The sequence below is a fragment of the Solanum dulcamara genome, chromosome 8 (genome assembly GCF_947179165.1).
Source record: "Solanum dulcamara chromosome 8, daSolDulc1.2, whole genome shotgun sequence".
In the NCBI taxonomy this organism is placed as follows: Eukaryota; Viridiplantae; Streptophyta; class Magnoliopsida; order Solanales; family Solanaceae; genus Solanum; species Solanum dulcamara.
The window spans coordinates 72,202,370-72,273,902 of NC_077244.1; the positions used below are offsets into that span (position 1 = coordinate 72,202,370).

Consider the following 71,533-nt stretch of genomic DNA (forward strand, 5'->3'; position numbering starts at 1 on the left):
ATCACATGCATAATTTTTTTAAAAAGATTTATTTACATCCACTAATATAACGGAAAAAATATAGAAAGAGATTTTTGAGGAGCAATTAAGTCTTTAACCATGCTAAATTGCTAATGCATATATTAAAACCTCCTGCATCATGGATTTCCATGTATTGATAATAGAATAAATGTACTAAATTAGTTATCATAGCGGAAGCTTTAGTGCATAGGGCTGCACTTTTTTATACTCTAGCAAGCGACCCCTCAATATAACTAATCAGGGTGTGGTTAAATTGACTTGTACACCATGGTTATAAAAGAAATCCACCTTTGACCATTATAAATACCAACCCTTGAACCATCTTGATATCACACAGAACAGAGCATAAAGAGAGAGAGAGAGAGCGAGAGTGACTCTGTTTCAAGTCTCACTTCATATATAATATATACTCTTTGTACAAAATCACATCACCCATGGGCTTCAAACTCGTGAGGAACCAGAAGTTCATGCCAACGATCAAACACTTGCTTATCATCTCTATAGCTATCAATGCGGGCCTGGTGTTGAAACTACTGCATCATGGACATGAATGGGCTGGAAGGCTCAGCCCGGCCAACAATGGGAAGAATGAGGTGAGGATGGTCAAGGATGTGCTTCATAAGGCTAAGCCTGCAACTGATCAGTACATCAATCTGGACCAGTAAGTTCCATCTCACAATTTTCCAGCATGCTTCTCAAGTCTACTCTTCCCTCTGATCCAATTCCTTTTTAGTCTGTTTCCAAAAGAATGTCATAATTTTTATAGTTAAAAACAACTTAAACTTTATAATTCTTTGTTAAAATGTCTCGTCTTCTAAAAGCTTAAATTATGAGAGAGAACATACTTTTATTATTTAGTATTTTCAACACGCTCCTCTTGTGTGCGGGGCCTGATTGACCTCTACATGTTCTGATATCAGGTTGAACTGTGTGACTATCTCGAGTTAGTAAGATTTATTTTAGACCACAAATTTTAAAGTTTTCCTTCTTTTTTAAAATGTGCCACGTGTGACGGGAGTACTATTTTTCTTTCAGAAAATGATAATTGTTGTCAAGCAAAGCAAAGACAAAATTTTTTTGGCAATCCCTGTATTCTTGCCGGTGATGGAGGTCATCTGTTTCAGTGGTGAGGCAAGGATGGGAGCACATGTTTTGCTGGCATAACAGAAGGGTGTTCTTATTTTTTGTTAATTTTATCCTAGTGGGGTAGGGTGGGGTGGGTGGGGGGATTCTATCTGTAAGGAGTGATGGGGGCTTGGAAATGGCAAGGAACCATAGAAGATGCAATCTTTGATAATGAGAATGAATTGGGCTTCTGTCTCAGGGAGGTTGGTAGTGGGAGTTTATGTTGCTCGGACTCCAAAACTGTTGTCGGGTGTGTGTTGGATCTTTCGAGAGCAATACATTTTTTAGAGAATCCGATATGTGTGGGCATCCTGGTGTGGGGGCATGATAAGGGATAATGTCTGATTTTTTAACTTGTGCTGAGTGTTTTACACTATGATTATTTAACAGTGGAAACTGCTTCACTTATTACTTTGCTTCAACATTTTTCTACTATAGATGGTGGTCCTTGATTCTCTCATTTACCAGACATCATCATTCTTGTATTTTGAACTTGCTGGATGAGCCTCAAACAACTCAAAAGAACACTTTTCTATACTTTTATTAGTATTTTTTGTATACTGTTTGAAAATTACTTTTAGATTAGTTAATATAATTTTAGATCCTTCTGGGTCTACATACAGAACCCTATTGTCCTTTGAGAATATCTAAATGACTAAAGTTTGGGACCCTTAAGATTTGGAAATGCATTTTAAGACACATCCTTTATATCACTTGGGAAAGGTGGATGCATTACTTTATCCTCAACTTTTTGGAGCCATTTTTATGTTACTACCTAAAACTAATTATCCTTAATGAAGCACTTCTGCCGCAGGCTATGGAGGGCAGAAAACTCCATATTTTGGCCCGTTGATTCGTCTTAATTCTTATATCCTTCCTTTAATGGAAAAGATTCATAACTCTGCGTCACCTAACCACCTAATCTGTATTAAATGATGTTGCAGCAAGGACTATTGTCTTGATTGTACCACCTTTTAATGGTACATTATGTTGCATTGCTGAAATACTTTATGTAAAAATGTGATTGCTGAAATCTACAGCTAAAATGACAAATTTGATTTATGCTGTTTGTTGTTGCGGATAATATAAGGTAGATACTGCATTCACAAGTGAAAAAAAGGATCTTTGGTCCATTTAAGAAAGGAAGTTATTTTTTAATTAATATGATACAGTCCGAAGAAGCTTTGATGTCTTGTTACACTCTCTGCAGTGGTGATCCAACCATGTACGAGATCTATTGGAAGCAAATGGGAGACAAAACAACACTTGTTTTATCAGGTTGGCAATGCATAAGTTATTTTTCGGATACCAAGAACCATTGCTGGTTTCTGGAGCCAGGCTTTGCAAATGCAGTAACTAGACTGCACAATCTAGTTGGTAATGCTCAGACTAGAAACTATCACATTGTTGTTGGAACGGGATCTACACAATTGTTTCAGGCTGCGTTATACGCTCTCTCTCCATCCAATGCACCAGAGCCAATGAATATTGTATCTGCTGCCCCATTTTACTCAGTGAGTAATGCAGATTATGATTATTTGGTTTCTTTAGTCAATTTAATGACATGTAATTCATTGCATACTGACTTACCATACAGTGTTGACAGGGACTGATCTAGAGGTCTGTTTACATGTTAAGAAATCTACTAAATAACTATAATTTTTTTACTATGAACTCAATTATAATTACAAATTAACTTGAGGTCATTGTGAACTCATAAAATTCAAATCTTGGATTTGCTTCTGATAGTTTATTAGGCAAATAACAAAAGTTTAGTTTGGTTGTGCTTTAATAATAGCAGGACTGCCAGCATTTGGCATAGTTCTGGATAGATTTGTAAATACTAAAATCTATACCAAGTCAACTCTAGTTTTCACCAATAGAAATATATTTTATTTCAGATTTGCAGAGGTTCATGTTTCTGCTCTACATTTCTCCACTTTCACTATAGTTTTCTGCAGAAGCAACAGTACAGAACATATTATTTAAATCATCAGATTGTTACCTTGCTTTGTCTACTCATTTTCTCCTAGAACCAGTCAAACAAATCTTTTAAATTTTCAAGTTTCTTGTATTTAATATTTCTCCTACATGTTGTCATACTATTCCCTTTGCATTCATTATCTTTAATTATAATCGTACGCTTCAGCAAGATTTTCCTGCTTCTAGTAAAATAGGCATATGCCTCCTCTTTCCTATTTTTTTTTCGTTTCTTATTTCACACGTCTATGATCACCTGTTTGCACTGCAAGCTTAGGAAGCAACCAGACAGGTAACGATATTTTCATGTAAGGTACCGATTATTACCTGGATACACAACTCTGTCGTTCAATTGACCTAACTAAACAAGATTTACTCATGTCTTTCCATTTAAAGCATATCTCATGTTAATTAAGATATTCTATTTAGGATAATTATGTGTATTGATTGCACAAAAGATTGTTGCTTATCATTCAAACTTTTCAACTTGTTGTAGTCATATCCACTGATCATTGACTGCTTGAAATCTGGTCTGTACAAGTGGAAAGGTGATGCCTCTAAATTTAACAAAGATGATCCCTATATTGAGCTTGTGACTTCTCCAAATAATCCTGACGGATCAATCAGGCAAGCTGTAGTCAATGGAAGTGGAGGGATACTGGTGCATGACCTAGCTTACTATTGGCCCCAATATACTCCGATTTCATTTCAGGCAAACCATGACATTATGTTGTTCACAGTTTCCAAATGCACTGGACATGCTGGGATACGTATTGGGTATGTAATTGATTTCTGATTTATTATTACTCCTATATGACACTATCTCATTTTTAGTTGCTTTAACTTTATGCCTTTCACTTTAACCTTGAGGACACGCTCTTATAGATATAAAAATGTCATGGCATGTGTAAGATCACAAGTTCTACGTGTACTTTTGAAATGTGTTAGAAGTCTTTCTTAAACTTCGTACCTAGTCAAACACTTCCATAGTCAAATGAAATGGAGGGAGTAATATTTAGGGACTTTAGTGAGTCCATTCCATCCAAACTACTTTCATGAGACTCCAGAATTTTCGTTTCTCAAGTAAGAATTTCAGCAGAAACCAAATTAAAAGACAAATTCATGTAGTTTGAATGAGTTGATGCACATCTTGTTTTTACTCTCTCTTTGGATTATATATCAGTGCCCCACAAATAAAAACATTCTCATTTCTGTTGCATTAATTAACTATGACTATACTGGTACGTGGTTAACAACATGATTACATATTTTGATGGCAATATCCTCATCAAAACTGTAGATGGGCACTAGTGAAAGATAAAGAAGTTGCCAAGAAGATGACTAAATTTATAGAGATCAGCAGCATTGGTGTCTCTAAAGATTCACAGCTCCGAGCTGCTAAAATCCTTGGTGTTATTGCTGATACCTACGAGCACACAGAGAAGTTTGACAAGGCAACACCCTTCTTTCATTATGTCTACAATGAAATGAAAAAGCGATGGAGACAATTGAGAGCAGCGGTCAGCAAAGGCCAAACTTTTAGTTTACCTGACTTCCCTGTTGAAAAATGTAACTTTAGTGGTCAGAGATTTGGAACACAACCTGGTAATTTTAGTTTACTGATTGAGTTGTATCTGTTTTTTCGACAGTTCTTTTTTGTTTAACTATGAAGCCAATCAACTTTTCTTCCCCTCTTTTCAGCTTTTGCATGGCTAAAATGTGAGAAGTCCATAGACGACTGTGAAAGCTTCCTGAGGCAGCACAAGATTTTAACCAGGAGTGGGACACATTTTGGTTCAAGCGAAAAATACGTGAGGATCAGTTTGATAAGCCACAAGGAAGAGTATGATGAATTTATTCAAAGGTTGTCTCTGATCAGTTCTATGAACACTCCACATGAATAGAGTTTAGTCTTTTTTGTAGGCATAGATATTCTGTAAGACTTAAATGGTGCAGAGGGATGTACACAATAATGTATATACTTGTTTTTGTGATCTTATTGACTCCATACAAATACATCTTCAATTTGTTTCAAACTTTGTCATAAAATTAAGGACCAAAGATGTCTTGTTTTGATCACCAAAACAAGATATCATAAACTCAAATGCAACGTTGATTTCACATCACCGTGTGATTATTCAATATCTATCAATCATAATAAGGCAAAATCCCTTAAGAATGGCCCTTTACTTTTTCTCTATGTTTTCGAAGTAAGATTCATGTGCTGTTCTTGCTGCATCTTAGACCATTTTGAGGAAAAGGAATAGTGAAGAGACCTTAAGAGCAGACATCACTAAAACTATACATTGTTACATTGCTCAAAACCAAGTACGAAGAAGAAAGGATCCACATTGTGATGAGGCTGCACCCTGAATCCTGAAATTCCCAAGAAAATGAACAATATATATATATCATGTTAGGGGGAGAAAGCACCACAACTAAAGTTTGATACGATAATAAATAATAAAAATAAATTGGACACGAGAATTTTACGTGGAAACCCCCTCAAACAGAGGGGAAAAATCACGGGGTAGAAAGATTTTACTATGATAATATGGGAGTACACTGCTCTCAAATACAACTAGAAAACAACAATAAACACTTCTCTCTTGTAAAAAGAATAACTCACTAAAGAGGACACTCAAGACTACAATATTTATCTTGGTGTATAACTCTCTTTGTGTTCTTACTCTTTTGGATTGTATTTTTGTTGGATGATCTAAATGAGGGCAAGAGGCCCTCTATTTATAGAAAACTGAAAACGCCTAAAATATGAATTTTCGTGTAAAATACACATTTTCTTGTTGCTAAAGGAGGCAACAACTTTTGAAACGCGTAAAATACGAGTTTTCTTCTTGGACAGTGCATGTGCACCTCCCTTTTTGACTTTCTTGCATATCCGTTGTACTGGTGTCACCCAAATAAAGATTGCTCAAAAACATGTATACCAATTTGAAAGGGAAAGAAAAGGGAAAGGATTTCTTGGAAGTTCACACTTTTTTTTTCCAAGATGAAAATATATGAAGCAACACAAGAGTGGAATATTACCAAAGATAGTCCTGCTCATATAAGCCTTAGTTCATATTCACCAGCCATTGTTATGTACCTCACCCATGGAAGAGCTTGATATCCACTTTTTTCAATGATTTTGAGATAACGAACCTGCTCAAACCCAAAACATTAATGTGTAGTACTTTGTATAGTAGTTGAAACAGTAAGTGCAATGGTCTAAGGAAACTCGAGTAATACTAGTGACTTTCAACATATATACCCTCAGAAGTTCTAATATGGTCATATGCTGAATCATGAAATTTTAATTCAGGACACAACATCAAGGAGGAAAATGGAACTTTTTCTCTACAATGTTAAGATAAAATTACCTGAATTCCCGAGACTGTAAAATATGGTATCTCAAACTTAACGCGGATTGGAGCTTTTCTATCAGGAGGTGTGTCTTCAGATATCACACTTGGAAGTCTAAACTCTGCCCTCAGCATATAATCCTGTGCATTAGTTAAAATGTGACTGTAGACAATCAAATGGATACATTACACACATATCATCTTTCCGAATCCCTACCTTATTACCCGGGAATGACTTGATTTTCCATACCACTGCATCTCTCTCAGGAGCATACGTAGCATATCCCATCGATGTTCGTATGTTGGGACTCATTGCATCAGCTGGCACAGGCAACTCGATTTCAACATTCGTAGCAGTGCTGCCATATATATTAGCCAGTTCACTTGAAATATTTCCTTGAGAAAACCTACAACTGGTCTAATACCTAACGAAAGATAAGAATTCAACCTTCGCTCTTTAAATTGGCTTCTAGCCTTGACAGACATTTCAACGCGGCTTCTTGAATGCCTTTCAACTTGAGCTTCCACCCAAATCAGTGGCTTCACCTGAATCCATTAGTTATGAAGGCCTCAATTAACGAAAAATAGTAATATGATAGGCACACTTCCCATTACTATAATAATATAGTAACAGAGATAATGAATTGACCTGAGTACTAAGTCTATAAGTCATCAGATCAAATGATCCATCAGGAGGTATAAAGGATATTGTGCGATCATTTTCAAACCTAGCCAGACGTACACACCTGAATAAATGGTTTAGACAGAAGAATTTTAGTATCTGGAAGCACAGTAATTACGCTCGGGTCAAGGGTGGTATACGCAATTGCGGAAGCAGTCACTTGATTAGCAGACTAGCTTTCAGACATATTTACTACAAATGCTTACTGGTGAAACTTGATATCATCCAAATCAATGGATTTGCCTTTGGTAGGTCGACCTTGAGCCTCCAATAGTACTTTGTCGTTAAGCCCAAGCTTGCACTCAGGCATGCCACTGCAAGAGACAAAAACATGTTCCATCATAGCAAAACAGATCGTTGCAATGATAAGAGCCCGTCATGGTGATCAACGAGGAAAGTAGAAATGAAATAAGATCAAGTACAGGAAAGCTCTCATCTATTGTTCACCGAGACAGAACAGACCTACTCATCGAGCTATTATATATCTGTTAAAATTACATCACATTTGATAATCAAATACCTCAAATAAGCTCTCATCTTTAACGCCCCATTAACTTCAGAACGCATTAATTGGCCGTTGCTGTTGACAAGGAGATTAACATGTTCAACGACATCCAAATAAACCTGATTGAAGACAAAGAAAGTGTGATATTTAAACCAGAAGCTAAACTAACAGCACAAGTAGAAAGATTTAAGGCCATACTTCATTATTCTTATAAAATACACCCTCACTACGCCAAGAAACTGCATTTGTCACAGCCATTGGAGGGTGTTGGTTGACTTCCATTCTGTATGCATCCGTCTTGATAAACTCACTAAGAATCTTAGCTTCCGTATATTGAGGGTAACCAAAATCCATCATTTCATCAAGCAATTCATACTGACATAATGTTATTGGAAAAATCCATAATAAGTTACCTACCTACCATAATCTATAAACGTAAAATCTTGAAAACTTGTTCCTTATACTCACCACAACAACAAAGTTATCTCGTAGAGACTCCTCTTCTAGTTCTTCAAAATAATGCTTAAAAACCTTCCAAAGAAAATACGGAGAGTAAGAAAACTTCTCTACTTCATATCCAATCACTCGTTAAAGTAATTAGTTAATGGACCAACTTACATCAGCTACACAATGTAGAAAGAAAAGGAGGCTAGCAGCATTAGAGTTCTGCCTCGATGCTGCCATCAAGTAAATGTTCTTGTGCTGTATAAACATGTAGTTCACGCCATTTTCGTGGCATACTGGTCCATGAGATTCTAAGTCATCCTATATTTGTAAGTAGATTCAACACAATTAATATATTCATGAGAGATGGAGGCTGCTATTTTAGTTTATTAATGATTAAAATGGATCAATAACAATATCAAAGTTGTTCAAATAGGAATTTCAAGTTGATGGTTCAGACACAATGTGGAACTAACACCATTAAAATTAAAAATTAATATCTTAGCAATTCAGAAGTACTACACCAAAATGTAGTTGAAACAAATGCATGCGTAATATTAGATCCCCTATCTAGTAAGAACAAACAAAAAATAAACAGGAAAATTAAAAAGGACGATACCATTGGAATGATACAGAGATGGGAATGTCACGTACCTCTTTCTCGAGGAGCTTAGTAAAGAATTTCTCGACTTGTTGGGCAGAAACATCGCCTCTATAGTCACGACTTATAAGGCATCGACCTTTCATATCAAGAAGAAACAGAGCGGAGGTGGCACCCGCCATTGATGACCAAAAAATCAGAGATGCTACGTAATATTATAAACAAAAGAATCATGCAAATTATGTAGAATCGCAGAAAAATAATTTTTAGTTGATGTCAAAAATGAGAAAAGCTTAGAGATCTGGTAATGCAGTTTCATTTGTCTAACGTTTTCAGATGTAACCGGGCAGTAAAGCACGTGTTTTTATTTAGACTGTCATCTTACTCTTATATACAACCATCCGTATAAACAACTTTTACATTATCAAATTATTTGACTTTACGTGTTGTTGTACCTAGGTAATAGGTCTAATTTGGAAATTCGTAACTTATGTATGGCCATATGATTAATGTTGTTAAATATATTTTGGGGTATCATTTTTATCATGTTAACACTTATTTGTTGTGTCTCGTGGTATTTAATTTGACACAAAATTTTAAAAATGAAAGATTTTTTGAAATGAAACCTATGATCTAAAAAAAAAAGATATATGTGTGACTATTTTTTTTTCCGGAATAAAATAAAAGAAAAATGTACCACATCAATTGTTATAAAGATACAATATTTATTGTATAGATATTAATCTCTAAATTATCTTACAAGTATACATAGGACTTATATTCCAATTTGGATTATGTCTCTTGTAATTGGTGGCACACTGTTATATATTGTATGACACTCCTTTTAGTTAATTAGAAGTATGTTTAAGATAATTCCATTAGTTATTTCATGCAAATTATTTTCAAATTCATTAATTATCCAAGAAAAAAATCCTGCTATATATGTCATGCCAACTAAAGTGTCGTTAAAATATATTCCCCCCTCTTTCCAAATAATGTGACATTTTTTGAATTTCAAAATTCAAATAAATTTATCTTTGATCGTAATTTTTTTTATATATATCTTTAAATATTTTTATTTGTCAATTAAGGTATGACTTATAATAATTATCTTTTAAATATATTTTTTATATATATCTTTTAAATATTTTTATTTGTCAATTAAGGTATGACTGATAATATTTTTTACTTAGTTTTTGAATATATAAATTTTTTAAAATTTTTTTTTGAAAATTTCATATCTAAATTTATGATTAGAGTTAAATTGTTTGACTCTTGAAATTTGAATTATATCATATAAATAGTAATAATCATTCCTACTATGCAAAAGTATTAAAAAGTGTCGATTGTTAGTGATCCAAGAACATGTCATGAAATTCGATTACGACTACTATCACACGGTAAGTGACATCATTAACTAGTACTCCACAGTTTCATATGTAAAAAGGTAAAACGTCATTTTATTTGTCACCAAATAATTGTTCAAACACTATACCAATTGTATGATAGTTGGTGGTGATAATGTTTAATAGTTGGTGCCTTGGTGGTGATAATGTTTAACATTGATGAATATTATCGTTATTGAATGACGATTATGGTGACATTCGAATGATTAATGAAGATTCAAATATTCATAGAGTTCAAATAAATTTGACTGTCCAGATCAATATTTGAAAGTTGACTAATCCACCACTAATTTTAATGATGTAAAAATCCATCACAAAACATCACGCCCCTTACAGTAAATATACAAAGCACTCACTTAGCCAAACATTAACGTTATTTTTATATATCATATATATGAACCACTATTATTTTCACTATCTTTTTGTCTCTCTCTTCCCCTTTATCCCCTTCATCACTTTTGGTTTTAATTTTTATATACAAAAAAGGGTTAAAAAATAATTACTACAAATAAAACAAGAACTTACTCGTAAAAGAGTAAATAACTAGCTATATTACATAAAATCTTTCATAATCAATACATGTAACTTAAATACTTCATTAATTTGTTGTTCCTTATTATAGCCTAGATAGATATGGTTGACCTCTCCTTATGAGTAGGAAAAGAATAATTGTTCTCAAGCCTGTCAAGAGCAACTTTTAGCATGTACTCTAGCTATCCTTTCCATTATTCTCTATGTGTATGATCAGTATTAAATAAAAATAATTGATCATATATATTTTTTATCTATAAATTTTATCTATTTATCAATCTCTTACTGATCACATTTTAAAATGACCATATATATGACTAGATAATGGTCACCATTAACGACCAAAAAAAGTGTAATAATACTAGTACTTCCTTCGTCCGTTTTTACTTATCTATTATATTATATTATAAATAGATGTCTATTTTAATTTGTCGAATTTAAAAAATCAAGCGATAATTTATCAATCTCTTGCTGATCACATTTTAAAATGACCATATATATGACTAGATAATGGTCACCATAAACGACCAAAAAAAGTGTAATAATACTAGTACTTCCTTCGTCCATTTTTGCTTGTCTATTATATTATATTAAAAATAGATGTCTATTTTTATTTGTCGAGTTTAAAAAATCAAGCGACAATTTACTATTTTTTATTTATTTTGCCCTTATATTATTAAGTACTAATTAATTCCAATTTATTTTTTAACGAGTGAGATAACTTGTTATATCGGTTGATATAGTAAAAACTATTTTTTTTATTTTTTTTTAAAAGATATGTCAATTAAATATGAACAAATAAAAATAGACGTAAGGAGTATAATACTAGAATTTAAAAGAGTCCATTGAAGAATGAGTTGACCATGCGCATTGATTATGACCTACTAATAGAGGTGGTATAGAGTATAAAGATCACTGATGATATCGTAATCCTAAAAAAATATTGCTTTTACACAACTGATAGCATCCTTTAATGAACAAACCAAAATATATTTTTTAATAACTACATAATACTCCAAAAAACAAAGAACAAATTAAATTAAAGAAGTGAACACATATACTTTTTCTGCAAAAGGGGAGAGGAAAATCGAAATCGGAAATCAAGCAAAGATTATTGTTCAATTCACCATTTCAATATTTAATGTCACATTTAAAACTCGAAAATAATCTAAAATAAATTTTGAACTATAGTTTTCCCTTACATATATAAAATCAAAAAAATTATCTTTACCTTATTTGAACTCCCTTTGGCCTTGCCTCGATCTCTTTAGCTCTGTCATTATTTTCTAACAAAATTTGTTCTACCTATTACCTAGACATTTGCTAAGAGCAGTAATATATATTGAAGTAGTATATCAGCAGGAGGAAAATGAAAAGGGTAGAAGGTAAAACTAAATGGGAAAAGAGGGTCATATTCATCTTTTGAATATTATTATTTTTATTATTAATAATAATAATATTCGAAAGAGGGTCTTAGTCATCTTTTTTATCATAATGTTTTATGTACCCTCCCTCGAATTTATTATTATTATTATTGCCTATTTGTCTTTTGCCCTTCATTCCTTCTCCATCACTAAATTATGCTTTTTGCCTTCTTACCTTCTCTCTATCATCAACTACTTTTGCTATATTCGATTTTGCTAATTCTCTTCTGCAATTAGGGTTTTTCTCTTTTGAGTGGCTTCATCAATACATACTATTGGTAAACAACTTTCTTTTTTTATTTGTTACTACTTTTGTTATAACCAGTTTAATTTTCTAAGAAGAAAAGGTACTTCCCTTTTTCATATTTCTCATCAAAGGATTAAACCTAGATTACAAACTTTTGATTCAATTTGTATATATTGTTCTATGTTTCTTTTTGTAAACTAAATTTAATTGCGAGATTATACGCTTCTTCCTACTCCTTTTCTCGAAAGGTTAAGATAAATTACATTAAATACTTTACTATATACAACTCTATATATGTCATAGTTCTTGATCTAGGGTTTACATGTTCTTTTATGTACATTTAGAAGATGTATCCGGAACTGCATTTTTTAGATCTTACATATGTTTACCAAACTACATCACATTACTTGTAACTCAATTCAAGCAGAATTTGATTATCTCAGTTTGATTTCTGCTCACTCAACTAATAATAATTATTTTTTAGATTTATTTTTTTAAAAAAATTATTGAAAAGAAATATGACTTTCTAATATAATAACTATTAGTTCAGTGATAATTTGAGAAATCAGCCCTGATCATTCTAGGCCTGCAGGATGATGTAAGATAAGACAAATTCTTGTTACTTATAAATTTGAAGAAAGCATGCAGAGTTCCTTTTTAGTTATTTAAAAAAAAGGGAAAAATAAGAAGAACAAAAAGAAGTTAAGATTTAAGAATTTTCTATTGGAAAAGGGTCAGAAATATTTAGAATTTTAACATGAAGTCATCGTTTTATTATCCAACATGCTTTTTTCTAAGTGATTCCATAAAATAATTAATTTGCTCAAGGTATTTTCTCCTCCTTTTTTTGTGATTTACTCTTTTGATTGAAACCAGAATAATTAAAAGATATTTTCTCCTCATTTCTTTTCTAAATCTTAGATGTATTCTATAAGAGTTTTTTTTTTTATGGTTTTTAATTCAAGAGAAAAAGAATTTCAGGATAATATGTCCATGAGTGGGAGAAAATTATGAAAGTAGGTTAGAAATAAATAAGGAGAAGTCATGACATAATTTAAATTTTGTAGTAACAAGTAGAATAGTAAAAATAAATAAATCTTATATAGCTTAAATATGTTTTTTTTTTAAAAAAAATAAATTGATAGAAGGGATTAAATTAATTACTTGATGTTAACCTCGTTGCAGCTTAATTAGAGAAGAAATATGGCTTCATCCAGCTGCTACAATTCCCCTTGTGCTGCTTGCAAATTCCTTAGGAGAAAATGTCTTCCTGGTTGCATCTTTGCACCTTATTTCCCACCTGAGGAGCCACACAAATTTGCCAATGTCCACAAAATCTTCGGGGCCAGCAATGTGACCAAGCTTTTGAATGAGGTGCTCCCTGAACAGAGAGAGGACGCCGTCAACACTCTGGCCTATGAAGCTGAGGCCAGAGTGAGGGATCCCGTTTATGGTTGCGTTAGCGCAATCACGTTCCTCCAACGCCAGGTCGAGCTCCTTGAGAAGGAGCTTGACGCGGCTAAGGCGGATTTAATGCGCTATACTCATCAAGAAGAAATAATTGGATCATCATCTGTTCATGATAACATGGCATTGAATAGGAGAATGGGGTATGATCATCATGAAGGAGGTTATTTCCCTTATTCTTCCTCATCATGGAATGATCAAAACCCTTGTGGACGAGGAAATATTTGAGCCTAATTTATAGAGGGTTCATATTTAATTTCCTTTCAAGGGTTTTTCTTAGACCTTTTGTGGGAAAAACAAATTGTGTGCTAAATATATATAAATACTAAGTGTGCTATGGGTTTCTAGCTAGTCCTCCTCACATGCAATTTCCTAGATAGACCATTGAGTAATTAGACTTTTATAGTAGTTGTGTGCTGCTAAAAAAAGTCATTGTCTAAGTATTTTAATTTATGGCTATATATTGTGTCATATTCAGAGAGAGTCTAGTAAAAATGTCTGTGTGATTGTGAAGTGTCCTATTTTGTGGGATTTGTTTATGGTTTCACTATAATAGTAATAAATAAATAAATTATTTCATATGTCATTGTAAAGGAGATTCTCCAGTTTGAGTTCGTAGCTAGGTAAGTCATTCTATTCTCTCTATATAGCATGTATTTCTTGTTTATGTTTGGGTTTCAGCTTTTGATTCATATGGACCACTTTTGTTTACCTAATAACCTACAAAGCTACCTCCTTATTGTGAATTTCTAGCTGAAGGACACCTATCCAAATAGCACTAAAAGAAGCAATATATATATATTCTTTGTCTAATATATTAATCAGCTCAAATTGATGAGTATGGGAAGGAAACAACTTTATCTTTACTTTAAGGCATGTAACCAAAATGTCTTCTGTGAACCACTAGGGTAAATTTCACTTGTTGAACCTCAGGAAAGTCAGATTAATTTGCTGCAAACTTGCTTATAAATTTAGTTCATTCATCAACATTTGTAGAGCTTTTAAATCACTATTTGGCCCCAATAGTACGAACTTAATTTCCTAATTGCTTCCTGGATTCTTTTATCAGGTAAGACTGTTGGCACAATCGAATTTAGGATTTCTACAACATGAAAAGAAGAAAACATGTATTAAATGAGAATTGATCCCTATTTCTCTAGGTAAATAACTTAACGCTCAGTGTGTCTAGTTAGCCTTCTAATAGCATTAGTGCTAGTATTATATACATAAAACATCTAATTTTATGCATAAATCACAGGTTCACATGGCCGATTTTTATGCTATATATTTGCTGGCTTGTTGCATTATTATGTGCATGTTCTTGCCTAAAATTTCTTAGATACCACTAATAATATTCCTAACATCTCTCCCACCACCCTTTTTTTATGGGTCAAGTTTGTAGAAATTCTTTTTGATAATAGATGACGGTTAGACTCCAAACTAAAATCATATTTATTGTGATACCAATTTGGTGTGTATATATATATATATGTGTGTGTGTTCTCTTGATATAAATTCGTGTACTTGTATATAGAGTATATAAATACATCATCTTCAATTTAATTTATTTGTCCTACTTTTCTTATTTAGCCTGTTTAAAAAAAAAAAAAAATTCTTTTTTTTTCCGACAATTCTTTAATTTCAACTTTTCACATTATCACATTTTTAAAACCACAAAATTAAAGATCATTCTGGTACATTTGATATATCTTTAATTTATAATCACAAGATTCAAAAGTCTTTTTTACTTCTTAAACTTGTTAGAATAGGACAAACAAATTAAAACAAATGGAACAATATTATATAATACTCACTCTGTCCCAATTTATATGATTTACCTACATTCCATTTTTAGCCAGTTTCCCAAAAGAATGAAATTTTTATATTCAATAACAAATTAACTTTAAAATACCCATTTTATTCTTAATTAAAATGATTTAAAATCACACAACCATCTATAATATATTTTATATCATAAGTTTTAAAAAAATTTCTTTTTTTCTTAAAATTTTATGCTAAGTCGAATTACATTATATAAATTAAGACGGAGAAAATATATATTTGGTTAATTTTTTCTCTGCCTCCAGCTGTTGTTGTCGGGGACTGATGGATCAGAAAGCTGCTTTATATTACTTCTGAGAATTAATCAGGGATAGTTGCATCAACTCTGTCAGGTTCGAGATCATCAAAGAATCACCTTTGGGTTTGAGTACTCAAATACTATACTACCATTATTTGCACTCGTGTGTCCTAGTTTTTTTTTTTTAATCTTCTTCTTCTGCTTCAAAAACTTTGCTCGATATTGATTAACAGAGATTTCGATCATGACTTATTATATTGTATATTTTTATATATTTATATAATTTTTGGGCTGATTTTAGACTAAAAAGAAATAAGTTAAATAGTGAAATATCATGAGTGAAATAATATGAAGGTACCATAAATGAAAGACCAAAGCTAAAATAGGTACATGTGCAGATGTGCGTCTAGGTCAAATTTAGTACAATAAGTGGAACTCTTGGTCCTGCCAAGGCTATAATTTTAGACAAAGTTGTTAAAGTTTGGTCTTGCCAAAGTAATAATATTGTTCAAAAATGTCTGAAGTTTGATCTTGTCAAGGCTAGTTAAAGTTGACATTAATAAATTAAAGTCATATCATCAGTAAAAAAATAATAATAAATAATTTTAAAAAGGGGGAGGGTGATTTCTAAAATTGGCATTAGCATATCGAGTAACTTTTATAATGATAAAAATATATGTGACCCATTTTATAATAAGGGGTATATTTATTTTAAATTAAGAACTTGTTCTTTCCTTATATTTAAGGCCTTGCGAAGGTCATATCTTAGTAAGAAGTGTCTAAAATTGACAATGGCAAGCCATTATATATCTGTAAGTCTTGCCAAGTTCAAAATTTAAGTAAAATATATTTGAAGTTGGTTTTGATAAGTCATATCAAACTTCACGCAAAATGTCTCATGTTTGACCTTGTTTCTTTTTCTTTTTTTGGTTACCATCAAGTAACGTAAGTTATTATATTTCAACAAAAAATTACAGAAGAGGAATAAGCCTGACCTCGAAATACAACACCGACTGTACGTAAAACCATACTAGTCAATGAGCAAAAAACAGGATTTATTTTAGGAGAGTATTCTCTTCCAACTAAATTTATGACCAACCATATCTTTAACTAACCAAAAAAATTGACGTGTCATATCGAAGCCTAAGACTAGAAAGTTAGTTTTTATCCAAAGTCTAAAGTTATTTTCGAAGCCAGTAAACTTGCAAAAAAATAATTAAAATCTGACTATAAATTAAATGGTCCCGCCCCCCCCCCCCCCCCCAAAAAAAAAAGGGTACTTGTGCGCACTTCATCGTGCATAGACAGTCGAATTTAATTAAGACACCCTTTTTAAGTTACATCCGAAGTATTAATTTTCTCAAGTCTAACCGTTTTAAATAAATTTTAAATACACAACTTAAATTCAGATAAATATTTAGACTTTTACGTTTGAAATTTGACTTGTTCAACTCTAACTTTAAACAGTTTGACATCAAGTAAACTATATTTTTTTCTAAAACAAGACACACATATAAACCTAAAATTGAGTCTTATTTTCTTTTTCCGCACTAACTAAGGCACATATATATGCCTTGGAGTTCAGTGAACAAATTGACTTGTGTCCCAAAACAACTCATTTTAATAATCTAACACATGATTCAACCCCTATCTCCGTATGAATTCATATTGATGTCGGGAATACACATATGTTGTAGAGAGAATACAGGATGGATGGAACATCAAAAACATCCAACAAAAAAAGAAACAAAAGAATCAGTCACTTCTATACGCATCCATCGTTTAATAATCCATAAAGAAACAAAGGAATATCCATCACAATTTTTGGTGGTACCCACTAATGCATTTTTTTCTCTTGATGTAAAATGTTCACTGTAAAATTTTGATCTCTGCCATATTAATTACTATATATTCACCTGCCCTTTTGCTTCTTTTCCACGTCTAACTTTATGTAAGACAACAGAAACAAAGAATGATTGATCGATGTGCTTCATATTTTATTTATGGTGTACAATATAATGTTCACATTATTTGTTTCCAAAATGCTACTTGCATTTTGTCTTTCATACACTGGAATTGGGGCCAAGCGTACAAATATCTGATTTTGAGATCATCCTTTAAATCGTAGTTGAAATTGATTTTTTTTTTTGAGGAGGCTGGGGAGGAGGGAAATATACTAATTTTGGAATTAGTACTTCAGACATATGAGGCTGAAGTTGTAAAAAATCGTAATATAGAGTTTGGCAAATTTCAAACATATTTTGTTTAAAGTGTGATCTTGTCAAAGTCAAAAATTGGACATTTTTGCCTGAAGTTTAACCTAGCAATGGTTAAGGCCAATTTCAAATATATTTTTTCTACTGAATTTATGGCCTTGTCAAAGCCAAAATTTAGACAAATAATGTTGTATTCCATGAAATTCAGGTGAATAAATTTCTGCCTAGAAACAACAATTTATTCTTCGAATTTCAATTATATTTATACTACTTTCTTCGTTTCTTTTTACTTGTCAAATTTTGATTTGACACACTTATTAAGAAAACAATGATTGTTGTACGAGTTTACCATTTTACCCTTATTAATTAATAGAGTCTTAAACATATTTACTCACTATATTTTTCAAAGACAGTAACTCCATGTTAATAAATTAAGGGTATAATAGGAAGAAAAAAAATTGTCTTTTCTTGATTTGTCAAAAATGACAGGTAAAAAGAAAAATCAAATTAGGAAATATTTGACAAGTAAATAAAAACACAGAGAGTATTTAATATAATACTCAAATTTATGTCATGAGCTCAAATTTGAAAACATAAATTATATATATATCATAAAGAACTAATCTTAATTATTTATTTGCCAAAACAACAATAAATCTCACTTATTTGACAATAATATCATATAATAATATTTATCATTCTTTTCCAACAACACTCAGTTCATTTAAACTTAGAGGAGGAGTAATTTTGTCTGAAGTTATTTATATGTTGGTCACCAGATATACTCTTTGGAAAAATAATGGGTACAAATTAAATGAGAGTGATCATAAAACTAATCACACGTACAACTCTTTCAAATTTGGTTTGGCTAATGATCCATCCATTTGTTAATTTATTTTTACTTGCTCGATTCATTCCATCAACAAATTATGATGTTTTGGACTAAATATATAGCCCGAAATGGCTAATAAAAACCATGTTAAAGTATTTTTATATTCTTTTATGTTTTATATATTATATATAACTATAAGCTATAATTAAATAAATTATAAAAAATTAATAAAGAAAAATCCCTAGCCATCCGAAAAAGTCAGTTAGTTATAGCTTGCCTAAGCTATCCGAATTTTTTAAATCCATCTTGATTCAGCCTATTTAGTAGTAATAGTACAAGCTAAGACACTTTTTAATTTTGTAATTGAAAAATAGTTATTATTATGGAGTTTAAAATTTCATTGGTGACAAAAGCGTGTTGCTCAGATAGTAAGCACCTTTCACTTTCAACAATAAGACTAAGAAATCAAAAAAGGTTGATTTCTTAGGGAGGGGTGGAAAAAAAATATAGATGCAATTCCATAATAGTATCATGGATTTTTATTTGTTAAATTTGAAATCTTATGATAGTGATTATTTTTCAACCTGAACGAAATATTGGTTATTTGTGTATTTACCCATCGCGCTCTTTGTCCAAGTAACGTCAATCAACTATTTATTAACTCATCTCACTTTAATCCGTTTAAATTCATCCATGCTCATATCCCCTCCCCCCTCCCCAATTAGATCATATGACCCATTTTGTTCACTATTTCAATTAAATCGTTAGACGAGAAAATTCAAACAAATCAAACATTAAACTAATTTTAATCAGTTGTGAGAAAAGAGAACAATTGCTAAATGTATATCTCAGGCAAAGGTGAAGCCAAAAATTTAATTTTATGGATTCTGAATTTTATAATAACAATTTTAAATGTTAATAAATAAATTCTAAATTTAATATTTATAAATACTAATAAATTTCTTAACATAAATTCACCATTTGAACAAAAAATATTATGATCAACATAATCCATACTTAACCTTCCAACTCCGCCAGAAATCAGGTCCACAACCTTCACTTATGTGATAGTGATGCACATGTGAGAGCTACAAAAACTCTACCACACTAGCTTCTAGATCTGCTGGTAAAATTAAAACAAATCAAAAAAAAAAAACGAAAAGATAATTGCAACTATATATAACGTAACTGATATATATAATATAATACATAGCAAATCATAATATAATAATATATGGACTATTAATAATGAACAAGCATGAATAAAGATAGAATTGCCATTAAAATTCACCAAACCAACAAGAAATAGTTCAAGCAAAACTATCAAACCACCCCTTAAAAAATAAATCATTCCCTACCATAATCATAAAAGCGCAAACTCAAAAATTTTGATTAGCTATTATAGTATATGACAACTTGACACTTCTTACCTTCCCCAACCTACTTACTGATCAAAGTAGTAGGAAAATAAAAAGGGGGACATGAAAAAAGTCTACATCCAAAGATGTAGATATGCTAGCTTGACACAATTCAAGAATTTCCCAGCTAGTGATCTCTCTCTCTATATATATATTATGATTTTGTCCATCTTAGTTAAAAGTTTGAAGTCACAAACTGATCATTTCCTTTTCTAGGACCTTTACTTGATAAGCCTATTAGGTTACCCATACTCCTAATATCATGCCTGCATGTTCTGTCTAGCACCACTGAGGCTCTGATTCCTATACACAAGAATCTCCCTATACCCCTCAATTAATTATGCAAGGATAGCCTTTCCAAATTATTTTTACTCATTCAAAATTAAATAATGTGCACGGAATGGCTATTTACGCAAGCACTGGCTACAATTTAAACGAATCGGGCTACAATAGTAATGTCTAAAACAACAGCCAAAACCTCACCCAATTTGGCAATCCAGCTACATAATAATGTACCAATCCGTGTGTACCACGTCTATTTTTTAACGTTAAAGGAATTTCCTTGTTCTTATTGAGAACCTAAAAAGGGAGGGGATAAAACTCGACAGTAACATGTCACTTATGAAATTTCCAATATTGGTGTAAATATTTAATCAAACTCAGTGTTTAATCAAATAACTTACTCACACTCACATTGGTTAATTGATAATTGTGTGTATGAAATTAAAGATACGCATCATGCATTTATTGGTTTTATGTAAACACCGGACAAATCCCACTATTTCTTTTACCTTTACACAGGCCTAATACTGGTTTAGTCCGGTTATGGGCCGTTGTTGAGAATGATGACTGGCCCAGGATTCCCTTGCCCCCCAAGCCCATTAAAGAGGGGCAAAGGCCTCCTTTGGGCCGAACCAATCCAAGTCACTAAACTGAGGGAATGAAAATATATTTTCTCCTCAAATTAGAAGTTACTACAATTTAGTTATGATTTCTATTGTTTTATGAATTCTTAAGCTTTACCAAAGTTCATAGATATCAACAAGTGCTATATTTGATTCCTTCTATTCTAGATTACTTGTTGGGTGATCGATCATCATGGTATTCGCCTTGCTCGTTTTCTTTTTCTTTTTTTCAAATTCTGATTTCATTTTGCTTCTCTCAATCATTAAGTATGATTGACTCGCCTTTCATATCATTTTGTTTTTTTGTATCATCACTTGAATGTCATCATCAAGTTTGATTGACTCATATCTCATATCGTTTCATTTTTTTGTATCATCTCGTATCTCATATGGTTTCATTTTTTTGTATCATCACTTGAATTATGACACTCAATATCACCCCTTGGCCTTAGATAGAAAGGAGTGAAGGTCACATATTAGGGTAGAAAGCTAATAGGGGTAGAATGTTATTTTGCCTTGTGATCATAGGTCTAATGATGCCATTATAGTTGTGTTGTTATTGCTTTTTAATTATCACATTATTTTGCTACTGTTATTGTTCTAGTCTTGAAAAATTTGCATTGTTTTTCTTTTTAGCCGCTATGCTAAATATGTTATTTTTCTCCCTTATTTAGGATTGATACTTTTGAGCTGGAGGTTTTTCGGAAACAACTTCTCTATCTTCATGAAATAGTAATAAAGTCTGCATACACTCTACCCTCATAGGATTGTTGTTATTCATATCACCCCTTGGCACGTCCCTTCCCAAAGTGAAGGTAGGAGAAAACCCATTAATTACCATGTCATATTGTAAGATAAAAAATTACTCACAAGAGCAAGCCTAACTTTCTTCCAAGGATTTGGTATAGAAGAAAAATGCACTCAACTACAACTTTCTGAAGAAAACAAGGAGAGTTCTTCTCTTTCTAATGGCCAAATAAGAAACATACAAATCATAATTTTATAAGGATTTGATTAAAAGAAAGATGAACTTGTGAAAGAAAATGATGGACCAATGTAAGAATTGTATTGATTTCTACACAACAAAAACAATATTCTAGCTTTAAAATTAAGACTCATCACAATTTTATCATCATCCACCATACTTCTTCCACATATCAACATAAAACCTCAAAGGATTAGGCAAAGAAATCCTCCATTTCTCTAAATCAGGCAATCCACCAGCAATAGCAACAGTACTATCTTCTTGCTTACTATTTCCAAGATTCAACACAAATACTTCTCCTTCAAAAACCTTGTTCATTGCCTTTAATGTCTCTTCCATTATCACTTTCCCATCTTTTCTAATATCCTCTGGTTCTACACAGCTCCCTCCAACATTCACCATTATCTTTCCTCCTTTCTTCAATTTCCCTTTCAATTTCTCCCATGTTTGTGGGTTCTGAAGCTCAGGTATCAAACACCCTTTACTGAACAAATCCACTATAAACCCAGAATACCCATCTTTCACACTGGCATTCAGTGCATTGCCAATATAGATGAAAAGACGATCTGGGTATTTTTTTTCAACTTTCGAAAGCCCAAAATATTCTCTTCCAACAGAGATTACAGATGGGTCTAGCTCGTATCCATGGATAACACCTTGTGGGTACAATTCAAGAATCAATTTCGCAGCCGACCCGGCTCCAAACCCGAGAATTCCTAACGGTCCAGGTGGTAAAATTGGGGGAAGAGTTGCAAAAACATCGTAATAGGCGTTGGTGATTGACTTGAAGAGGAATGATATGCTGTGGATGTTACCAGGTGCATCGAGAAGAAGGAGGCGGGCACCAGCTAATGGGTGGTCGGCTCTTCTAGAAACTTCTAGAACCCGCATATAATTATGTCTGGACTTGAATTTGACTAGGGTTTTGATATGTTCAATAGGGATTCCATCATCTCCTTCTTCTTCTTGGCTTGTGCGAGTGATGTATTTGTGATTTGACGCTTGGGTTGGATGGAATTTGAGAGTTATGGGGTTTTGAGGCTTGTGGTGGATTTTGAAGATTGTGGGTAAGGAAGAAGGAAGGAGGTGACATTGAAATGAGGGTTGGATTTGCATTTGTATGGAGGTTTTGAAGATTCGTGCTGACATGGCCACCTCCCTAAATGTTAAGTTGTTGGCAGAAAGAGTACATGCGGACGGCCGGTTGCAGTACAAGTAGATTTTACATTTTTGAAGGAAAAAGATGCACTTTGGAATTTTGGTGGAACTGATCTCGCACGATTACTACTAGAAAAAAAATGATTTTTTTTAAAGGATAAAATGTATGCAAATATTATTCATATTTTGTGAAGCAGATAGTTTATTTTTCAATAGAAGTTTCGACTCAAAAGAGGGATAAATAAAGCAGGATTAAAAGAAAATTTACAACAACAAAATAACAAGATAAACAGAGCAATAAAATACAAGATATTATGCTAATACTAAATAATATTACTAAGGAGAAGACTAAACTAACCCCTTGACTCTCCCCAACACTCAGCTACCGATTAGCCTTCTATTCTAATTCATAGTTTCCATACCTTTTTATCACGATTATATCTTATCTAATCACCTTGCTTCAATTCTTCTTCGATCTACCTCTTGCCCCTCCTAACTCCTGTTACAGCCAACCTCCCATCTATCTTGTTTCCCTCATTTTTTCCTCTATAAAAGTCACTCCCACCTTGCCCCATATACCTTCATTGCTAATCATATCACTCCTCATATATAGAGCATTCTCATCACAACTATATTCAATCTTTTATAGGTGAACATTCTTGACTGGCCAACACTCCGTTTCATGCAACAAAATAGGTCTAATTACCACTCTGTAAAACTTGCTTTTAAACCTTGACAACACACATTCTTTATTGCAAAGTACCCAGAGGCGAGCTTCTATTCCACCTGCCCTGCTCCAATATGCTGGAGCAACATCATCGTCAATCATTTGGAAAGAGTTGCAAAGAACCTCGTCGCCTAAAGAATAATTAAGATACTAATAGTGGCTAAATGATACTTAGAAGACTGATCAGCGATCACCGCCCTCTATTTAAGGAACCAAAAGATTAGCAATAATCTTGTTTTAAGAAATAATTGAAACTATTCAGTCTCAAATGTACATGGATAAATCCACAGAACTACACGGATAACTCTCACAGAACACCGATAATTTTGTATCTTATCAGCAGTATCCATAAGAACAAAGTGTGTCATGTCTGCATTGTGGTGAGCAGGTCCATTTACGAGAGACAGCATTACGCTCTCGCTTCAGCATTTGACTCATCAATCACTAATCTAAAACCAACTAACTGCAATCTACTATGACAACTCATTTTTCTACTTCCATTTTCAGCATAAGAGACATCAAAACAATTGCTCATGAGAGGCGAAGGTCAAAAATCAAGGCTTGTACTTTCAACCCAGAAAAAATATCAGTCATTGCATTTGAGAAGATGTAGAAGAGCTTGAACTAGGGATGATCATCAACCATGTCATCTGCATTGGCTTGGTCGTCAACATCCCTGCATAATAAGCCACAGCACTTTAAGCTAAATCTTTTACAAGGCTAGTCCCACAACATTCATTTGCACATTACAAGTTAGGTGCAAACCAGCAAGTCTTAGAAAGTAATGACTTCCCAAAAATGTGAAGACACGAGCAGATACGCAGATGAGCGTAAAAAACAATCAAATATATTTGAAACTTCACAAAGGTACTTAATGCAACTTGAGGCCATACCTCATGTCAGATGATTCTACTGGAGTAAGATTACTATCAGAACTTCGCTGTCTAGGTTTGTCATCTTCATCAGCATCAGACTCATAACCATCACCATTCCATATCCGTGGTTTAGGCCTTCGATCCATATTTTCCTCTTTCTGCAATCAGAAATTCTAGTATAAGATGGGGTTATACATGTAGAGGTTTACTGATCAAGGTGCCACTAACCTCCTCTGGAACTTCTGTTGTAGAAGGAGTGGTTTGAAATGGCACACTAGGTGCATGAGGTAATTGTGAGATTTGCTCAAGCAATATGTTCCTGCAGCCACCAAGTATTTATTTCAAGTAACGTCTAAATAATTTTCTCTATAGAAGAAAAAAGGGAAGAGGGAAACAATTGTCCGAGTTCAGCAGTTGCTTGAAGAAGAATGTGAGGAACGTATGGATAGAGAGAAAATGTATGTCTCAGATGATATTTCAAAAAAAAAAATGTTTAAAGAGTGAATAGTTGCCCATCATTAACAAAAAATACACAGAATCAACCAATATTCTTGCTTCTATTAGGAATGTATTATACTAGTATAATTTAGTTACAGACAAAATCACAGAATTTGTCTCATATACACCACTGAGGCACCAATTTGATGGACCCATATCAGGGATAATCTACTATCAACTTATGTCACCTGTCGGAAAGTAAAATATATTCAACATCATTTTATTCAGCGCCAAAAGAATGCATAAAATGCGCTAGGAAAAGGATGTTTGACTAACACATCTCAGAAAATAAATTAGGTTAGCATTTGTGACAGCTGCTGATGGGAAAGCCCTCAAACTACAGCAAGTAGTACAATAGTAAAATTACCTGATCTTCTCAAGATCCCTAGGTGAATTTTGATTCTCCATGGGGCTTGGTTCAACATGAAGAGTATAATCTGGGCCAAAATACTCATAATATTCATTGTAAGGCAATTTATTTTCAGGTTCTACCCCAACTGCAACTGCTGTCTGCAACAAAGAAAAGCAGTTGATACTAAGCACATATTCTAAACAAACAGTAGTCATAGTAGAGAATCTGAAAGACAGGCGCAAAAGAACAAGATAGGAAGACGAGAGAGAGAGAGAGAGAGAGAGAGAGAGAGAGAGAGAGAGAGAGAGAGAGAGAGAGAGAGAGAGAGAGAGAGAGAGAGAGACCTCATAGCACCAGCACCTAGCGACATTTCTTATAGTATAACCTCCACCACCCAATACCATCAGAGGGACATTGAAGGATCTGAGGTACCTAAGGCAAGCAGCATGGCCCTTGACAGACAAGTTGAAGCAACCCAACCTGTCTCCAGCCAGTGAATCAGCCCCACACTGAAGAACAACAGCATCAGGTTGGTAGACCTCCATGACTTTTTGTATTGTGGGACGAAATAATCTACCGAAACTTTCGTCATCCATCCCATCATTCAATGGGACATTTAGGGCATAGTACTTCCCCTGATTTGCGCCAATGTCCTTGATGTGCCCCGTACCAGGAAAGAAGTCCCCAAACTTATGGAAAGATACTGTCATGACTCTATCTGTGGTGAAAAAAGCCTCCTCAACACCATCACCATGGTGAATATCAATGTCTATGTACAACACACGCTGCAGAGAAACACTCAGCATTTCAGAGGAACTGTAACTCAGAACAAGCTCTAATCAAGGCAGAAAAAGTGAATCAAAGGAAAAGATGCTGCAAAGCTATAGTTTATAATTGTATGCAACAGCGTTCACACTACAATTATTCAGATTCTATTATTAATATATTTGATCGGTAGAAAATAACAAGTGATCAAGATTAACTAAGTTCCACTTCCTAAAAATCGTACAGTGTAGTACTTAACCTAGTAATTATTAAGTAGCAGTAAAACGAGAGGAGTTCTTAGGAAATATCGTGTACATATAGTTGGAACTAGATTGCAACTTGAGGTTGAACATGTCAATATTTCTTTTGATTTGCTAAATGCTTCCATAGAGATGGAACAGATCTGTCCCAAGTACTACAAGGATAACAAGCAGCATTTTCATATTTCTCCAGCATAGATTTGGCAAAATCAAATTGAAGTTTATTAGAAAACTTCCATACCTTTAATTACTCTTAAAGACAGTAACATTTACCCCTTAACATCACACTTCTCTGAAGTTACACCAAATGCTACAATCTGAACCAGCCAATTGACAAGGATATGAATCATGAGCATCATACGCTTACCTTTATTAGTCCTCACCCTCCTCAAAATGGTTGGCCAAACACTTATACAAAAGGGCAGGGTCACGTACCATATTCACACTGAAACTTCGACCGCAGAATGTAGACAAGCAACAAAAACATACCGAGTGTAATCCCACAAGTGGTTCTAGGGAGGCTAGGGGATTACACATACACACACAAAAAAAAAGAGTGTAAAATATGGTCTCATTTCAACTAAACCATGACTGTGGATTACACATGCACATCCATCCTGAATGCCACCGGGAAATATATATTACCACGGGGAAAAAGGGAATGATATATGAAAACCAGATTAAACACATTTTTCAAACCTTCAAAGGAAGTTATGGATTTAGGACAATGTATTTTTGAGCTTATTATTACAAAAAATTGATTAAAGAGTAAAGAGATGAGTATCAGAAACATTGAGTTATAGCATTGTAATCAAATGCAACTTCAAAAACTTTAAACAAAGTTCGGCATGTACCAAGGTCGTCTCAACAGGATTGGGGAAGCCAAAATTCATAGCCAAACATATAAATTGAATAACAATAACATAATCAGTGTAATCCAACAAGTGAGGTATGGAGAGGGTAGGATGTATGCACACCTTATGAAGTAAGAATGTAAAACAATGTAAATTTTCAATGAAAAATATAATATAAAGTTAAAATAACAAAACATAGCTCAAGAATTTGAGAAGTTGATATGATGACGAAATAGTATTCCGCAGAATTGGATATAATGATATTGAAATAGGGTTGACTTATTGCAGTCCTTGAAATTTGAAGAAGACACCAAAAAAACAAATCTAATCCTTTTGTAAAGGAAGGTAGACATCAAATTTTGTGAGACTCTACTAGACGAGTCCAATTTCAGTTAGGGTTCTTGGAGGCTACTCTATCCTAAACTCTAGCTCATGCCTATATAAAGAGTAATATATTCTCTCGAAAAGGCATCTCGAATATCCCATAATTCTTGGGTATTCATAAAGAGATCGAGATCTCGAAAATTCCATAAATTCATTGAATATTCACAAAGAGATCAAGGTGTGGCCAATCGACAAGGATATGAATCATGAGCATCATGCTTAACCTTAGTACGCACCCTCCTCAAAATGGTTTGCTGAAAACTTATACACAAGGGCAGGGTCATTTACCATATTTACACCGATTTTTTTTTCATTCATAACCAAATATTCATTACAAATAGAGCAGGGATGGACTCTTGCTACCTCTCTTTACACTATCTTTCTTCCTATTCATTACGACATACAATTCAAGAAAATCCTAAGTTATTAAATTATCAAGATGTCTATACTCTAGGGATACTGCTTGTGTACAGGTATCCATCGTGCCATATGCTGTCCTCGTATATGAATATGCATCACTATCTCCCTTAAGACCATTTCTGGGCACATTCTCCCCTTCTGAAATCTGATTCTATTCCTTTCCCTCCATATGACATAGACTAGCATGACAAGTAACAACATACCCAGTGTAATCCCACAAGTGGGTTATGGGGAAGGTAGGGTGTATGCAGACCTTAACCCGACCTCATGGAGGTAGAGAGGCAGTACCCGAAAGATCCTAGGCAAATGTAGACAAGTAACAGAAAGTTAAAAGCACCCATATTAAGTACATGATGGTATCATCACTTCTATTCCATAGTTCAAGAAGCCATCCAATCCCTCCCCACCCCCAAGATAAGTTATCCCGCGATTTCATCCCAACCAAAAATGGGATAAACTCATCCTAAAATTAATCCTAGGATTAGTTATCCCTTATCTCTCCTACCAAACGAGCCCCTAAGAGAATAAAAATAATGAAAGGAGAATGAACAAGGTAACTATAGAAATAATAATGTGGATTCATGTAAATAGTCAGGATATAAATGAAGCAACAAAATAGGTAGCCACGTAAGAAAGCATAATACAATTATCTAAAAACTATTTCATTTCTCAATTATTACAAGGATTCCCACATTAAATAAGGTAAAAGGTAATTATACTTTCTATCCAAAAATTATTTTCAAATTTAACAGTAAGTGAGATTTTTTTTAGTGGCCTTATAGCCGAGCCGGCCATGGCATGTACGTTGTTATGAATCTATTCACGATGTAAAGAAAGAACCAAAATGAAAATGAGAATATTAGCAAGTAAAAGTTTATACCTTGTGGACTTTGAGGAGCTCAAGAATACCAAGAACGATATCATTCACATAGCAAAATCCAGAAGCTTCACTTTTCTTTGCATGGTGCAGGCCACCAGCCCAGTTGATCGTTATATCAGCATCCTGCCGATTAAGCTTAACAGCAGCCCCAATAGATCCACCAGCAGAAGCTTGACAAAACCCGAAAAGTCCATCGAAAACAGGGCAATCCTCACCAACATTAAATCGTTTCAGATGACGCGCGTGGGTATGGTCATGAAGAGTCTCCGGTGAAACGGAAGAAAGGAAATCAACATAGTCCGGCGAGTGAAAACGGCGGATATCATCCGCTCCGGCTGGAAAAGGGCGACTGATTTCCATACGCCGGTGTAGGTAGTAGTGTACGATGAGATTGTGGGCCATGCGGATACGGTGAGGCTTCATCGGATGACCTTGGCCGTAGTAATAGTCGCCGATGGTAGGTTCATAGAAGTAAGAGACACGGCGCTTCCTCGCGTCGGTACCGGTGGATGGAAGCGATGCGCCGCCGTCTACGACGGAGGAGTCCATGGGCCACTACCTTTTTTGGGCTCGGAGTGATACTGATGATGAAATTTGGGAATTCCGTTAGACTCGCAGTCACTATTGAGTCCAGGAGAATCACCCGAGAAAAATACTCTCCTTTTTATAGGGGCAATTTATGAGAATATACATCCAACCAATAGTCTTCAACTTCTAACCCTCTTAAAAGGAATTTAAACAATAGCCTCTACTTGAGGAAATCCTTACAGCAAAATGGGAGACACGATTATTGATTTTTTTAGCTTTTTCTCACAAAAATGCATTTACAAGAAAAAAAAGACTTTTTCAAGGTACTTGTACGCTATCGGGACATTAGAAAATACTTAAATTTAGAGAATGATTTTTATTTCTTGCGTAAAAGCGATTATAATTTAAATACGCTGTAATTTATTAGAAAGGATGAAAACAAATCTATAACGCTATCAAAAACTACTTGTATTGTTCAACTATTCATAATTTGTTTCTAATACTTTGTAAAGAATCATTCTTATAACTTACAAAACAATATTCTATTGCTTTTAATTAAAAACAAAACGATACTAAATTATTATTTAAGAAGATAATTAAATTTGATCATGATTAAATAATTAGTATTTCTTTTATAAGAAAATAAGTTATTTAATATAATTATAACTTTTGTCCAACAGAGAATACATTTCACTATCTTCATTTATTATAACTTATTAAAATATCCTGAGCTCCTGCCTCACAAAATTAACTTGCTAATATGTGGCTATCAATTCAAACATGAAATTCAAGTCACATTTCAGGCCATGAACGAAAAGTTTCAACCTAATTCAAAAGCGGGCCTTGTAGGTTTCAGCATCAAATGAATCCAATTCATTTTTTTCCTTCTCAAATAACACCCTTCAAAACTTGGCCAATTGCTAAAAAATTGGGATGTCTCAAATAACTTTTTTCTTTCAATTTATTGGTATTTTATATTAAAAAAAAAAATTAGGACAAAAGAAAAAGGATTGACCTGGTTATATATTTATTTAAATGGAATAATTATTTCTAATGTTATGAAATGACGTAATGTTTAGAGGGTGAAAAAGAAGGGAGAAAAGAGGGAGGAAGAAATAAGTGAATAAAGAACAAATAGAGAAAACGAAATAACAGAAATACATATGAAAAACATACATTAAATATGTAAATAAATGAAAATCATAATTTATTCTATATATTTTTGTGTAATTTATTTGTAGCAGTCTTTATTTACTTTCCCCTTTTATTCATTTAATTTAGTTTTCTTTTTTGTGACACGATAAAATAAGAAAAATCTATAGAAGTACAAATGTCGATACATTTTTTAAGGGAAAATATCAATATTTATCAATTTTAATACAATGAAGAATCAAAGAGTTAAGTGTGTGAGAAATAAAATTATGGTAATTTTGTAAGTATCATTGTATAAAGATTGACAAATAATATTGGATTTTGTATCATTATATTTTTTTCGAAAAAAGAATAATCTATGGTAAACTTATAACTAAATATCTTAAATTAATCTTTGTTAAAGAATATTTGAAAACATCAAACTATGTAATTGTGAGAAAAAAATGAAAAGATAAAAAAATACGTGTGACTGCTTATTTTTTATGGTTATTCTTAAGATTCAAATATTAGATAAAAATATTTCATAGATTTAATAAGATGTTTTAAATCGCGCGAGCATGAAGCAGGAATAAGTTCCCTAATAATAATAAGAAGAAAAACTAGATAACGATCGATCAATGACTGAATCAGAATTTTCATTAAGGGGATTATAAATATAAAAAGGTAAACAATCCAAGGAGGTTCAACATACATCTACTATATATACATAAAAAATAATTTTGTCCGTGTATATATATAGTGTATTTTTTCGATAAAAGGAGTTCAGATGTACCCCTTCCGGTACCCTAGCTCCGCTCTCTTGCTCGACTATCTACTAATCTTCTACCCTGGTTTTCGACATGTATCCTCCTATTCATGTCCTCAATAAGCTATAAGTGTGACATATTGTGTCATATCATATTACCTCTAGCTCTAATACGAAACATTTACATTGGATTAAGATATTGGGTACATAATTATACAAAACTTTTAATTATGAATCAAATCAACTCTAGCTCTAATATGAAACATTTGATATTCCACATGCTAATTGAGTATAAATATACTTCAATTAAATTCTTGCATTTCAATTCATATAATCAAAGACTAATTTAGGACCAAACATGTAACGTGTTAGTTGTTAGCTAATCACTCAAAAAGAAATTGTGTGCATGAATAAAAACACAAAATTGAGTGTCCAAAAACAAAAGAATTATTGTCTGCAGCTAAGTAGTTGACATAATCATTCTTCATTCTTTGGTTAGTACATAAGATATGTCTGGTCAAATAATTACATCTTAACTTCAAACTAAGGTTACTATCCTTATTATAAAATGTTTGATTACTTTTAAGATTCCATATGGTCCCAAAGCCCTTTTAGTTTCCATCCAATATTCCATCTTTCATAATAATCCATTTGCTTCAAGTCCAAAATTGTTATATTAGAGTGCCTTAAGAAGAAGAAAAAACCCTTCTTCTTTCCCTAATCCTCCAATTTAGTAATTGATTGTTTGTTTACTAAATATTCATATTCGCCATCATAAATACCAATTTAGTTATGATTTGACACAACTTTAATTATCTACAAATATAGGTCCACCGCCCTGGTCCCTGGCCCTAATTACTTCAAATGTATTAGATCTATTTTTTCTTTTCAATTTCAAATTCATGTAGTTAGCTTCTACAAAAAGGTTTATGGATGTGGATAGATGTGGCAAATGAATGGTTTTGTCTGAATTTGGGCCGATCAAAATGAGATGAGTTAATAAATGAGTGACTTATAAATCTGCCCAAAAGTTACTTGGGTTGAAATGAGCTAAGATGTGGGTTAAAACTCAATCCGCCTAATACGAGTTTTAAATTATTTTTTTTATTTATTATAGTTATATATAACATATCAAATAAAACAATGTCTTTTTGAAAGTATTTTGACGAGGTTTCTCATGGATCAATTTGGGCTAGATATTGGCCTAAATTTTAAGGGTAACTTAAATAAATCCCACTAGTTTAGGATCTAATTACCTAGATACATGCTAATTTGCAATATTACGAATTTTATCAGATTTTGTACTTCAGATACATGTATCTGGTGCGTCCAGATATTTTTAGATACATGTATCTCAGATACATGAGGTCAAAATTAGGTGTAATTTATTCTAGATACACTGTATCCAAGTGAATTCAGATGTATCTGAGCTATATAGACAAATATCGCTCGCCTCCCTCCTATCTCGCTCACCACTCTCCTATCTTTCTCGCGTATCTAATATCTCAGTACATATATCTAGTATAATTCGCATGTATCTGAGATACATAACCAATTCTTGCTCGACTCCCTTCTGTTCTCACTCGTCTCTCTCTATTTCAGTGTATCTGAAAGCAAAACAAAACATGTATGTAGATGTATCTGACTTAAAATTTGATATTAAATTATTAATTAGTGAAACAATATGTAATTAATTCAAACTATATAGAGAATTAGTAAATATGGTAGGAATGCTCCTTTCTTTCCGGTCTTTCCTACCCTGACTTTCTCGCTCTCATTTCTCATATTTTTATATTGTTTTCGATATGCTTGGCTCTACTGACCTATGTCTTGTTTTCCTTGTTTCTTCTCTCTTGTTCTTCTCTTTTAAGTCGAGGGTCTTTCGGAAACAGCCGTCCTACCTTTCAAGGTGGGGGTTAGGTCTGTGTACACTCTACCCTCTCCGGACCTCACATGGTGGGACTATACTGGGCTTGTTGTTGTTGTTGTTTCAAACTTTAATGAGTTGAAATGGTTTAGGCTGAGTTAACAAATACGCCAGTAAATAATCAACCCAAACTTGAGTTGGTTGAGCTAGTTATGATTTCATGGATTAATTTATCATTTCTAGAGTAGAGAGAAAAATAATTTTCTCCTAATGCCAAAGAGGAGTAGAGAGGGAAAGAAAATAGTAGATTATATATGAAAGAAATATTTTCATGGAATAATAATTTAGGGATTAAAGTTCAAAGGTAACATGACAAATAGCCTATTTGAGGCGCTTTTATTTTATATATTCTCGTATTCCTAATGCAACTTAATTATTATAATTCCTCATTCTATATATCCGTAAGCATTATATGGCTTTGTACATACATAAGCATTCTAATTTGTTTGTCTCTAAAACAATATTAATGTTATAAAACACATTAACTTAACAATTAATTAGACAGAAAGATAGTGTATGAAAGAAAGAACGGAAGAGAGAAAAGAGGAATTGCCGTGTATGTATATTCTATGCTTTCTTTGTGTTCTATTTTTTTTTTTACATTCCAAGAATGGCCATATATATATAGTAATAGGAGGAGAAGACAAGTGAAAGAAAGTTGTCAAGTTGCTAATTAGTGGATCTAGAAATGACATCCATTATGCTAATTAGTGGATCTAGAATGGACATTCACTACTCTTTAACACTCCCCCTTGGATGTTCATGTAAAATGTGCCTCATTAAAACCTTACTAGAAAAAAACCCAGTGGAAAAAAGCATAATGAAAGAAAAAGAGTATACATATCTGGTAATACGTCTTGAGTGCTGCCTCATTAAAAACCTTACCAGAAAAACCCAGTAGGACAAAACCTTGGTTAAGGAAAAAAGAGTGCAGCGCGTATTTTTTTACTCCCCCCGATGAAAACTTCATTTGATATTTTGGATACAACGCATTCCAACCCTATATCTCAGCTTCTCAAAAGTTGATGTTAGTAATGCCTTTGTGAATAAATCTGCAAGATTATCATTTGAACGAACTTGTTGTCCATCAATATCACCATTCTTCTGAAGATCATGTGTGAAGAATAATTTTGGTATAATATGTTTCGTTCTATCTCCTTTTATGAAGCCACATTTTAATTGAGCTATGCACGCGGCATTGTCTTCGAATATAACTGTGGGTGCTTTAACATTATTTTCCAGGTTGCATCTTTCTTTGATGAACTGTATCATCGACCTCAACCACACACATTCTCTACTTGCTTCATGAATTGCTATTATTTTAGCACGATTTGAAGAATTAGCAATAATAAACTGCTTTGTAGATCGCCATGATATAGTAGTTCCTCCGTGTATAAATAGATAACCTGTTTGAGATCGAGCTTTATGTGGGTCTGATAAATAACTTGCATCTGCATAACCAATAAGGTCTTCGCAACCTTTGTTAGTATAAAACAAACCCATATCAATAGTATCATTCAGGTATCGCAAAATATATTTGATACCGTTCCCAATGCGAAGTTTGTAGATCGCCATGATATAGTAGTTCCTCCGTGTATAAATAGATAACCTGTTTGAGATCGAGCTTTATGTGGGTCTGATAAATAACTTGCATCTGCATAACCAATAAGGTCTGCGCAACCTTTGTTAGTATAAAACAAACCCATATCAATAGTACCATTCAGATATCGCAAAATATATTTGATACCGTTCCAATGCCTTCGCATTGGGGATGAAATATACCTTGCTAGCAAATTGACAGAAAATGTTATATCAGGCCTAGTTGCGTTAGCAAGATACATAACTGCGTCAATAGCACTAAGATATGGTACTTCAAGACCAAGAATTTCTTCATCCTCTTCTAGAGGTCGAAATTGATTTTTTTCCACTTCAAGTGATCGAACAACCATTGGAGTATTTAATGGATGTACTTTGTCCATGTAAAATCTTTTTCAGATTTTTTCAGTGTAAGCAGATTGGTAGACAAAGACCCTATCTGCTAAATGTTTAATTTGCAGACCTAGACAAAGTTTTGTCTTTCCATGGTCTTTCATCTCAAATTCTTTCTTTAGATACTCAATCTCCTTTTGGACCTCTTCAGGGGTTCCAATGAGATTTATGTCATCAACATAAACGGCAAGTATAACAAACTCTGATTCTGTTTTCTTAATAAAAACACATGGACAAATGACATCATTTATATAACCTTCATTTATTAAGTACTCACTAAGGCGATTATACTACATACGCCCTGATTATTTTAGACCATATAATGATCTTTTCAGTTTTATTGAGTACATCCCTCGAGACTTATTACATGCTTTAGGCAATTTTAATCCTTCTAAAATTTTCATGTAAATTTCATTATCAAGTGAACTTAAAAGTAAGTTGTAACTACATCCATTAGATGTATTTCAAGATTTTTATGTACAGCTAGACTGATGAGATATCGAAATGTTATTCCATCCATAACAGCTAAATATGTTTCTTCATAGTTTACCCCGAGTCTTTGAGAGAATCCTTGTGCAACAAGGCGTGCCTTATATCTTACAATTTTATTTCTCTCATTTCGTTTTCGCACAAAAATCCATTTATAGCCAACTGGTTTCACATCTTCAGGGGTTTGGACTGCAGGTCCAAAAACCTCACGTTTAGCAAGTGGGTCTAATTCTAATTGAATTGCCTTTTGTCATTCTGGCCAATCACATCTACATCGACATTCTTCGATAGATTTAGGCTCAAGACTTTCACTATCTTGCATGAGGTTAAGTGCAATATTATATGTAAAAGCATTATCAACCGTGATTTTCGATCGATCTAAATTTATCTCATCATCGGTAGAACTTATTGAAAGTTCTTTATTTACTTGAGTCTCGGGTTCACTGATTTCTTTAGGAATATCAGGATTAATCAAATCTTGACCTTCTTCAGGAGGTTCTTGTGTAGCATCATCTTTATTATTTCTCGCGCTTTTCTTTCTAGGATTTTTGTCCTTTGAACCCAATTGTCTACCATACTTCAGACGTGTTTGGGATTCAGAAGCTATAATACTAGTAGATGGTCCTTTTGGGACATCAATTCGGATAGGCACATTCACTGCAGGGATATGTGACTTAGTTATCCGTTTCAAATCAGTAAATGCATCTGACATTTAATTTGCTATTCTCTGGAAGTGGATGATCTTCTGGACCTCCCGCTCACATGTGTGGGTGCGTGGATCAAAATGAGATAGTGATGAAATTTTCCACGCAATTTCTTGGTCGGGTTCCTTTTTCTCTCCCCCTAATGGCGAAAAAGTTGTTTACCGACAATCTGCAAATCGAGCAGTGAATAAGTCTCCAGTCAACGGTTTAAGGTATCTAATTATGGAAGGTGAGTCAAACCCAACATATATGCCCAACCTTCATTGAGGGCCCATATTTATACGTTGTGGTGGTGCTACAGGCATATATACCACATAACTAAAAATTCTTAGATGGACTATATTTGGCTCATGACCAAATACTAATTATGAAAGAGAGTATTTATTATAATGTGTCGGTCTGAGACATACAAGTGATACTGCATGAAAGATAGCATGACCCCAAACAGTAATTGACAATTTTATTTTCATTAGTAGAGGTCTTGCTATCAATTGTAGGCGCTTTATAAATGACTCTGCAAGGCCATTTTGAGTATGAACATGAGCAATAAGATGTTCAATTTTTATCCCAATTGATAAGCAATAATTATTAAAAGCTTGGGATGTAAATTCTCCATCATTATCAAGGCGAATAGCCTTAATTGTATAATCTGAGAATTGCGCTCTCAATCTTATTATTTATGCTAACAACTTCGCAAACGTTAGGTTGCGAGATGATAACAGGCACACATGAGACTATCTAGATGATGCATCTATTAGGACTATAAAATATCTAAACAATCCACTAGGTGGATGAATAGGTCCACATATATCTCCATGAATACGCTCTAAAAAGCAGGAGATTCGATGCCGACCTTCAAGATCAATGGTCTGGCAATTAATTTTCCTTGATAACAAGCAGCACATGAAAATTTATCATTCGTAAGAATCGTCTGGTTCTTTAACGAATGTCCAGTTGAATTTTCAAGGATTTGTCTCATCATTATTGATCCAGGATGACGTATTCGATCATGCCACACAAATGTATTTAGATCAGTAAACTTCTGGTTTACGATTATATGTGCTTCAATTGCACTAATTTTTGCATAATATAGGTCAGACGACAAAGTTGGTATTTTTTCAAAATATATTTCTGGCCTGAGACACTCTTGGTTATACCAAGATATTCAGTATTCATTTCATTTAGTGTCTCAACATGATATCCATTTTTGCGGATATCTTTAAAACTTAACAAGTTTCTTGGGAATTTAGAAAAGAATAGTGCATCTTCTATAATAATTTTTGTCCCCTTAGGTAGAATTATAGTAGCTCTTCCGTAGCCTTCAATCATTTTTGAATTACCAGAAATTGTAGTAATATTTGCTTTTCTCCTAAGCAAGTTGGAAAAATATTTTCCGTCTTTAAAAATGACATGAGTTGTTCCACTGTCAATTACATAAATATCCTCGTGATTGATCATTGATCCAAATAAAATTTGAGGCATATCCATATTTTTCTTCAAAAAAAAATAAAGTTAATATTATAATTAAAACATAGTCCATTACACAAATTTTATTTATTTACACTGATTAGAAAAATTCAAACATACATTTAGTACAGATAAAATAAAAATAAAAAGAAAATGATTTAAATATTATTATTCTTATCAATATTCATATTTTCTTCTGGAAAATTAAAGAAATCAGTACATTCAGATGCATAGGCTTAATATTATCCTCAAAGATAAAATTTATCTCTGAATTATTTTCTACTCTTTTTAAGGACACTTGATATAGCTGAACCAAGGGTTTTGAGGACCGGCAAGTCCGCGACCAGTGTCCCATATCTCCACATCTATGACATACACTTTCTGAATTTTTCTTCAGTAAAGCTTTTGGTCTTTTACTTTGCCTTTTATATTGCTGATCATTTCTCGGTGCCAGCCGAGCATCATGATTATAATATATTCTTTGACCATGACTACGACCACGACTGGGTCATGGCTTCTTTCGCGTTGGTTATAATTTGCCTGATTCACTTTAGGGAGTGGCAAAGAACCAACGGGTCGACTATCATGATTTTTCATTAATAGTTCATTGTGGCGTTCAACAATAAGAAGGTGAGATAATAATTCAGAATATTTTTTAAAATTTTCTTTGCGATATTGCTGCTTCAGGAGCATATTCGCAGGTAAAAATGTGGAGTATTTTTTTCTAGTTTATCTTGCTCAGTTATTTCGTCTCCGCATAAATTTAACTGAACTATAATTTTAAACAAGGCAGAATTATATTCAGTTATATTTTTGAAATCCATTAATTGCAAGTTTAGCCAATCATGACGTGCTTGTGGAAGCATGACCAATTTCAGGTGGTCATATCTTTCTTTTAAAATTTTCCACAATTTAAGGGGGTCTTTTAATGTGAGATATTGTAATTTTAGCCCCTCGTCAAGATGGTGGTGGAGAAATATCATGGCTTTTGCACGATCTTGACTAGATGCCGTATTTTCATCTTTGATGGTGTCTGCCAGACCCATTGATTCTAAATGAATTTTGGCATCAAGTGCCCATGATGAGTAGCTTTTTTCCAAAAATATCAAGTGCAACAAATTCAAGTTTTGAAATATTAGACATTTTAAGAAAAATAAAATTCTTACCCTTTTTGTTACCTTCTAAAAATATAGCTCAAAGCAATGGAGGCTCGTGCTGATAACGTGTTATAAAACACACTAACTTAACAATTAATTAGACAGAAAGATAGTGTATGAAAGAAAGAACGGAAGAGAAAAAAGAGGAATTGTCGTGTATGTATATTCTATGCTTTCTCTGTGTTCTGTTTTTTTTTTTTTTTTTACATTCCAAGAATGGCCATATATATATATAGAAATAGGAGGAGAAGACAAGTGAAAGAAAGTTGTCAACTTGCTAATTAGTGGATCTAGAAATGACATTCATTATGCTAATTAGTGGATCTAGAATGGACATTCACTACTCCTTAACAATTATATTTTTCTAGAAATATTGCAACTCCATTTAAGAGCATTTGCTATACACACTCTCTAATTAACTTTAAATTTCTCATTTTATTTTTAACCGAATAACATATAGTCACCTAAATATCTGTGATTTATTTTAAATCATAAATTTCAAAATATTTTTCATAAAGTTGGTATCCACTATCCAAGTCAAAACACGTCACATGAAAACTATTGAAAAGGTATGGTGTGGGAGTATTTGTAATCTTACGTAGTTACGTACTGCATAATTCAATTCAAAAATGACAAAGTTAAGTAATATTGATCTTTTCCAGGTAAAAAAAGTCACCAATAATTCCTACGATTTTTCAAGGTAGGGCCCTATGAACTATGTAAAATCTAATATTTATGGGGCTAATTTTCAAGTTTGGTTTGGTGGGGGAGGGGGGAGGGGAAGGATATTAGTAACGATTTTTGAACAAACTAGCTACACTTTGTATTACCTAGCTACTTGTACAATATTGGGTATGGTTGGAACGGAGGAAATATTAATTTCTAATTTTTTCCATATTATTTGGCTTAAACGTTTTGACAAAATATTTTTTAAAATAAATTTATTTTTCTCCAATTTAAATAAAATGAGTTATCTGTTAAAAGAAGCTAGGAAAAATATTTTTCTAAATTCTCTTTCAGCCTCACCCCTATCCACACCTAATCCACCCAAATTCTCTTGACCCCTAGCCCCTCAACCTACCACCTTGTAACGCAACCCACCCCACCCTTGATTGACTCGAAACTCAACTCGATATTGGCGAATCTGAGACCAGCCCCAACTTAGGATCCAACCCGAGATTCAACCCTAGCATGACCCTAACAAGGGATCTGACGCTTGATTCGAGACTCTCCTCGACCTAGTACCCTATCCAGATCTGAAACAGTTACTCGACCTGAGACCTTAATTACCTTGAATCGACAAAGGACCAAACCCCTGATATCGACCTAGTTACAAGTTGGTGTCAAGTTCGGGTCTCACTGTTGGAGTTTCATCTCGTGGTTGGGTCGAGTCGAGTGTTAGAGTCTCGTCTCGTGCTTGGGTCAATTCAAGTATTAGGTAGGAGTTATGTCTTGGAGTCAGGGTTAAGTCTCGAGGTTGCGTCTCAGGGTCAGGTGTTGGGGTTGGGTCTCGAGGTCGAGGGTCAAGGTTGGGTCTTGAGGTAAGGGTCAAGTCTCGAGGTTGGGCCTTGTTTGAGTTTGGGTCTCAGGGTTGGGTCCCACGCGCGAGGTCTAGTCTTAGGGTTCGGTATTGGGGTTGGTGTTAGGTCGGGGTCGGACAAGGGTGACTAGGTTATAGTGTATTTATCTGTATTATACCTAAATGCTTTTTGAATAATAGCTTCTTGTTACTAATCGAACACCCGAAAATAAGTAAGAAAACCACTTATTTTTTAGATATTGAATCCCCTTTGGCTTACATTATATTATTTATACATTATTAAAGCTATTTTATAATATGTATATATATATATATAGTAGATGTTGATTTTTTTTTGATTTTTTCATATATTATTTTGAACTCTGTTAATGAAAATCTAGATTCGCTATCTTTTAAGGACAAATTGGGTTAACTTTTGAATAGAAAAAATCATGATACATAAGTTTTCCGCACTACATAGTATTAGTTTGTTTTCAAGTTCTCATAATGTATCTTGAAAATATTTTTTTTTTTGTTGCTGATGAGAATGACTTTGCATGCAAGCAATACGTACTCTTGGAATATTTCCAACTAAAATTCCTATACGTAGCTTGCTGGTTTCTGTTCCTTTTTCGCCCCACCAAGAAAATGTCCACTTATAAAGACTGTACAGAGCCAATTAGATCACCCAAATCCTTTTCGACGTTTTCTTGGTTTAAGAGTCAAATTTATATGCACGGACCCTAGTCACTTTTTTTAAATTTTTGTGTCGGTCGATCTTCATATATATTATTCATTTTCACTCTCATCCACAAATGTTATTTATATATATATATATATATATATATATATATATATATATATATATATATAACAACCATCTAAAAATCGTCATCGCGATAGATCGTATTCTTTCGCTTTCAAATCTCAATTGGATATTTTGAGTTTGAATTTTGAGAAAAAAATTGATAGAGAGCAGGCACATACGGATTTGCATGACGATAAATTAACTCAATTATTATTTTATATTAACTTGAGGTCATAATACAAATACTGAATCCATATATCTTTAGTACCTACTTTTCCACTTAAATTTAAGTGGGCATTTGAATTAATCGAGTTAATGTATTCTGAATACAACATAATAAACCTACCTACGTAGATAAATGACTAAAAAGTCGTCCAAATGCACTAAATTTCCTTTTATTTCACTTTGCGTAACGTCTTCCTTCAAGGTTGAAAAACTTGGCTCTTTAATTTTTCCTATCGAAAAAAATGGTCCCAGAAGATGGAAACATCATGCAGAAAATAGTTAAAAGTAATTCTTCCTTTTTATTCGAGAATGTGATACTGAATCTTTTTAGAAAAAAAAAATGACTGTCAAACAAAAACAAGAAATGGTCCAATATAATCTCCACATGACCTCATTTGAGGTTACAGGAAAGGTCCCCTATTCATGATGTCCTACAGTACTATTGTTAATGAAATTGATCCTAAGACTATAGTAACACTCATAAAACTCATTCATAATTAATGTATAATTTCTTAGATAGCGGATTTCGAATTTAAAATTTATAGGTTTTGAATTTGAAATTTATGGAGTCCTAAAATTTATCATATGTACATGTTTCGTGATTTTTTTTTTAAAAAAAATCTACAAGATTTGAAACAAAGTTATGAATTGGACAAAATCTTTTGCATATGATTTGAAATGGTGAACTTGAAGTAGAGTAGAGACCAATGATCAATCTTGCAGTCATTTGACCGACTATTGAAAGATAAAGCTTGCATCCAGAAGGTTATGTAATGTTGTAACATCGAATTTATTTGAACTCAATATTTTTAGCGCAAAGTATAAATATATATATTTATAAAAAAAATTGTTAAAATTGCAACATATAATAGGTATAAACTCATAATTTTAAAAATGGAACTTAAATCTTAGATCCATTTCTGCTTGCATTTGTTTTCCTTATTATATAGTGGTCCCATCTCTTTGCCCCAATAATATTGACCTTAGAGCCTATTTGGATAAGCTTTTTTAAAGTTGTTTTTTTTAAGTTGGAAATCTCAGTTTTTCACTTTCAACTTTTTTTAAGTTGGTTTGTTTTAAAATGAGTTTTTAAAAACACTTTTTTCATTTACCCAAATACCATAAAAGAACTTTAAAACTATTTTAACTTAAAAAATACTTAACATAAGTCTATCCAAACGTGCTCTTAATCTTGATGGATAGAGTTAATTACTCAATTCTTATATTGGTGAAATGCAAAAATGTAGTGTATGTGAATAAAGTTCCATATTAATAGCTGATAAAATTGAGAAGCTACATATAATTAAGTTATAAGATTTCTAAATAACGTAATTTCTTTTGGAGAAAATTGTGTAGAGTTGACCCAAAGGGGATAATAGTAGTACATTCGCTTCTTCTTCCTCTTTTTATCCTTGAGAGTTAGAATACTTATAAAGAGCCCCAAAGATATCTTAATATATAATCCAAAAGGGATCACCAAATTTGCGTAAAAACCACTTAATTGCCTCACCTAGCTTCTTCTCTCTAGCTCTTCAACCTTAAATTCCAATTTTGACATCACTCCACACTTCTTCAAAATTATATATTAGCCTGAATACATAATCCTCAAACAATTATATATGGGGCGCCACTCTGTTTTTGTTAAGGAAAAAACAAGGAAAGGATTGTGGTCACCAGAAGAAGATGAAAAATTGTACCATTATATCACTAGATTTGGTGTTGGCAGCTGGAGTTCAGTCCCTAAATTAGCTGGTAATTATATTCTTACCATTTCATTAAAGTAGTCTCCATGTGACCTAGGTCACGGGTTTGAGCCGTGGAAGCAGTCAACCACTAATGCTTGCATTATGGTAGACTGTCTAAGTCACACTCTTCAAGGTGCAGCCCTTCACCGAATTCTGCTAATGCGTGATGTAGTAATGGAATTGGAACGATGACATTTTGATTGTGTGAGAAATTCTTTGTAGGTTTACAAAGATGTGGAAAGAGTTGCAGATTGAGATGGATAAATTACTTAAGGCCTGATCTTAAAAGAGGAATGTTTTCACAGGAAGAAGAGGATATGATCATTGCTTTCCATGAAGTTCTTGGAAACAGGTCAATAATTCTTATTCCTTAGCAGGATTATTATTATTACTCATATATTATCTTCTTTTTATTATTTGTTGTTTTCTTTTCTTTGGTTATAGTATTATCCGTTGTTGTGTTTCTCGTCTGCATTACTGTATTTTTCCATATGTGATTCTTTGTTTGAACCGAGTGTATATCAGAATTCAGAAGTAGCCTCTATATCTTCACAAGATAGGGGTAAGGTTGCGTAAATACCACCCTCCCTAGATCTCACACGTGAGATTACATTGGTATGTAATTGTTTTTATAAGACCAAAAAAGAATTTGAACTAAAGATTTATTTATTTTTTGCTTATTTAATTTCCCTTCCTTTTGGGATGTTTTGACAAGCGTTTGTTTGTTATTTTTTTGTGCCAGATGGGCACAAATTGCAGCAAAATTACCAGGGAGAACAGATAATGAGATAAAGAATTTCTGGAATTCATATTTGAAGAAGAAGCTGATAAAGCAAGGGATTGATCCAAATACCCACAAGCCGCTAAGTGTAAATCATCAAGTAAGAAATGAGACAAATTGTACAGATAAGCCCTCAAATTTGCTGATGCCCAAGCTCCCAAATATGTCAAATTCAGGTGAAATAGAGGAACCATTTCACTTAAATAGTAAAAGAATTTTCAACAGTGAAGCAATTACTAGACAGTTGACAGAAGTTTCAAGAAACCAACTTGTGAGTAAACAAGTCTTTGATCCTCTGTTTCTGTATGAATTCCAAGCAAATGTGAATCCAACTGGACCTTATGATGATCATCACAACCAAATTGAAAGGAATCAAGATTTTGGGTTTTGCTCAATGCCAAGTTTAACAAATTTACAACATGGACACACGACAACAGAAAGTGATTTTTCTCATAGCTCAACTTCAAGAATGAGTACAAGCAACAGTTCAAGTACAATGATCAGCCAGTATAGTTCTGCTGGAATTCAGATTAATCAAATGTTGGAATGGGATGCTGACAACAAAATTGATTCTCTATTTCAGTATCCTTTTGTTGGGATAAAAAATGAACAAGATTTCAGCAATAATAATCCATTGAGTGGGGAAAATCTTGATGTGTTCCACCATATCTAATTTTTTGTAACTTCCATCTTCTCTATTATTATTTTTTGATTTTAATTCTTATATACATGCAAATATACAAAGCTGTATCAAGAAGACTTTGAGTTGAGAATCGTCTCTTCTCCCTTTGTTGTCTTCCTTCTTTGTAAAGTTTTGGCCAAAAGTGCATTTCTTTATTACTGCATTGTCTCAGGAGTTTAGATTAAAAATGGTTTTGTTGTTGCATGCTATCTGTCAAACAGAATATAGTGTCCTTTACTTTCTTACTACTTTTTAACTAAACTGTCATTAGACGAAATCTAAGATCAGATGACACCAAGAACAAGCTACTTGGCTATTGCATTTTTTCCAAGTTCAGTTAATCTGACTTTGATCTCTGTTAGGTTCACATATAATCAAGTTAAAACACCCCAAATTCAACAGCTATTTGAATTTGTAGTGTCCTATATTAACAACACGTATGTAAAAAGTTGGTTGTGCATTGAATACGTAGAATTAGTTTTCCCAAATAAGAATGATCAAGGTCAATGAACAGTGCATGATTTGCTCAAACATGTCATTTACAGTAGCGATATCCATATGGCAGCACCAACTTTCAGGACTCTATTGAAAGAAAAAAGAAATTGAAGATTGCGCGTTGTGTGTGTGTACAGCAGATAATACGAAAGGACTACTTTATGCACCAAAAACCCTTCAAAGCTTGGCCATCAAACCAGTGGCAGTGGGCTTTGATACACCACTTTCTGAAGCATCACTGTCTTTGCTTTCCGAGTCACATCCACGTGGTGGAGGTACATCTACAGCGGGGGAGCAGTTAAAGAATCCGTGTGGCTGCGCCAAACAGAAATAAGCATTACTTAAACTGGAGAGATTAACAACAAATGGAACCTAAATATGAGTACATAACTAAACCAAAGTTACAACACGAGTATTCCGTGTTTTATTGATCGATCAATCAATCATGTTTCAGTCCAAAATTAATTAGGAAGTTAGACCTTATAGCCATCAATTTTCACAATTCTCTTAGATTTAAAACTAAATATGTGAAGCTCACATAAACTGTTATGTTCTCTGTGTTACATTTAGCAAAAATATGCATTTTATTTCTAGAAACATGAATCATCCAAACCAGTAAGCTGGAACTTAATAGTTTTTCACAAGAAATGTGTTTTTTCTTGCTAAGTAGCTTTGAAGACGAATGTTTTACAGAAATTATTTCGGGAAGAGATATAATTTTCTAGTTCACCCAGCCATTCCAAAGTAGATTACAAGATTTCAATAAAACGGAAAGGATGGAGAGTTTAATCACTAAACACACTAGTTTACCTGATTTAGACTTCAGGCGTTGGCTGACAGTATAGTATATGGTACAAAAAGAAAATGTTGAGGTATCTTTTCCAGCAATTACATGCTATAATAACTTTCAATACCGCTCTCGCCCCTCCCAAAACAAACACACACACAACCACATTTCCTTTTTCAACAGATTTAGACTAAATCTTCCAACAGACTATATATAATAGGTTAATGACAAGATACATAACTTGAAAAAGATGTCATGTTCTCCTTTCAATACCGCTCTCGCCCCTCCCAAAACAAACACACACACAACCACATTTCCTTTTTCAACAGAGTTAGAATAAATCTTCCAACAGACTATATATAATAGGTTAATGACAAGATAACTTGAAAAAGATGTCATGTTCTCCTTTCTACTTTCTAGTACCAGCTTTCCCAATTGCTTTGACTTTCAAGATCTTTTGAAGATATTTCATGATCCTTTAAACTCCAGTGCTAATATTTCAATATTCAGCTCTAAGTTTATGTTTGACTAATCATAACCACAGCCAATATAGTGAATGAGTAATTTTGCACTCAAATTGGCAATAAAATACGTAGTCAGCTCTTTGGCAGATTAATCAAAAGGTAACACAATATATAACCAGAAGTTAGATGATGACAAAGATATAACATAAGCACAAAACATCTATGACTCAAGAATACCTGAAGCATAAAGCCGATATGTTCAACTGGCATAACAGGCCAGTCCTCCAATCGAGGAACATGTGTGATTCCAAAAACATACCTGTGATAAACTGTGTGGATCAGAACTTCAAGGAATAGGTAAATTCTCAAACACGTATTTAACAGAGGATTATCCTAGAAACTTGAAGTTCCAGATCTGAGGAGTTACGAAAATTAAGCAGGGATGTTTTGCAAAAGAATTTAAGCATGCACCTCCAATGTATTAACATAATTTGAGGGTTGCCAGAAAACTAACCAGAGAACAATATCACTTTCTTCCAGAGAGCGATCTCCCTTAACCCAAGAAGCTAAACCCTCACCAACACGTGGATTTTGATTAGGGAACTCTCCCCCTGGAAAATCTTCTCCAGGTGCAAATTGTGTAACCCATAGATTGTGCTTCAAAAATGCCGCTCTTCTCAAGAACTTAGCCTCAGGACCAGCCAATGGCAAACAGTTAGGACCAGGTACCAGCTTATACCCTGTTAGTTGACCTGTTCTGTTGGATGTTCTTGTGTTCCTAACCTACAAATCAAATGACACAAGGATTGGTCATATGACCGGGGGACTTTAGCTCTCTCAACAGTCAGTGGTCATGTTTAAGGATCACATTCTACTATGGGTACATATCTCATCACACTCTGCTAGGAAAGCAACATGAAATACAGTGTCTATCAAAAGAAAGGAGGATACAGTCAGGTAAGGCTTCTTACGATCCAATGACGAGCAGATAAAGGATCACAGTCACGCATTGCTTGCAATTCAGACCTAAGCAGTGTTTCTTCAGCATAGAATGCATTATTGTGAATATTTTCCTTCCCAGGTTCTTCAACTTTGACATTTACTTCAACAATCTGGAGAAGTACTCAGATTAAAGAAGTTAAGAACTGGAAACTGGAGGTGTGAAATTACTTAACTTTCAGATGCACAAGCAAACTTGTTCAACAAAATACCTGATTGTGTGCTTCTCCTGGCTTACAATCAACTGCCATATTCATCCGAGCAACAAAGAAGTGCTGATGAACAGGTGCATACAATCCTGGTGTTATTGTGGTGCCATATTTACGAGATTCTCCAGGTTGCAATGCTCCCAAACTGAGAATTCCTGTGAGTTTGACTTCTGCTTCAATTTTCCCATCCTGCAGCCACAAAGCGTACGAATTGTTTCAAAATGGTCAGTAGAGCTAAACATATTTATGATCAGCAAAGACATAGGCAGAATAGATGAGAACAAATCAAGAAAGTTCTCGGGATGGATGTAAACTTCTGCTACTCACTTATCTTTGGCTCACCCTCCAACTCCCCCCCCCCCCCCCCCCGCCATCCCCACCCCCACCCCCAACCCCCCAAAAAAGAATAAAGAAATAGATGCATAAGCAAGTAGCCCAAATAACAGAGCTATTATTTGTATCTAGATCAATTAAGCAAATTGATAACATTTGTCCGCATTTTACCGAAAATTAGTTTCTCTCTCAGAAAACATAATAGAATCACAAAAACGACCAGAGTTGCAAGAAACTCAGATCTTACTTCTACTCGCTTTCTATTCTCTGAAATGGTCTAAATAAAATGAGATAACACTTAAATGTCACCTGATTTCTTTAGAACATGAAAACAAATGAAGTTTTCTAATAATGATTTTCTCATCCTTGCCTGGTAAAAGTGCCAGTAGAATCCATATTCATAATTGGCCACAGTGCAAATAAAAGAAACTGTCAGTCGTCTAGATCGTCTAACTTCAGCAAGGCCAGTTCTCCAATCTTGATGCTTCCAAAGCATCCCGTGATCTTCTTCATGCAAACATACACAATTTTGGATGGTTTCTACTCCTCCGGTAAAATTTGTAAAATTGGCATCAAAGTATTTTATGTATCCTAAACAATCGCATCCCTGCAGTGGTGTTTTAAACTTATATTAGCATTTACAGTTCAAAATCCAAATGCACAATTAAACCATAGAATTGTCACCTACCCTCTTAAGTGAATGAGCATTCTTTCCAAGGCCATCTTCTCCAGCATCAAATGCGTTTTTTCTGTAATGTGGGTCATTTGGATCTCCGTAGGGGACAACCATCTCCACAAAACTCAACCTATGGGCTATGGATCTTCGACCCCTGCTACCATCAAGATATGCCACAGAGTGTATAACCAAACCCTCCCTAGGGGTGAAGCCTACTCGAAAGTTCCACTGTCATACATAAAGTGAAAGAATGGCCACAATAATTATATAGACAAACAATCCTTCATTGCATATCAGACTGGAAAAAGTATTTACCTTTTGCCATTGTACGTAGTTCCCATCAACGCGAAAGCTTGGACCCTCTGGCTGAATAATTTGTAGGGGTTTCACATCACTTCGATCAACCCCTCCTCTTGTCTCACCAGCAGTGTAATTCCTTAGTGGATCAGCTGGAAGTAAAGGTACAAGTTTGCGGTCTTCGTACTCTATCACCTGCATGTTTTGCACATCAACAAGCACATGAATTCCTTCAACTGGTCTTGCATATCCATTTTCCATTGGGCAGTCGCTCTCTGTTCTGCAGAATACCAGTGGTTTGGCAAGCCTGCGGCTAGGAGCATCAGCTTCACTGTGATAACCAACGCACCTGTAGGAAACATATTCAGGTAAAAATGCAATTGGATAAAAAAAAAGTTCTTAAAAGGAGAAGGAATGGGAAAATTCAAGAATATTCCAACTAACCAGGGGTCAACCATCACAAGGTCCATGTCATCAATACCCCTTCTCTTCATTGCTTCAATAAACGGAGGATAATTTTTAACCACATATTCACAGTCAGCATACTCTTGTGCATCCTACAATCAGAACAAAGTTAAGATCATTTGTAAAAACTGAGGATTACTGAAATCTAAAGAGATGGCATATATTACAACTCACTTAAGCCAAAGAACTTAAAATTTGTAAATTTTAACATCTTTTGGGTTAACTTAGAGCAGAACTTTTTATGCAACATTTCTTCTCCTTTTGGTATATTAGTATGCTCTATGTTCTACATTCTCTTTGTTTCATATGACGGAAAAGAAAACACAGTTCATTAAGAAGAGAAAATTAGTGAATTAATATAAGAAAATAAATAAATATATATATATATATATATATTAGAGGATGGGAAAATACAAAAATAGGTAAATGCATTATTAAAGAAAAGAAAAAATATGATTAGTTCCAGTTATATATGGCTTGAATCGATTGCTCAGCTTTCATGTACAGGTACACTTGATCAGCTTCTGGAATCAGAATAGAATGTTCAATTTGGCTCATATATTTTCTCCCAGTTGCCTAAAATCCTGTAGGCCAGTACAAGAAAAGACAAATTCTATTGACTCTTTTGTTTCATCGAGTGTTTAGAATCTCTAGAACACCAGTATTACAAGATCTCTTCATAGAACAACAACAACATACCTGGTGTACTTGATAGAAACTAAAGAAACAAAAACTATCACAAGGAAATTCAATTAAATATTCCATTAGGATGGTGGATGTATACACTATATTAAAATTTTCTTAAATTAATTAGTGGATCTAGCCAACTGAACATTCTAAAAAATACCAAAAGAGGACAAATGATGTCATCGCAAATATGCTTGAAATTCATGCATAATTATTAGAGCTTAGGGTGAAAGCATTTAGTTTAAAACATAATAAGAACTTTGTATTGCTCTTACTCAGTGTTCCCACTTCATTTTTTTGGTAACCTAATTGCATCTACTGTTCATGTAGTTCTAATCTTTTTGAAGTTCTAAGCATGAGTTAAGTGCATACTATAGGTGGTTGAACATCTGGAACAACTTTTGATGAAATCACTTTTCCCCTGTGTTGTCCACCTCGAGCAGCAGCATGTCCTTCAGTTAGCTGCACAATCCATATGCTTGTCTCATTTGTTTTCTTATTGTAAACAATAAGTCTAGCTCGCCTTGGAGGTAGTTTAGAAGGAACAAGAAGTCCTCCTTTGGTTCTGGGAAGTAATGATGATTGAAAAGGTGGGAAGTAATAGGCATCTGCAAGTGCAACAAAAGTTTTATCTGGTTCCAACAGAACCACCTCAACAAACCGCATGCCATCTCTGACCTAAAATGTTTATGCAAAAAGTTAAAGGAACAAAAAGAGTTAGCGGAAATTGATAGCAAAAGATATCCTGTTGTTCAACTAATACTTGTTCCATTGTCCTAGAAAACAAATGGATGAAAAAAGAAGGTGATTAATTAAGAACCTCAGGTGTGTCACCGGCAGCTCTAACGGTTGCCACTGCCACAGAGATCTCAGCAGCAGATAAAGGGTCCAAAGGATGACCAGTATGAGCTCTATGCATGATTTGGATCCCTGCATAAACATAGAATCATCAAGCATTCAACATCTTACCAACTACTCCAAAAACAAGCTCCCTCCATTAACATTTTCTTTTTATCTGTTCATGTTCTTTTCAAAAGCTACTTCATCTATAACATGAGTTATGCAGCAAAAAAAAAAAACAGTTCCATATCCACAGAAAAAGAGGAAGAATGTGGTAGATTGACAATCAATATTCAAATAGTTTAACTACTATAATAAACCGTCTATAGTGGAACAAAATACACTCGAATAGAGTAAAACGGACATACAAAACTGGTCTCACCTAAGTTGAAATTTAGGCGTAGTTGATTGATTGATTTTCAATTTGAAAGGATAACACTCTACGTTAATAATTGCAGGATTAATATATATATACATATATAAATCACTGGAAAAGTTCAAAAGTAAACCCAATTACCTATATTGTTGACTAACCAAAGGTTTAGATCAGCAATTCTACTGTAGCCTGTTTAAATAAAACTTCCTTCTCCAATACCAAAATTAAAACCCCTGGGCATAGCGATTATAAATAATTGAATATAAATGCAGCGCAACCAACTCAGTGAGGTGCTTATAGAGAAAATCATATACAACAAGCAAAAATGAAACTAATGCATCTGAGTCGCCATTTATATCCGTAAACCTTACGAAATTCATACATGCAAATTGTCAAATCACAAACTGAAACAATACTAACGCATATACTCCGAATTCCGATAGCCAGAATTCAAATTAGCCACAACCACGCTCGCATTGGGGATTAATTACCTTTGCTAGACGCAAGCGCCGGCGTTTGTTCTTGCTTATCGTCGACGGATGGAACGACGACTGATGCGGTGGCGGAGGCAGCCGTACTCTCACGACGGACGTCGGAAGCGGAATGGCAGAAAGAAGCGGTAGTAGTAGGAGGAGGAGTCACCTTGTGCGAGGTTGCGGCCATTGCGACTAGTACTTATACTGTAATGATCACAGTGTACTGACATACAGCAATTAATTAATCACGCGTGGCCTCTTCGCTCGATCAGCAATACTTTGTGTGCGTTTTCTTGCCACTCTCCCTCTGCTCAAGAGTTTGTTGACTGTTGTTTATTACGTATGTGCTGCGATGCTGAGAGCTTACACTTGTGACGGTTTTATTCGGATTCCCTAAATTTACTAGGACTCCTAATTATCCGCGATTACGGTTATTTAATAATTCCTTCATCCCATTAAATGGCATATTTGACTTGGCTATTAAAAAAATTATAATTTATTAGCGATAAAAGAAAAATTTTAAGTTAAATTATTTTTAATTATAGTAATATGATTTTTTTAGGATTTTAACATAAAATGAGCTGGAGGAAGTAATTTTTATATAACCATCTCACTTAAAATAGTGTGATACACTCACTTTGTGGATTTTTTTTTTCTAACCATGTGGTATTTTAAAAATATCTTTTTATTTTTGGATTTTTGTTTTCGGATGAAATTAGTAAAAAGCTTTGTGAGAACTTTACTTTTTCGTCAAAACAATTATATTTTGCTAAAAATAATTAAAAAATTAAACTAAATTTTTTTATATAATTTTTGTCCAAAAGAAAAAATTACACTTGAAATAGATAATCATTAAATTTAAATAAAACATAATAATATATATACATCTGATACTTTATTGTTCTGTTAAAATTATTTATTTCATTAAAAATAAAGAAGTTTTAATAAAATATTGTTTTAAAAAAATTGGCTCGAAATAGAAAATAACAGTTGAAATAAATAGTCATTGCAAAACTCCATTGTTATGGTGAAAATTTTCTTTTATGTGATTAAAAATAACGGAATTCTAAGTTTATTTAATTGATTATGATCTAAAAAACACAGTTGAAATAAATAATCATTGCATCTAAAGGAGAAATGTAAAAATGATACTTCATTATTTTTTTAAAAAAAATGATTTGAGAAAAATATACACAATTAAATAAATAGTTAGGAACTGATTTTTTTTATTTTTTTTTTCATTCCCGCATGTCTAAATTAAAAAGAGTGTAGCCACTATTTTTGTCACACCAACGTCTATAAGGTAAAGATTATCAAATAGTCAAAGTTCATAGAATCATAGGAGTAACTAAAACCATTGATAAAGGAATTTAAATAAAACACGTAACATTTAAAATGGTCTTTAAATATTCCTCTAATTAAATAAAACACGTAAAATTTAAAATGGCCTTTAAATATTCTTCTTATTATATATATATATATATTCCTAGTAACTTTTTTTTTCTCAATTCTTCTCCTCACATGTGCTTCAACCATTACACGTGTTCTTCAATTTCCTAACAATTTATCACGCTTTTTCTTTTTTCAATATAATTCTTCTCTCCTAGTGTGTTTCTTCGACCATTTCTCATGTTTCTTATATACGAAAAAAAAAAAAGCGAATGCGCTCATTATGGAGAATAAAGAAAGAAAATTATAATAACAAAAATAACTTTTGGCGATAATAAATATGTATATTAATAAAAAGAAATTAAATTATTTATCGATATTAATTAATTGTCATTAGATTTAGTGTCGTTATAGATTTTAGCTGCATTTACAAAGATTGCTAAAAATATATTTGCCACTAGTAATTGTCTTTAAAAAAAATATATGTACTGACAACTAAGCTATTGTCGTTAATTAACTACTGTTAAAAATCAATTTTGAGGCAATGAGCACATATAAATATGAAGAGGAGGGAGAGAAAAAAAGATTATTAAGAATGATATTAGGAAAAGTGTAATCAAATATAATTAAAAAATAAAATTTAATTTTTAAATTTTCAAATAAAGTAAAAATATATACGGTCCAACGCCTATTATATGTCTCAGATGTCAAAGTCATACTTGTACAAGGAATTTTTTCTACAATTGCCTCACATGCATATCATGTCATATTTCTTTGTTTGACAATTGAAACGTGTTGTACATCCCACATTGATTTCCTAATTTTTCAAGTACAGCTTTATTTTTTTTCAAAAAAATAATATTCAATTTTTATAGTCAAACGCCTATTATATGTCTCTCATACGAAGATATTAATGTGAGAAATTTTTGTACAATGTGCCTCACATGCATGCATGTCATTATTTTTTTGTTTGATAAGTGGAATGAGTTGATCCCATTTTATCATAAGGTAGAAAATGATGGAGTCAAATGTTAAGAGGAGAAAGAAAAAGAGAAACACGACACAGTCAAATGTGAGACACATTGTTGTTAGACGATTTCTATTTGAATTATCATTTTGGGAAGATTTTTTTGACCAAGTTAGGATATACCATCAAATTGGTTATTTATCTTGTTTTAGAGTTAACTAAAACATGTTTAATTATTATAGGTTGTAGTCTAAATTTTTAATATTGCCCTGTTCTTTTTACTTCCTCATCCGTTTATATTTACTTATTTAATATATTAAAAATAACTGTTCAACTTTATTTATATAATTTAGAAAATCAAAAAATAATTTATTATTTTGTATCAATTTAACTAACATAGTTTCCGAAACTATATTGTTACACAATATTACATTGTATATTATACTACATATATACTTGTTAAATGATGTGAGATACAGCCAACAGATTTGGTTTTTCTAAAAAGAAGGTGATACACGACGGTGGACAAGTAAGGAAAGAATTGCTGGATATAATTGCCAGCTGTTTTTGTTTGCTTATTTTTAGTCTGGAATCCTATAACATTTGTATTTATCTTGAAGAAGTCGGATTATCTTGGGGAAAAAGACAAAAGATTTTACTGAAATTTGAGCCTTTTTTGTGATTATCAAAAAGGAAAACCTACGTATAAACATTCCTACTATATTTACCAATTCTCCCAATAATTTAAAATAATTGCATATTATCTCACCAATTAATAACTCATGCCAGATTTCAAATCAGATATACATATATGCATGTATTTTTATTATCAGACAACCTAAAATAGGGAGAGAGACGAGTGAGATAGGAGGAAGGCAAACGACATCCCAAGATACATGCGAGTCACACTAGATACATGTATCTGCGATACCAGATACAGGGAGAGAGGCGAGTGGCGAGCGAGAGAGTCAAATACGTGCGAATCTACTTGAAAACAATATATCTTAAATAAATTACACTTAATTTTGACCTCATGTATCTGAGATACATACATCTAAATGTGATAGATACATGTATTTCAAATCCAAAATCTGCTAAAATTAATAATATTACAAACTAGCGTGAAAGCTCCTAAACTCGTAGGTGAGCAGCAAGATCAACTCATAGGAATAATCAGAAACTGAGAATTGTATTGATATCATATTACTGTGTATTACAAAACATCTAATCTACATTACATATATAGTGTATCTCACTGATTTAAGTCAACCAACAGACTAGTTAGCTTAATATAACCATAGCTAAATATAATTAACTCTGTAACTAATTCTATAACTTTCTGATTTCACTATTCACAGTAACAAGCTCTCAACTCCTATTGTTCATAACAACATTATAATTGTTGATGTTGCAATTTTAATTTCAAAGAAAGTTGTCGTTTAGAAATTACAACTTACGAGAAAATTTCATATATATGAATTTCAAATGATTCCTTTTTTGGGGTTAATTCCACATATATTAAACAAATTATAAGGTACGAAACGAACAGTTTCTTGAAATTCATCAAATTTGTGGTGGATATAGCATGGTTGCTAGCAATATCCATGCCTTCCTTGATCTCATCTTGAATATAAATAAAGTTTAATAATTGTATTAATCATAAAAAAATTCTACTTTCATTTTCAAATATCAATCACTTTAATAGGTTAAATATGATTAGAAATATTTTATGCTTAATTAGAATTTTACGAAGTTATCAATTATTTAAAACAATAATGCTTCACATCCACATTATTTGGCTCATATTTTATAGTAGAGTGGTTGATTTTCGGCCTATCCACTCATGTTTTAACGTGAACCCATTTTTGTTTACTTCCCCATATTACTATAAATAATTAATAATTATAATATTCTATTTTTTTCTTGTCCTCACATGTTTAATCATGTTCGTTTTAATTTATTTAATCACTTCATAGTTAAGTACTTTATATCATTTTCAAGGTGTAATTAATTAATACTACCAACATTCGTAGATAGATCACCAATAAAGAAATAATCACCTGGTGCCAAATAGTCCACGACTCACCAAGATTCCTCTCTCTTTGCAAATTGAGATTATTTAACAATATTCTTGTCATTTTCATGTTTAATACTACTAGTTTGCAATTATTAATCTCTTCAATAAAATATGTTGAGAATCATAAGATTTCAAATTCAATTTTCAGCAAATAAAAGAATACAAGATGATTTTTTATATTTATTTAATTATTAGTGAACAAAGTTATCTGAAACTTGTCCAAATAAATCAATTTTATTTTGCATGTAATCATGATTTAAATTTCTAAATTTTATGGTGACACAGCAATAACACAAATATTGGTTTGAGAGTGCTTAAGGCGTCGCTTAGTTACTGATTAGGAAAATGTATATAAACTCGCTTATATTTAATCTGACCCGTTTATTTGTTAGCATTATTAGTGTGCTTACCTTTTTTTCGAACCCCTTAATCGAAGTTCTGTCTCCCCCATTAAATATATGGTGATTGCAATACATAATTAACATGATTAGTGAAAAACATACTCCAATTATCAGCTATATATGACTCATGGAAACCTTTGTCATCTACCAATTGGCCTTCCTTTTTAAGTGTATGAAGACGATGGAGGATTACGTGCTTTAAGCTGTCTGATTAATTAAAACTTCCTAAATATGTCGCATTAATCTTTTTGTTTAATTTTTTCCATGCAGTATATTCTTGTATTATTCTGATTACGTTACAACCCCTTAAGAATTTTAAATGTAATTTATTCAACAAGCACCATATCTTATTGATCCCCTCCCCTTGATTAATGAGATTCGTGTGACATCAACGTGACCATGGTGGACTCTTTCTCATCTTTTATTTTTGGATTCTCAAATTTGAGCGGCTGATCAAATATCAAAAATTGCAATGGTAATTTTCATATCGTTTTTAAATAACAATACATAAATATTCTTCTCGTTTAAAGAATCACTAGATATGAAAAAAGACTAAGAAAACTCTAAATCCATGAATCAGTTTTACTTTAACTTTTAATGATTAAAAAACTAAACAAATTGAAATCTATCATACATAGTAAATATAAGGCCGTTTATTTCTCATAGGATATTTTCATAAAAATACTCATATGCTGGCTTCCACCAAGACTCGTATTGATTTAAGCATCAGCCAAAAAAGGGAAATATTTGGAAAATCAAAAAATAATTATCTTTTAGTTTCTAATTTGTCTTTATTATCAATATAATAATTATTTTTTAATGCATTTCTTAAAATATTAAATTTATTTTATTCAAAAAATAATATAACGAAATTGTTATTTTATTAATTAATTCTTGAAGAATATATTAGATCAATACTGGACAAATAAAATTTGAACGGAGGGAATATATAAGTGGTGGATCTTTTATAAGTGCGTGCTCATTCATTTCAATCTTACTGATGGGTGATCGCCCAATATTCATATCATGATCTGGACAATTATAACCTCACCTACTCTCCCACTATAGTTTGGCTTACTATATAGTTTTCTCCATCCTAATTTATATAACATAATTTAAATTAAGTCAGTGTCCACTTATGATATTTTATTGAGTATGTTGTTATTATTGTAATTTAAATTAAGTAAGTTTTTTTTTGTTTGTTTTGATCACGTATTTGAACATAAAATCTTTAAGCCTTTTTATCAATAATTTACATACTTAAAAATTATATAAAAAAAACTATTATGAATCATAAGAATTAACAATTTAAAATAATTAAATTAAAGGACATGCGAATAATTAAGGTCAAGGATTTTTTTATTCATCTTTTGATATTCGAATTAAGTCACATAAACAAAAGGCAAAAGAAATAGTTTAATTTGTTAAGTAATGGATGTCAAATTGTCAGTGAGGCCCACTTAAAATGGGCTAGTTGGCCACTTATTGTTCCATTCATTTTATGGCTATATAATAGCCTTCTTAATGTAAGAATTGAGATATACTTATATACGAAAAATTTCTTTCTCTTAATATGTTTCTCCTTCCTTCTCAATTACTCTTACTCTCTTTTCTTTATTAATTGTCAAGTTAGTATATTCATAACATGTTATCAGCACGAAGCTCTGCTATTTATTCAAGGTAACAAAAGTGGTAAGACTTTTATTTAATTTCATTTTTATAAAATGACAAATATTTTAAAACTTGAATTTACTACTCTTGATATCTCTGGAAAAAGCTACTAATCATTGGCACTTGATGCCAAAATTCATTTAGAATCAATGGGTCTGACAGACACCATTAAAGATGACAATATGACAACCAATCAAGATCATGCTAAAGCCATGATATTTCTCCGTCACCATCTTGACGAGGGCTAAAATTACAATATCTCTCATTAAAAGACCCCGTTAAATTGCGGAAAAATTTAAAAGAAAGATATGACCACCTAAAGTTGGTCATGCTTCCACAAGCTCGTAATGATTGGCTAAATCTGAGATTAATGGATTTCAAAAATATAACTGAATATAATTCTGCTCTATTTAGAATTATAGCTCAGTTAAATTTATGCGAAGAAGAGATCACTGAACAAGATAAACTTGAAAAGACATACTCCACATTTTCACCCGCGAATATGCTCTTGCAGCAGCAATATCACGAAAAAAAATTTAAAAAATATTCTAAATTACTTTCTCACCTTCTGATTGCTGAACGCCATAATGAACTATCAATGAAAAATTATGATAGTTAACCCGTTGGTTCTTTGCCACTCCCTGAAGTGAATCAGACAAATTATAATCAATGAGAAAGAGGCCATGGCCCCAGTCGTGGTCGTGGTCAAAGAAGGAATTTTAATCATGATACTCGGCTGGCACCGAGAAATGACCAGCAATATAAAAGATAGGGTAAAAAGCCAGAAGCTTTACCGAAGAATAATTCAGAAAGTATATAGCATAGATGTAGAGGTGTGGGCACTGATCGCGGACTTGCTAGTCGTCAAAACGTCTGGTTCAGCTATATCAGGCATCATTAAAGAGGGCAGAAAATAATCCAGAGATAAATTTTATCTCTGAAGATAATATTGAGCCCATGTATTTGAATGTAGCTGATTTTTTTAATTTTCCAGAGAAAAATATGAATATTGATAGGACTAATAATATGTAAATATTTTTCTTCTTATCTGTATTAAATATGATGTTTGTATTTTCCTAGTCAATGTAAATAAATAAAATTTGTGTAATGTACCCTGTGTTAATACTTATTTTATTTCTTATTGAAGAAAATATGGAAATGGCTCAAATTTTATTTGGATCAATGACCAATCACGAGGATATTTGTGTAATTGATAGTGGAACAACCCATGCTATATTTAAAGAAGAGAAATATGTTTCTAACTTGCTAAGAAGAAAAGCAAATGTTACTACAATTTCTGGTAATTCAAAAATGATAGAAGACTCCAAAAGATCTACTATAATTTTGCCTAATGGGACAAAAATTATTATAGAAGATGCACTATTTTCTTCTAAATCCCCAAGAAACTTGTTAAGTTTTAAAGATATCCGCAGAAATGGATATCATGTTGAGACACTAAATGAAATGAATATTGAATATCTTGGTATAACCAAGAGTGTATCAGGCCAGAAATATATTTTGGAAAAATTACCAACTTTGTCATCTGACCTATATTATGCAAAAATTAGTGCAATTAAAGCACATATGATTGTAAACCAGAAATTTACTGATCCAAATACATTTGTGATGTGGCATGACCGAATAGGTCATCCTACATCAATAATGATAAGACGAATTCTTGAAAATTCAACTGGACATCCGTTAAAGAACCAGAAGGTTCTTATAAATGATGAATTTTCATGTGTTGCTTGTTATCAAGGCAAATTAATTATCAGACCATCGACCCCGAAGGTTGGCATCGAATCTTCTATATTTTTAGAGCGTATACATAGAGATATATGTGGACCTATTCATCCACCTAGTGGATTGTTTAGATATTTTATGGTCATAATAGATGCATCATCTAGATGGTCTCATATGTGCTTATTATCATCTCGCAACCTGGCATTTGCAAAGTTGTTAGCACAAATAATAAGATTAAGGGCGCAATTCCCAGATTATCCAATTAAGGTCATTCGCCTTGATAATGCTGGAGAATTTACATCCCAAGATTTTAATGATTATTGCTTATCTATTGGGATAAACATTGAACATCTTGTTGCTCATGTTCATACTCAAAATGGCCTTGCAGATTCATTTATAAAGCGCCTACAATTGATAGCAAGACCTCTACTCATGAAAAAAAAATTGTTAATTATTGGTTGGGTCATGCTATCTTACATGCAGCAGCACTTGTACGTCTCAGACCGACACATTATAATAAATATTTTCCATCACAATTAGTTTTTGGTCATGAGCCAAATATAGCCCATCTAAGAATTTTTGGTTGTGCGGTATATGTGCCTATAGCACCACCACAACATATAAAGACGGACCTTCAACGAAGGTTGGGCATATATGTTGGGTTTGACTCACCCTCCATAATTCGATACCTTGAACCGTTGACTGGAGACTTATTCACTGCTCGATTTGCAAATTATCGGTAAATAACTTTCCCGCTATTAGGGGGAGAGAAAAAGGAACCCAAAAAAGAAAAAGAAATTACGTGGAAAGTTTAATCACTATCACATTTTGATCCACGTACTCACACATGTGAGCAGGAGGTCCAAAAGATCATCCTCTTGCAAAAAATAGCAAATCAAATGTCAAATACATTTACTGATTTGAAACGGATAACTAAGTCACATATCCCTGCAGTGAATCTGCCTAACAGAATTGATGTCCCAAAAGGACCATCTACTAGTATCATATCTTCTGAATCCCAAACACGCCTGAAGCGTGGTAGACCATTGGGATCAAAAGATAAAAATCCTAGAAAGATAAGCGTGAGAAACTATAAAAATGATACTACACAAGAACCTCCTGAAGAAGATCAAGATTTGAGTACTCTTGATATTCCTGAAGAAATCACTGAACCCGAGACTCAAGTGAATGAAGAACTTTCAATAAGTTCTATCGGTGATGAGATAAATATAGATCGATCTAAAATTACGGTGGATAATATTTTTGCATATAATATTGCAATTAACCTTATGCAAGATAGTGAAAGTCTTGAGCCTAAATCCGTCGAAGAATGTCGACGTAGATGTGATTGGCCAGAATGACAAAAGGCAATTCAATCAGAATTAGACTCACTTGCTAAAAGTGAGGTTTTTGCACCAGTAGTCTAAACCCCTGAAGGTGTAAAATCAGTTGGTTCCAAATGGGTTTTTGTGCAAAAACGAAATGAGAAAAATGAAATTGTAAGATACAAGGCACGCCTTGTTTCACAAGGATTCTCTCAAAGACCCAGAGTCAACTATGAAGAAACATATTCACCTGTTATGGATGGAATAACTTTTTGATATCTCATTAGTTTAGCTGAACATAAAAATTTTGAAATACATCTAATGGATGTAGTTACAGCTTACCTTTATGGTTCACTTGATAATGAAATTTACATAAAAATTTCAGAAGGATTAAAACTACCTGCAGCATGTAAAAAATCTCGAGAAATGTACTCAATAAAACTGCAAATATCATTATATGGTCTGAAACAATCAGGGCGTATGTGGTATAATCGCCTAAGTGAGTACTTAATAAATGAAAGTTATATAAATGATGTTATTTGTCTATGTGTTTTTATTAAGAAAATAGAATCAGAATTTGTTATACTCGCTGTTTATGTTGCTGACATAAATCTCATTGGAACTCCTCAAAGAGGTCCAAAAGGCAACTGAATATCTAAAGAAAGAATTTGAAATGAAAGACCTTGGAAAGACAAAAACTTTGTCTAGGTCTACAAATTGAACATTTAGCAGACGGGGTTTTTGTCCATCAATCTGCCTACATTGAGAAAATTTTAAAAAGATTTTACATGGAAAAAGCACATCCATTAGGTACTCCAATGGTTATTCGATCACTTGAAGTGGAAAAGGATTCATTTCGACCTACAGAAGAGGATGAAGAAATTATTGATCCTGAAGTACCATATCTCAGTGCTAATGGTGCACTTATGTATCTTGCTAACGCAACTAGTCTTGATATAATTTTTTCTGTTAATTTGCTAGCACGATATAGTTCATCCCCAATGCGAAGGCATTGAAATGGTATCAAACATATTTTGCGATACCTGAAGGGTACTATTGATATGAGTTTGTTTTATACTAACAAAGGTTGCGCAGACCTTATTGGTTATGCAGATGCAGGTTATTTATCAAACCCACATAAAGCTCGATTTCAGACAGGTTATCTATTTACATACGGAGGAACTGCTATATCATGGCGATCTACAAAGCAGTCTATTGTTGTTACTTCTTCAAATCATACTGAAATAATAGCAATTCATGAAGCAAGTAGAGAATGTGTGTGGTTGAGATTAATGATACAGTTCATCAAAGAAAAATGCGGCCTGGAAAATAATGTTAAAGTACCCACAGTTATATTCGAAGACAATGTCGCGTGCATAGTTCAATTAAAAGGTGGCTTCATAAAAGGAGACAGAACGAAATATATTTCACCAAAATTATTCTTCACACATGATCTCCAGAAGAATGGTGATATTGATGTACAACAAATTCGTTCAAGTGATAATCTTGCAGATTTATTCACAAAGGCATTACCAACATCAACTTTTGAGAAATTGAGATATAAGGTTGGAATGCGTCATCTCCAAAATATCAAATGAAGTTTTCATCAGGGGGAGTAAAATACGCGCTGCACTCTTTTTTCCTTAACCAAGGTTTTGTCCCATTGGGTTTTCCTGGTAAGGTTTTTAATGAGGCAGCACTCAAGGCGTATTACCAAATGTGTGTACTCTTTTTTCTTCACTTGATTTTTTTCCACTGAGTTTTTCTTAGTAAGGTTTTAACGAGGCACAACATCTATGGATGTTTAGGATAACTATGTATATTTATTTTTTCACTAAATTTTTTTTTTATACATGGACATTCAAGGGAAGTGTTAAGTAATGAATGTCAAATTATCAGTGGGGCCCACTTAAAGTGGGCTAGTTGCCCACTTATTAATGCATTCATTTTATGGCTATATAATAGCCTTCTCAATGTAAGAATTGACATATACTTACATACGAAAAATTTCTTTCTTCTGATCTGTTTCTCCTTCCTTCTCAATTACTCTTACTCTCTTTTTTTTTATTAATTGTCAAATTAGTATATTCATAACATAATTAAGATTGTCTCTAGTAAGTAGTAATGATAAGATCTTTGATTATTCTTTCCTTATATTAGCTAGTTTGTCAAAAAAATTGTATTCAAGAATTGTTTTGAACTCTTTTGGCGCAATTCTATATCTATTACACAACTCAAAGGCTAGGCGTAATTTATTTATTCGTCCTCCAGTAATGCGTGCCATCACTATCCTATAAAATGACATTTAGTCAATTTACTCAAAATATATGTGTTGTCATTGCATGGACGTCCATAAACCATGAGACAGTGAAAGTGGTTCAACACACCTCAATTTATAATTCTAGTTTGTTTTGAAAACAAATAATAATAATAATTGAGTGAAACAGGCAACTATGATATTTTAACAAATGTAAATACCAACCACCAAAGAATGTGGTTTAGAGGACGGAGATGTTTCTTCCTTAATCAGCGGTCTCAGATTCTATTTTCGAGCCTTGGGTATGAAAAAATTATCGATAGAAAGTGCTACTCCCGAATGAGGCCATATCTAGCACAAATCCGAATTAGATAAACTCTAATATACTGGAGACCGTTTAAAATATTTAATTAGTGTTCAAAACTTTTACCACAATTCCATGTCATGCCTCACCTTTTGTTTGTTACTACCTACTTTTAATAGGTTACATAAAAAATACAAACTGAGCCACTTTGGCGGTTTGAAAAAACACAAACAGCTTTCTTCCTACTCAATATACGTAGGGAAAAAAGATGGTTCAACAAAAATTGATACAATATAAAAACATCCTAGCTTACAGATCTTCTCATAAATATGTAGTGCATTCAAATAGTGCAATTTATTTCAAATTGGTCATTGAAACATGAGAAGGTGAATTTATTATTTACAAAATTAAAACAAGTGAATGGTCACTCATCTACAAAACGACACAGGCAAATATACGAGAAATCAAATGATGTAATTGTAATTATTTGCGGTCCAAATGTTCACATTATGAAAAATGGGATAGCATAGTTTGAGAAAACCTCTTTCATCTTCCCACTGTAATATTGTAAATGGTTCGAGAACAGCTCTAAACCATGCAAACAAGAAAAGCCATCGACCACAGTTCCAAGAAAACAAAGACCTCCAAACAATAAACATATTGTAAAGAGGTACTAATGCAACAATAAGCAAACAGCAAACCCTAGTCCTCCCATTGCTGAATTAGAAGAAAAACTTCATTCATTTTTTAGTTTCCATGGACAGGCATAACTAATTAGAGGTTTTTGCAAACATTTAGTAAAACTGCAAACAAGAAAAAATCCAAGGTGAATGCAACAGGAGAAACTTAAAACACCTTGATCTTCTTTTTAGATGAACCGCACAACAACTAGATTTTTTTAAAAAGAACAGGAGATGAGTGTAACATAAATGAGAGGAAAAAGTCAGTTGTAGGAGAGGGGAAAGGAAGACCAAATGCCAGAGACATCAGTTCATGAACAAGACTGGGTTTCAACTCAATCAAAAAGTAAACAAAATGAGAGGGGACACTCTATGTTGCATGCGATTCTCATCGGTTTTGCATTAAATGAACCACATTCATCTTTTGCTAATCAATCGGAAAACAAAGAAAGTAAAGTGCTCTCTGCTATCCACTCCATCCATCTCTACTACATGGTCAAACATTCTTTCTTTCACACTCCAAAACATCTTTCAAACCTCACATACACAACCATCACAGTAATGGTTTGGATACATAATCTACTCTTTGCAAATAGTATTCTCTCATCTCCGGTAGAATTCAGAAATACTCAGCTTACATTGTATTTTACTCTTTCAACAACCTCTCTATCTTTCTAACCGCAATAGATGCAAAACTCAATTCTTATCAAACAAAGAACCACAAACAAGAACATATTCCTCTCTATCTTTCTAACCGCAATAGATGCAAAACTCAATTCTTATCAAACAAAGAACAAAAAACAAGAACATATTCCTCTCAACCCAACAATACTCACTCTATTTGGAACTCTATTCCCCATAAGTTGTCACACTACCTTAAGAGTTTAGAGACTTTGCATATGATAATATCCAAACTACAATAGTAATTCCACAAAATACAACAAAAGAGAAGCAAATGATGTCTATTCAATTCTCATTTACGGCACCTTAAAATCAACACAATTCAGACACAATAATAATATACTATACAAAAGTCCTATAGAGCTAAAATCAACAAAAATGCTTGTCGTGAATATCTCATTGATAAAAGAAAACACAAGAGCAAGAAAATCACAATCTAAAAAAGTTAGCACTATAGTTCACTGAATAAAAACAAACCAATATCAAAAAGACAATCAAGAGGAAAACCTACTACGAGATCAATTCTAGTTGGGATAGAATTAACTCGGATCTGCTGAACTTAAACAGCAGAACAAGTAAACACTTGCACGAGCAAGATCATCAAAACAAACTGACAAAATCATTATTCAGAAATAGTATCACAGCATACTGCTCTATTATTTGAAAACATCAAATGGAATATAAAGAAAGCACAAAGCAGATTATGAATCTCACAATATCAATGATCAATCAAAGGTCCAGAGAAATCACATGCCAATTTCTATCAATGGGTGCTTTAACAGGTAATAACTCATTAAACAGAAACATCTCAAAAGTATTCCAAAATTCATACAAGTAATCCCCAAGTTCAAGTCTCCATTAACTAATCAAAAACAGTAACTTTAACATCAAAAAGCAACTAATAAATTCAGACCTAAGCGGTAAGAACAACAGCACCACCATTTTCCTTAATCTTCTTCTCTGCGCTCTTCGACACCAACTTAGCCTTCACAACAACAGGTTGTCCCTTAGGTAAAACACCTTTACCCAAAACCTTGAAGTACCCAAACTGGGTAACATCAATCAACGGAGCAGTACCCTTGTTAGCACCAGCCTTGTCTTTCACCTCTTGAGGAAGGAGAGACCATAGAGTATCGATGTTGACAGTAGGACAATAGAATTTGTTACGAAGCTTGTGGAAATAACGCATACCTACTTTACCGAAGTAACCAGGATGGTACTTGTCGAAAAGGATCCGGTGATGGTGCAAACCTCCGGCGTTACCTCTTCCTCCTGGATGCTTCCTGTGCTTCCCGATACGACCATGTCCGGCGCTGACGTGGCCACGCTTCTTCCTGTTCTTCTTGAATCTGGTAGTCATTTCCTCGTCGGCGGCTAAATGGGGGAAAGGAGTAGAAAAGCGGCAGTGAGAGACTAATGAGGTTAGGGTTTTCACAGATTTATAGATGGAAGATCGATGTATTGGGCCTAATGGCAAATTCAGCTATTAGGGTTTTGACAGATCTGTTAGTAGTTAGATATGGTCTTGGGCCTTATCCAACACATGACTACAAAATATGGTCTATATATGGGCTTGGGCTTTATCAGATCTGTTACTAGTTAAAGAAATTTGAAAATTGGTTCAGTTGCGTTTGTCTATAACTATAAATTGGAGTTGTTTTATCATTTTTTTTTGTAAGTAAATGGAGTAAATATAGTTTATTTGTGTTTTTCAAATTTCTAAAAATTCCGGAATTCCAAAATTTTATAGTCAAACGTATTGTCTGGTATTCAGAAAGTTAAAAAAATAATAAAATCCATGGACAAACGTCATCGTTTCTCTTTTTCTTCGATTATTGGGCGTTTGCCCATGTTTCATTGTGAAATTTTAAACCAAAAAATAGTTTTTGTTTTCAAAGTGAAAAACAATACTATTTGGAATTGTGTTTGGTCATTAATATAAATTGGAGTTGTTTTTGACTTTTTTGTGAGTAATTAAAAGAAAATGAGAACACCCTTTTGTTGTTTCCAAATTTTTGAACAAGTTAAAATATTATTATTTTTAAAAAATTTCTTTTACATTTTAAAAGAAAAAAATCAAGAAAAAAAAAAGAAGAAAAGGAAACCATTCGAAAACAGTACAACGATTCCCATTGATAGTCACTTAAACTAAACCAACTTCTGTTCCTATAAATTCACTCACAAATACGTCAAAATTGCTCAATATTTTTGTCAATCAATTTCCAGTAATAGTTTCAGTGTCAGAACCAAATGTTCCAGAGGAGGAAAACCACCAAACAAGAATTGCTTTTATCTCAGATAGAATAAGAGAAAAAGCATACAAGGATCAACAAATAACAACATTTCAAAATGGTGATGAAGTCGAAGTTGCAAGTCAAGAACTAGGCTACGTAGGTTCTTACTAACGTGCAACTATTCTTTATCCCATTGGCGCTTATTATTACAGAGTCCAGTACAAGACTCTGGTGACTGATGATGAATCCGCGCCACTGCAGGAGCATGTAAGTGTCACTGAGGTCCGTCCTGTTCCACCTGATCTTCCACCTGATCAAATGGAAACCTACGATATAGTTGATGTGTACGACAATGAGGGCTGGTGGTTCGGGGTCATTGATAAAATAAGGGCTGTGACTTAATTAGTTAGTTAGCTAGTTGTTATTGGTTTGTTGTAAATAGTGGTTAGTTGCTATTTGGTTGTGGTAAATGGTAGTTAGCTGTTAGTAATTAGTTTAGCCAACTAAGTAAAATCTCCAAGATAGAAAGACACGTGTGTATATAAGGAAGAATACTCTAGAAGGTTGGGGTACTGAAAACATTTTTACATTTTTCCCAAATACAGCATTAAGCTTCCATGGCTAATCTCTCTTTTCTTCTTCCTCTTCTATCTTCAATCTTCATCTACTGATAAGTAGACTCTGTTTTCTTCAGTCATCACTTGAAGACGTTACCATGTCCATTTTCCTACTACTGGCGATCACATTGCGTATAATATTAATAGGTTAAGGTTTCATCAAGAATGGTATGATGGCAAGTGGACATTTTCACTTGAAGGATAAATTTTGTTTAGTTGTACTGATTTTGGTTTCAAGAAATTCTTGTGTTATTGTAGTGTCATATCAACGTAACTTAATCATTTCAAGTTTAGTCGCAAAATATTATGTGTTGCTGATAAAGATTTTTATTATGTTATATCAAGTATTTATTGAAGAAATAGTTGAATAAAATGTTTGAAGTGAGAAACAAGAACATATAGTTGTTACTCGTTTATCCTTATATTGTTGTATTATACGCCTAATTCTGAATTATATAAGTGTAGCATCTGCCATGAAAATATCATTACTCGCGCAAAACATACCAAATTTAGTTGCATATTTAACACAATTTTCTAATGGATGGCACAAGTTTCTACATGTGTAAGAACTTTGTTACATTCTTGCTTCCAATATTTCAATTGAATTTGCCAGAAAAGCATATGCATTCGAGGAAATTCCTTTCAGAATTTCTTGCAATTTCAGTCTGTATTCAATTAAAACTCTGTTTTTGGTGCTGCATTTGGCCAATCACTTTAACGTCTGGTGCTTTCTTTTTTAACATATTCTGCGATGTCTTGTCCCTTCCTCGTTAGCCTGAAAATGGATAAACAATAGCAGTATATCATCCTTGAACTCTGATAAATTTCATGTTTACATAATTTATTTAACAAAGTTTTCGGAAATTTGGATGTGGAGTTTATAATTACTAGTATATAGGTGAATGCATTTCTCCAAAAGTCTCTTCCTCCTTTTACTCTCTTCATTGATGTAGAATTGCACTTGCATTTTGCTCAATTGGCTTCTTGATAAGTTCCCAACTAATATCATACAAAATTCAATTTTAGCAATGTTTGTTGGCATTCATTTTGCTTCTTTTTTCCCATCAAAGTTCATAAGCATCATCCGTTCAATTTTAACTTATCTCTAGAGAATTATACATGTTCATTAGTAACATTGAGATTGAGATGTAGTATCTATAGGTTGAATGGCGATATTACTCTTCATGTTCTTGAATTTCATAATTTTTTGATAAATCGACACTCCCCTTGATGTAATGACTTGAATATTCTATCGTGTTTATGATATAGATACAGCTATATGAATCAAAAACTAAAAAAGAACACGGAAATTGAGTGGATAAACAGATTTGACCTTACCAAACACTCATCATCTCCTATACTATTTAGATAAAGTATGGAGTGATGCGAAATCTTGGGGAAATAGAATGATCAAGTTGTTAGTAAACTGTATTGGAAAATATTAAACAGTAACAGAAACTTCTGAAAATAATAAACACAGAATCTGAAAATATTAATGCAGAAACAGAATCGAGCCCACTGAATTCACAGTGTGTCCTTAAGGAAATTATTCCCCTCAAAGTACCCGAGGTTTGTTGGAATCTTTCCTCCCAGGATAGAACGATTACTCACCAAAGTAGAGGTACTGCAAATCTTTGATGACAGCGAACCACTTGAAGGATGTATATCACACGATTTTAGGAAGTGCAGAAAGAAGAAGAAGAAGAAGAGGGTATGTTCAAAATTTCGTATGGAACATTCTGAAGATTTACAGATATATATAGACTGTTTATACCTTTTCAGAAAAGGCACCTGTTGGGAAAAGGTTTGCCTGTTGAGAAGGTTTGCAACTTTTCGGACAAGGTTGCAACCATTCAAAAATCTGTTGGAAAAAACGGAGGGAAATTTTAAATTAATCCGGGAAAAAACGGGTCACGGGTCGCGGGTCGCGGGTCAGGATTTTTTTTTTTCACTTAATTAATTAATTAATTAAATAATATTAATTAATTAAAATTTAAAGAAAATTTGGTCCAAAAAGATTATCAATCAATCATATCAAAAATCCAAATCCAAATCCAAATCCAAAGCCGAAGCCGAAGCCGAGCCGAGCCGAGCGAGCGACGACGACGACGGCGCGAGGGGAGACCCTCTTCTTGACCCTTTAGCAACATGAATGAGTGCTTCTATTTTTAAATAGGAGACTTTTCATTTCCACCACCTATGTGGGACCAAAGCTTATTTAATAAAATAAGAGAGAACATATCATTTCCTCTTCACTTCTTTTTTTTCCTCAATTTCCCATTCAACCTATCAATTAAACCCAACAATCCCCCACATGAATGGGGAATGTCTACAAGATAAAGGAATGCACGGATAAGTGTGTGATATATAAGCGAAGATTAATTGCATCTGGATAAGTAGGTTTCCCTTTGAACTTTCCATAGTGAACTTATATAGGATATACTCGATCAATCGGTAGATGCGATATCTTTGAACCTTCGAACTTTGTTGTATAACTAGACAACATAAGTCACACAATCAATCATCAACCATCTATGGTTCTCACGGTTGTGTTCGTTTCAGCCATGAACACCGCCTGGTTTCGTGAATGCATAGAGAATGGGCCTTTACTGTCATTCCCCTTGAAGCGGCTTATACTTCACATTCACATAGGTGATTTCTAAACGTGTAGTCCTATAGACATACTATCTAGTTATTTTCCGTCAGATTTAGATAATCATTAAAAAACCTTTAAAGCTTTATTAACTCATTAAAAGCCTTA

The 71,533-nt window shown here is 33.2% G+C and overlaps 8 protein-coding genes across 10 annotated transcripts; 3 read left to right on the forward strand and 5 right to left on the reverse strand.

The window, feature by feature from the left end:
• The first annotated feature begins 342 nt into the window (after nt 1-342).
• On the forward strand, nt 343-5,140 carry LOC129901600 (tryptophan aminotransferase-related protein 2-like). Of its 2 annotated transcripts, none has more exons than XM_055976838.1 (5): nt 343-682; nt 2,357-2,660; nt 3,623-3,903; nt 4,427-4,731; nt 4,828-5,140. In XM_055976838.1, exons 1-5 carry the CDS (start codon nt 456-458, stop codon nt 5,028-5,030), a joined length of 1,320 nt encoding a protein of 439 aa, XP_055832813.1. In that variant the 5' UTR covers nt 343-455; the 3' UTR covers nt 5,031-5,140. The 2 variants fall into 2 exon arrangements, with proteins under 2 accessions (XP_055832813.1, XP_055832814.1); XM_055976839.1 differs by lacking the exon at nt 343-682 and adding an exon at nt 1,269-1,396.
• Nucleotides 5,141-5,246: 106 nt separating this feature from the next.
• Nucleotides 5,247-8,902, reverse strand: LOC129901601 (AP-1 complex subunit mu-2-like). Its single transcript, XM_055976841.1, has 12 exons — nt 8,774-8,902; nt 8,294-8,440; nt 8,144-8,206; nt 7,874-8,050; nt 7,691-7,794; nt 7,377-7,484; nt 7,138-7,234; nt 6,937-7,034; nt 6,706-6,847; nt 6,507-6,629; nt 6,175-6,288; nt 5,247-5,502 (listed from the first exon to the last, which is right to left on the reverse strand). Exons 1-11 carry the CDS (start codon nt 8,900-8,902, stop codon nt 6,190-6,192), a joined length of 1,287 nt encoding a protein of 428 aa, XP_055832816.1. The 3' UTR covers nt 5,247-5,502; nt 6,175-6,189.
• A 3,303-nt stretch (nt 8,903-12,205) lies between these two features.
• On the forward strand, nt 12,206-14,275 carry LOC129900545 (protein LATERAL ORGAN BOUNDARIES-like). Its single transcript, XM_055975541.1, has 2 exons — nt 12,206-12,359; nt 13,514-14,275. The coding sequence occupies exon 2, from the start codon at nt 13,532-13,534 to the stop codon at nt 14,021-14,023; it is 492 nt and encodes a 163-aa protein (XP_055831516.1). The 5' UTR covers nt 12,206-12,359; nt 13,514-13,531; the 3' UTR covers nt 14,024-14,275.
• Nucleotides 14,276-22,290: 8,015 nt separating this feature from the next.
• LOC129900149 (uncharacterized) lies at nt 22,291-24,526 on the reverse strand. The gene is made up of 3 exons (XM_055975092.1): nt 24,391-24,526; nt 24,153-24,247; nt 22,291-23,503 (listed from the first exon to the last, which is right to left on the reverse strand). The coding sequence occupies exons 1-3, from the start codon at nt 24,524-24,526 to the stop codon at nt 22,379-22,381; spliced, it is 1,356 nt and encodes a 451-aa protein (XP_055831067.1). The 3' UTR covers nt 22,291-22,378.
• LOC129898968 (histone deacetylase 6) lies at nt 24,337-30,073 on the reverse strand. The gene is made up of 6 exons (XM_055973695.1): nt 29,405-30,073; nt 26,186-26,626; nt 25,857-25,999; nt 25,220-25,310; nt 25,010-25,149; nt 24,337-24,792 (listed from the first exon to the last, which is right to left on the reverse strand). Exons 1-6 carry the CDS (start codon nt 29,951-29,953, stop codon nt 24,741-24,743), a joined length of 1,416 nt encoding a protein of 471 aa, XP_055829670.1. The 5' UTR covers nt 29,954-30,073; the 3' UTR covers nt 24,337-24,740.
• A 13,450-nt stretch (nt 30,074-43,523) lies between these two features.
• On the forward strand, nt 43,524-45,501 carry LOC129899468 (transcription factor MYB86-like). 2 transcript variants are annotated; one of them, XM_055974448.1, is made up of 3 exons: nt 43,524-43,866; nt 44,082-44,211; nt 44,602-45,501. In XM_055974448.1, the coding sequence occupies exons 1-3, from the start codon at nt 43,734-43,736 to the stop codon at nt 45,311-45,313; spliced, it is 975 nt and encodes a 324-aa protein (XP_055830423.1). In that variant the 5' UTR covers nt 43,524-43,733; the 3' UTR covers nt 45,314-45,501. The 2 variants fall into 2 exon arrangements, with proteins under 2 accessions (XP_055830423.1, XP_055830424.1); XM_055974449.1 differs by lacking the exon at nt 43,524-43,866 and adding an exon at nt 43,880-43,992.
• Nucleotides 45,502-45,787: 286 nt separating this feature from the next.
• On the reverse strand, nt 45,788-52,809 carry LOC129901437 (diamine oxidase [copper-containing] 1, peroxisomal-like). The gene is made up of 12 exons (XM_055976608.1): nt 52,442-52,809; nt 51,555-51,664; nt 51,107-51,412; nt 50,027-50,139; nt 49,601-49,931; nt 49,298-49,513; nt 48,980-49,216; nt 48,280-48,465; nt 48,040-48,180; nt 47,583-47,851; nt 47,306-47,387; nt 45,788-46,132 (listed from the first exon to the last, which is right to left on the reverse strand). The coding sequence occupies exons 1-12, from the start codon at nt 52,611-52,613 to the stop codon at nt 45,995-45,997; spliced, it is 2,301 nt and encodes a 766-aa protein (XP_055832583.1). The 5' UTR covers nt 52,614-52,809; the 3' UTR covers nt 45,788-45,994.
• Nucleotides 52,810-66,657: 13,848 nt separating this feature from the next.
• LOC129901245 (60S ribosomal protein L27a-3-like) lies at nt 66,658-67,341 on the reverse strand. The gene has a single exon (XM_055976375.1). The coding sequence runs from the start codon at nt 67,279-67,281 to the stop codon at nt 66,835-66,837; it is 447 nt and encodes a 148-aa protein (XP_055832350.1). The 5' UTR covers nt 67,282-67,341; the 3' UTR covers nt 66,658-66,834.
• Nucleotides 67,342-71,533: the final 4,192 nt, after the last annotated feature.

Coding starts and splice junctions, on each gene's coding strand:
- LOC129900545 (XM_055975541.1), top strand. CDS start 13,532: ATGGCTTCATCCAGCTGCTACAATTCCCCTTGTGCTGCTTGCAAATTC.
- LOC129901437 (XM_055976608.1), bottom strand. CDS start 52,613: ATGGCCGCAACCTCGCACAAGGTGACTCCTCCTCCTACTACTACCGCT. Junction 51,665..52,441: donor GGCGCTTGCGTCTAGCAAAG/GTAATTAATCCC, acceptor ATGTTTATGCAG/GGATCCAAATCATGCATAGA. Junction 49,217..49,297: donor ATGCTCATTCACTTAAGAGG/GTAGGTGACAAT, acceptor ACACCACTGCAG/GGATGCGATTGTTTAGGATA.
- LOC129901245 (XM_055976375.1), bottom strand. CDS start 67,281: ATGACTACCAGATTCAAGAAGAACAGGAAGAAGCGTGGCCACGTCAGC.
- LOC129898968 (XM_055973695.1), bottom strand. CDS start 29,953: ATGGACTCCTCCGTCGTAGACGGCGGCGCATCGCTTCCATCCACCGGT. Junction 26,000..26,185: donor CTAGGTGCTGGTGCTATGAG/GTCTCTCTCTCT, acceptor TCTTTGTTGCAG/ACAGCAGTTGCAGTTGGGGT. Junction 25,150..25,219: donor CAACAGAAGTTCCAGAGGAG/GTTAGTGGCACC, acceptor TTCTGATTGCAG/AAAGAGGAAAATATGGATCG.
- LOC129900149 (XM_055975092.1), bottom strand. CDS start 24,526: ATGCTGTCTCTCGTAAATGGACCTGCTCACCACAATGCAGACATGACA. Junction 24,248..24,390: donor AGTTCTGTGGATTTATCCAT/GTACATTTGAGA, acceptor ATTATTCTTTAG/GCGACGAGGTTCTTTGCAAC. Junction 23,504..24,152: donor GAATAGAAGCTCGCCTCTGG/GTACTTTGCAAT, acceptor TAATCGTGCGAG/ATCAGTTCCACCAAAATTCC.
- LOC129901601 (XM_055976841.1), bottom strand. CDS start 8,902: ATGGCGGGTGCCACCTCCGCTCTGTTTCTTCTTGATATGAAAGGTCGA. Junction 8,207..8,293: donor TTCTACATTGTGTAGCTGAT/GTAAGTTGGTCC, acceptor TTTCTTTGGAAG/GTTTTTAAGCATTATTTTGA. Junction 6,848..6,936: donor AGCCAATTTAAAGAGCGAAG/GTTGAATTCTTA, acceptor TATATATGGCAG/CACTGCTACGAATGTTGAAA.
- LOC129901600 (XM_055976838.1), top strand. CDS start 456: ATGGGCTTCAAACTCGTGAGGAACCAGAAGTTCATGCCAACGATCAAA. Junction 2,661..3,622: donor CTGCTGCCCCATTTTACTCA/GTGAGTAATGCA, acceptor AACTTGTTGTAG/TCATATCCACTGATCATTGA. Junction 3,904..4,426: donor CATGCTGGGATACGTATTGG/GTATGTAATTGA, acceptor TCAAAACTGTAG/ATGGGCACTAGTGAAAGATA.
- LOC129899468 (XM_055974448.1), top strand. CDS start 43,734: ATGGGGCGCCACTCTGTTTTTGTTAAGGAAAAAACAAGGAAAGGATTG. Junction 43,867..44,081: donor TTCAGTCCCTAAATTAGCTG/GTAATTATATTC, acceptor AATTCTTTGTAG/GTTTACAAAGATGTGGAAAG. Junction 44,212..44,601: donor CATGAAGTTCTTGGAAACAG/GTCAATAATTCT, acceptor TTTTTGTGCCAG/ATGGGCACAAATTGCAGCAA.